Below are 72,089 nucleotides of genomic sequence, written 5' to 3'. Positions count from 1 at the left end.
CCCTATTCATTGTAGTCCAATAATATCCTTCTCGCATTATCTTTTGGAGTAACATTTTGCCATTTATATGAGTGCCACAGATTCCTTCGTGGACTATCCTCATTGCTCTTTGTGCATCCTTTTTTCCTACACATAAGAGAGCACGACCCTTAGGTACCCTTTTATATATGTAGCTCGTTGTACATATTGGGAAGCCAATAGTCTTAATGCTCGTTTTGCTCTTTTGTTAGCATGGGGAGGGTATTCTCCTTTGGTGACATAATTGAGTATATCTGTGTACCACGGTTCTTCTTCTTTTTCTTCTTCTTCTTCTTCTTCTTCTTCTTCTTCTTCGTCTTGGACTACTTCGTCATCTTCTATAGCCTGGATGTATGCTGGTTTGTGCCTTTTTTCTATAGTTAAAGGCATTTGCTCGATTTCCGTAGGAATCCTAACCATCGAGGCTAGTCTTGCCAAGGCATAAGCAAATTGATTTTCTTCTCTCGGTAGATATGTTTATTCTACCTTCTTTAACTGATCAGTAAGAGTTTCCAGATAGGTTTGGTAAGGGGCTAGACTTTCACTCCTTACTTTCCACCTTTTGGATATTTGATTGATGATTAATGAAGAGTCTCCGACTATCCGTAACTTTCCAGATAGGTTTGGTAAGGGGCTAGACTTTATAAATGACTTAACAAGGTGAAATTGAACCGAATTAATTAGCAAACTGGTTAATTAGACACTAGGTGATGACTCGATCAATAATCCGAACTGTCGTCAAAACGACAGGACTGGCGCCTCTCTTTGTAGTGTAGCGCCAGACGACAGAGCTGTCGCCAGGCGCCACACTCCACAAAGTGGCGCTACAGTTCAGATTTTGGCGCCATTGCTGGAGCTTCAATCTAAGACTGTTTTCGGTGTTATTAATCAACAGGGGTATGCCTAAAGTCGTACTAGGTCAATTCTGATTGAAATATTAGACTTTATTTACTCAAATTAATTAATCGATTAATTAATTAGGAAAAGTTCTTTTAGTCATTAATTTATTTAATCTCAACACAAGTCCAACAAACGGTTAAGAGAACATAGTATATGCACAACAAATAATGCACAATTAGTCAAGTAGGCACAATATGATGCAATGAGTTTGCAACCTAACCATGGCTCTAGTTCTCTAAAGTTCGGGATGTGGGTTAGTCAATAGAGGGTCCATGGTTAATTGTCCAGATGCACTGCGCGGAAGCCTAACCGTGAAGGCTTGGCGCGACTGGATGGGACACCGCGAGTTTTAGGAAAAAACTCGCTTCCATGGTTTGGTGAATTTAACAATCTCGGATGTACCCTTTGTTGCTCAGAGCGTTCAATCAGGTAGATGAAGCATGAATTCCCCGAGGGTTATGTCCATATTTAGAACACATATGGGTTTCAGAAAAGTGAGAAAAGTCCATCAGGAAGTAGGATCGAGCAAACAATGCGAAAAACTGATCGAAATTAGAACGCATATTTCTGGCTCGGTATTGAAAGAATTTGGCGCCAGCAAACAGAGATTGGCGCCGGATTTTAGGTGCAGTGCCTTGCGACAGAACTGTCGTTTGGCGCTACAGTTAAAAGTCTGGCGCTAATATTCTGCTCGCTGACGCTAATTCCTACATGCCTCAGCAGCTTTCTGTGCTCGATAAAATTTTCCAGTTTTCGCATAGTGTTATTTCGGTCCTAGTTGTGAAAGATATTACTTAAATTTCCTACGTGTAAAATCCTATGTTTTAACTCATTACGGATGGTCTTTCCAATGAAATCTTTTTTATGCATATGACAATAATGTTAATTTAAATTACGCTCATGAAATACTTAGAACGTTTCGAGTCTCATCCACTCATTGTAAATCATTGCCAAAATAAATTTTAGGAATTAAAATAGAAATCCTCCCCAGTGGAGTCCCCAAAAACTGTAGGGAATATTTCAAGCGTTAATCCCTAGCTTGAACCCCACTGTGATCATACACTAAAGTACGAGGGCGTCCAAAGGGAAAGAAGATAGAGCAAAAGAGTCGCCACCAAGTTTTTTAAGGAACTTGTAAACCATTCACGAGGTGAAGGTTACACCCCTTAATGATCCAAGAGATCGTCAACTCCATAAGGTCTTGAACCAAATAGGGTTCGGGGATGAAGGTACAAATCCAACCTAAAAGAGATTGAACCTGCCCTAATAATAGGCCTCTACTTTGAACCTGCCCTAATAATAGGCCTCTACTTTATTCTGATCGTATTCATGTGCTCTTTCTAACTAACATGCAATCAATAGAATTAACCCTAAACCTGTTTATCTATGTTGGTTGAATATTAATGCACAAATAAACTATTATTGGCGATCACTTGTATTAAGGGTAATTTTACCTCGCCACGTGGTCCAACCAGAAGGCAACACGTGTCAGCTTTAGGTTGGCCCAAAGTGGACCAATCTCCGCCTGACACGTGTCACTCCATAAATTAAGGGAAAAAGGCGGCCTTCAGGCCCAAATCCAAAGAAAGCCGCAAAGCGGCGCAGCCCACCAATGATTAGGGTTCAGTGACCTAATCAGGGGCACAAATCCCAAAAACCCTATAAATAGGGAGATGTCCCTCTTTTTGAGGGCACGTTTTTACCATTTTATTACACCTGCATTCTCTCACATGAGAGAAAGACCTGAGCTTGGAATCCGAGCAGATACCCACCTAAATTTCCGTTCTCTTTATTCTTTTTCAAGTTACTAAATTGACCGTCGGAGGCGGAGCTCCAACCACCCGGAGTCTCCGTTATTTTGCAGGAACAGCTAAGCTGGATCAGACTTCATGTTGTAACTCTCCCGAGGGACAAAAACCCCCCAAAACAATTGGCTCCGTCTGTGGGGAGAGTACCTCAAAGATGGTTCAAGAGTCTGTATCACCCCCTAAACGTCTGGGCGAAGACCTAGAAGTGTTTACAGACCATGAGGATGAAGATCCTCAAGTCGAAACCTTTACAGCCGAAGACGGCTCTCTCAGAATCAAGCGCATCCGGCCCAGAGACACTCTGGAGCGGGGTGCCTCCCAGGCGGGTACAAGCCGACCCTCTGGGCAGCCGGAAGGGGAAACCCAAACGGCCGCAGGATCAGCCCCTGTCACCCGAGACGAACTCATGAGATTCATGACAAGTTTCAAGGGTGAAGTTAAAGAGCTGATCACCCACAGCCGGGCTGGCCCAAGTAAAGGTCAGTCGGCGAAGAAAACTCCTCCAGAGAAGGGGAAGTCAGTCAGAGAACGGCAGCCCACTCCTCATCCAAAGGAGAAGGTAGCCAGGACCATTTATTGGTAAAAAATTCTCCTTCCTAAGAGGAACAACAACACCCGCCGGACTCAGCAGCCGGTGGGAAGCAAAAAATCAATTCTCGATGCCCGGGAGATTATAAACCGGAAGAGAAACCAATCGCTGTCTGAGTCGGCTTCAACGTCAAACTTTCCAGATAACTTCAACAACATTTCTGTAGGCAGTGCACCCTCCTTGCATGAGAGCCACACAGGCGGTAATACCGTCCATTCTGGCCCTCACATGATTGGAGCTGTACCGCACGTGCCTACTCAGGTTTACGGACAGTATCCCCCTCACTTCATGCAGCCAGCTCTCTTTGGAGGTCAGGCGGCATATCAAAATGTCAAGCCACTGGACTGGCAGCTCTGTCTGCTACGCCTGGGTGAACAACCTTCTGCGTTCACCCGGGAGATAACCGAGGCGGCACAGCCGACCAAGGTTAAGAATGTGTTAGTGGGTACCTATGATGGTACTACCAACCCGGAAGATCACCTTATGGCATACACCAACCTCATGTATTTACAGGGGTTGGATGATGCCACTTGGTGTCGATGCTTCCCGGCTACATTGAAGGGCATTGCCCAACAATTGTTTGGCAACTTGCCAGCCGGGTCCATTGACAATTTTAGGAAGCTTGCCTTCCTATTTGCTTCCAACTTCTCAATGAACATCCCTGCTAAGAAAACAAGCCTTGACTTGAGCACTGTTAAGTAGGGAGAAAGAGAAGGGCTGCGTTCATATGTCAGACGGTTCAATTTGATCAGAATTCAGATTCAAGGACTGTCTGACGAGGTAGCTTTTACATACTACTTCAAGGGTCTGAGAGACGGGTCGACTTTAAGTTCGACCTAGTCAGAAAAGGGGCTTTCACATTACAGGCAGCCCTGAGGGAGGCGGAGAGCTACATTCAAGCTACCGACCTCTGCTCGCCTGGTAACCAGTCGGACTCCAAGAAGTCCAACAAGCAGAAAGACAGCCGGCCTATCCAGCCGGCCAAAAATAAAGAAGAGAGCAAGAAAAGAAAAGAAATCTGGGCGGTTAATGACTCTGACCAGCCGTCCCAGAAGAAAAAGAAAGAATTTAAACCGTACGTCCCCAAGTACGAGTTTAATAAAGACTGCAACTCCATCCTCATGGAGGTAAAGGACCGGCTGTCCATTGAAAAGCCGAATCCAATGAAGAGTTATGTTCAGTCACGGAACAAAAATAAATTATGTCAGTTCCATGAGGAGGTCGGCGATGATACCAATAACTGCTTCAATCTTCAGAGGGCATTGGACCGTCTGGCTGACAAAGGGCTGTTGAAGTCCTACATTTCTAAGTCCCCAGCCGGGGCAAAAAAGGAAAACAAGGGTCAGTCCTCCAAGACTACCCCCCAGCCTGCTAGTAGCTTGGATACCGACAAGGAGCCGGTCTACACAATAGCAGGCGGGTTCTCCTGTGGTGGCCCTACCATCCGGGGCACCAAGAGCCATCTTCGAAAGATGGACAAGGATGATGATGAGCAGGCGTCTGCAAAGCACCTCCTTCCTAGACGTCTTGATTACTGAGAAGGACAGGGGCAGCGTCCGCCGTCCGCATGATGACCCGGTTGTCATTGAATGTAAGGTTGCCAACCAACTCGTTGGAAGAATCCTTATAGACACCGGTAGCTCATCAGACATCATCAGCCTCCGGTGCTTGCAAAATTTGAAATACAACGTCAGCAGCATGCATCCGGTCACCCACCCCTTGGTTGGTTTTGGGGGTGGGATGGTCTACCCAGCCGGAAGAATTGACTTACCCATCCGGTTGGGAAAGAAGGGCCAAGGCAACATATTGTCGTCAGATTCTTGGTCGTTGAGGAGTTGACCGCCTACAACATTATCCTTGGCCGGCCAAACCCTAACGTAGCCAAGGCAGTCATCATCCCGTCTCTCATGCTCATCAAGTGTGAGAGGGATGACGGCACTTTGGTTCCCTGAATGGGGATCAGAAGAAGGCCCGAGAGTGCTATCTCTCAGCCGTCAGAGACACTGTGGCCCCAGATGGCCAAGAACCAATAGACCTTGACAATGTCAAGGATGCCGACTCAGCGCCTACCCCACCAGCAGTCGGGAAGAAAAGAAAGGCACCTCTGCTGGTGGAGGTGAAGAAAGAGAAAAAATAGTAATCACTGACCGGTGAACGGTCAGATGAGCTCCGTCCCCAACCGGCTGGTGAAAACATTGATCTCGTTTTGGATGACAGCCGTCCAGAACGTACTGTAAAGGTGGGGACGGTTGCTCATGCTACCTTGGGTGCAAGCTTGCACCTTCTGCTGAAGGAATTCAAAGACATTTTTGCCTTTGAAGTGGAACAGATGCCAGGCGTTAGCCCGGATCTCGCTGTCCACAAACTTGCCGTGGACCCCAAAATAAAGCCCCTCCGGCAAAAGAAAAGAAACCACGGTGAGGAAAGAAGTCAGGCGGCAGCTGCCGAAGTCAAAAAGCATCTAGACGCCATGTTCATTCGGCCTTGTAACTTCCCCGACTGGGTGGCCAATGTGGTTCTTGTTAAGAAACCGAATGGGACCTGGCGCATGTGTGTTGATTACACAGACTTCAAAAAGGCGTGTCCAAAGCACAGTTACCCGCTTCCAAAGATCGACAGTCTGGTCGATTCTACAGCCGGTCACGCCTTGATGAGCTTTATGGATGCCTACTCCGGCTTCCATCATATACCCCTGTGGAAAAAGGATCAAGAGAAGACGACCTTCGTCACTGATCAAGGGTTATTCTGTTATACTGTGATGTCGTTTGGCTTGAAAAATACGCCTACCACTTTCCAACGGATGATTAATACGGTCTTCATTAATCAAATTGGGAGGAATGTGGAGGCGTACATTGATGACATGATAGTCAAATCCAAGCTACAGACGGATCACCTTGCTGATTTCCGAGAAACATTCACCACCCTCAGGCGGCATAAGGTCATGTTAAATCCAAAGAAATGCGTCTTTGGTGTTGAGTCTGGGAAGTTTCTCGGATTCCTGATTGATCAAAGGGGGATAGAGTCTAACCCCGAAAAGATACAGGCGGTGATAGACATGAAGTCACCCCGTTCTGTCAAGGAAGTGCAGAGACTCACCGGTTGTCTGGCGGCCTTGGGGAGGTTCCTCAGCCGGTCAGGCGACAAATGCCTCTACTTCTTCCAAGCAATCAGGAAGAAGACCAGATTTGAATGGGGGGATGATGCTGAGGCGGCATTCTAGAGGTTGAAAGAGCATTTGCTTTCTCTACCTAGGTTGGTCAGTCCTTTGCCAAGGGAGACGTTGTACATGTATTTAGCCGTCTCAGATCATGCTCTCAGTGCCGTTCTCCTTGCTGAGCGAGACGGCGTGCAGCTCCTGGTTTACTTCATTAGCCATGTTCTTAAAAATGCTGAACTCCGGTACCCTATGGTTGAAAATTTTGGCCTTGCTTTGTATATGTTATTTAAAAAACTGAAGCCTTACTTTTTGGCACATCCGGTGGTGATTTACACCGACCAGCCACTCAAGCGGCCAATGTCTACCTTGGAGTCATCCGGGAGAATATTGAAATGGGCTATTGAAATGCAAAGCCTTGAAATCAATTACGAACCAAGAAAGGCAGTGAAAGGTCAGGCGTTTACCGACTTCATTGTTGAAATGACTCGTCCGGTGGCTCCGGATAATCTTGATCAGGTTTGGAAAGTATACGTAGACGGGAGCTCTACAAAGAACGGCTGTGGTGCAGGCATAATCTACGAGTCTCTTGAAGGGGACAGATTTGAGTATGCACTACGCTTCAAGTTTTGAGCCTCTAACAATAAAGCGGAATATGAAGCCCTGCTAGCCGGCATTCGCATGTGTAAGGCGGCAGGGGCCATGAAAATTGACGCCTATTCTGACTCCCAATTGGTTGTTAGCCAGTATGAGGGAAGCTACGAGGCTACTCATCTGGCTATGATCAAATATCTTCAGGCAGTCAAAGAAGAGGCTGGCGCACTTGAAGAATTTCGGCTGAATCAAGTGCCTAGGTCGGAAAACAACCCGGCGGATGCATTGTCAAAACTGGCATCTTCCGCCTGCCATGATACGCCTTGGTCAGTCTTTTGGGAAGTTCTTGAAAAGAGAAGCATCTATGAAGATCCCATTGGACTTCTAGACCAAAGCTCTACCTGGATGGATGGCATCCGGGCCTATCTTTCAAACGGTACACTTCCTGATTCGCCACAGGAGGCAGCCGTCCTGAAGAAGCGAGCTGCAAGCATCGAGTTGAAAAATGGAGAACTCTTCAAGGCGGGGTTTCTTAAGCTCCTGTTGAAGTGTGTCACCCCTGAAAAGGGGAAGGAATTTCTCGAAGACCTGCATTCGGGATTCTGCGCCTCCCACATAGGCGGCAGGTCCCTAGCCGTCAGAGCCAGACGACATTATTTTTGGCCTACTCTTGAGGCAGACGCCAAGGAGTTGGTAAAGAAATGTGACAAGTGCCAAAAATTTGGCAGACTTATTCACCGTCCGGCTACTCATCTGGAAAAACATTATCACCCGGTATGGGGTACCTATGTCTATGCTGTTTGATAATGGACCTCAATTTGAGACGCCTCAGCTAAAAACTTGGTTGGGAGATCAGGGGATCTCAAGCTATTTTGCATCTGTTGGCCGGCCCCAAGCAAACGACCAAGTTGAAGCCTTCAACAAACTCATCTCAGACAGCATTAAGAAGAAAATAGAAAGAGCTGGTGGATTATGGGCAGAGAGTTAATCCATGTCCTATGGGCCATCCGAACAACAGCGAAGGGGGCAACCGGTGAAACCCCATTTCTCATGGTTTACGGTGCTGAAGTCGTCTTGCCCATCGAACATTACGAGCCGACTCTCAGAGTCATGCTGTATGATGAAGAGGCAAAATGGGAAGCAATGTGCCTGGCATTGGATTCACTCCCAGAACGCAGGGGAAATGCCGCCTTGCGTCATGAGATTTACCGTCTGAGAATGACTAGAGCCTACAACAAAAAAGTACACAAGCGTCCCTTGAAAGTTGACGACTTAGTGTTACGGAAAATGGAGGCAACCAGTAAGGCCAATGAGCAGGGAAAGGTGACTCCAAATTGGGAAGGCCCCTACCGAATATACGAGGAAGTAAGAGACGGCACCTACCGCCTGGAAACTCCAAACGGCAGGCGCCTGCTTAGAACTTGGAATGTAGACAATTTGAAAAAGTACTACTTCTGACAATGTAAGTTTTTTGTAAACAGTAAGTCAATTAATGAAGATTCAGACTTTGTTTGCAAAATTGTTTTGTTGTTTTTTTATTATCCGCCTGGGTAATACTCAGACGAATTCTTCATTTACCTGACTAAGTTTGATACTTAGTAAAGGTTACATTTGCTTGACCGCCTGGGTAATACTCAGATGAATCCTTTGTTTATTTAATTAAGTTTGATACTTGGTATGATTTAATAATTGCCTGTCCGTCTGGGTAATACCCAGACAGGCTTTTTTGTTTAACCAACTAACTTCGACACTTAGTGTAAATTCACCGATTAAAAACTAAGCACAAAAACGCTTAGTGGCTATACAACCGGTCCTAAACAAGACCAAAGGCTAAAGTGGCTGGATGGTTGCTCATTTTATAAAATCGTCTGTCCCAACATGGACAAAGGCGTCCGGCGACACCCCTCCGGGTGCAATCGTCGCAGAGAACATACTATTTGTCGGTTCTACGTACCTATGCAGATGGCAAAAATTGAATGACCGAATCGGTCAACTCATAGCCATCTAACCAGAATGATTTGTGAAGAACGATCAAGTTACCGAATACCGGATGCCCTGGGGCATCAGTCGGTCACCGGCTGAAGTTCTCACTTAGGTTATTTAGTCCAAAATTACACTCTCTATCCCAATTGGGGCAAAAGAGTTGTTCAATGGCTATGAAATCTCTACCAAGACGGACAAACGCCGTCGGGGTAGTGACTGGAACGCCTGTTGGTGTACGGCTGTGCACTTGGTTTGGGGCAATCACTACTGTGATTGATTGACCTACAAACGTATCATGCTCTTTGCAACATCAGACGTTTCCAAGTTAATCAACCAACTCCACTTGAAACCAATCACACAGCCGTCAAGGGGCAAGGACAGCCAGGCTTTTGATAAGTTAGGCAACAAATCGCCGCATGCTTTTGATAAGTTAGGAAAGAATGAAAAATTAAAATTCGCAAAAATTAAAATTCGCAAAAATTGAAATTCAAACGCAAACGCAAGATGATCAAAACCGACTCAGTCGGTGCATTCATTAAATTCCACCCAACCAAACGGTTGTAGTGGATTAAATGTTAACCGGACCACGTCCGGGAGAAAGGAGAAATTGTTAATTAACCCGGCTCCACAGCCGGTAAATACAAATATACTCGGCACGCAGGCCGGAAAAACAAGTTTTGGCATACTGCCGCTGAATAAAAGAAAAGATAAAAAAGAGAAATTGGCATACTACTGCTGAAAAATCATTATTGGCCTGCAGGCGGCTCCTCCTGGTCCTCTTCCTCACCGTCTAAGGGAATCTCTTGTGCTACACCGGGACCAGGTTTCTTAGGCGCGGGGGGCTCATTGTTAGAGTTGACCCGGGCTTCAAAGGACTCAGGCTCTGGCTCACCTCTGTCTCTCAAGTACACTATGCACCCGGCATAACTGTGAGCCAGTGCCCAGATGCTGTAATCCGCGTCTGGGTACAAGGCAGCCCAGGCGATCTTCATACGGGCGTCATTTTTAGCGTTACTCTCAGCAACTAGACGGTTTTGCTCCGCCTCCAGGGTTGCTCCAAAGTTTATCTGAGCCTGAGCAGCCTCCTTCTCCAGCTTCTCAACCTTGGTCCTCAGGTTGGTATTCTCTTCAGAAACACCCTGAAGTGTGTCAAGGTCTGCCTAGGCCTTCTTGAGCGTCTCGCCAGCTTTCTTGACGCTCTCCTCCGCCTTCTTCTGGGCCTCCTCTGCCTTCTTCTGGGCCGTCTCAGCATCACTCACCCGCTGGTTGGCCGTCTTCAGATCCGCCTCCAGCTGCTGGATTCGATACGCCTGTGTCATTATGATTGCTTTAGTTTCAAGTTCATTTACGATAGTCGAGTGTAAAGCAATATTATCAGCGTCTGTGGCGGACTTCTTGGCCCTTTTTACCTCTTCCCGTTTGTGGGAATAAGGACGTTTGAGCCCGTCCACCCGCAGCATAGCCTGCAAAAGAGCAAGCGGTATGAGTATTGCAGGCGGGATAAAAAAAAATATTGACAAGTTTCTTACCTCAGCCAGAAGGGATAGAATGCGTTCCAGATTGAACGTCTCTATCCCAGGGATGTTGTCTTTATCCCTCTTCCGGACGGCGTCAAGCATGGCCTTGGCATGCTTCTGGACGTCTGGCCAGCAGGGAGATTGATCTGCACCACAATCAATACGTGATGAGTGTGAAACTAAGGCAGCACCTATTTGTTGCCGACCGTCTGAAGACTACGTCTGTTGAGAGTGGGATTTCACCCGCAAAGGCCACCCCAGCTCAAGCGGGGATTCAAAAGGGTTCTTACCTTCAGAGCCGGCCAAGCGGGAACCGCTTGCAGGTGTGGTAAACCCCCCGGCTGCTGATAAGGGGTTGACGAGATCAAGGCACAGGCTGCCGCCTATCCTCTCGTTTCGCCCCGCTATCCGCATATGTTGATTCCCGGTTGAGGCGCCAGGAGTTGAGGCGGAGGTGGATTTTTTGGTTTTGTTGAGAACGGTGGGGGTCTCCTCCCTAGCCCGTTTGAGATGCTTCTCAAACGTCTTTCCAACCTCTCCCCCCTGCGAAAATAACCAAGTTAAAGTTAGCATCCGGGAAAATTAATATTTAAGACCAATTTAAAAAAGGGCCAGGCGTTTATTACCTTGGCCTTTACCTCAGCCGCAGCCTTTTCCGCAAGCTTCTTGCGGATGAGTGCAGAGGATCGATGGGGAGTCTTCTCTGTCTGCAGCATGTTTAATGCTTCTTCTGCAAAAAAGAGAGATTGGTCAATATCATAAATCAATTCTGATACAAAAACACTACAGACGGATATAAACTCAGGCGCATACGTTTGTTAAACATGTGTCCTAGCCCGCAGGCGGCTAGGAAGCACTCATCCCTGAACCAGGCGCTTTTGGGGATCCAGTTCTTGGGAACTTTTATTGTTTCCCCGGTTGACAAGGTCGCGTCTGTGAGGCCGAAAAAATATGCCTCAATTATCTTGTCAAAATCCTCCTCAGGGATCCGGGGAAGAGCGCACTTCCGGCCCATCAGGTCCGGCTTCTTATTATATTGGCGGAATTCATAATTCTCCCGCCTGCTGGGAGCCGACATCAGGTAGAACCTGTGCTTCCAGGCGTCAAATTTGGAGACCTTGTCCAAGGTCATCATGTATTGAGGATGCGTGGTTAGAGTGTACCACGCCCTCCAGCCGCCTGGGCTTCGGCTGAGATAGTGCATGCAAGCAAAAGCCTGCCAGACGGGGTTGAGCCCCTGAAATTCGCAGGCGGCAACGTACCCCAAAATATTTGTCCAAGAGTTGGGGGTAAGTTGCCAGACTCCGAGGTCGTAGCCTCTCAATATTTCCTTCACCGCCTGGTGAAGGGGAAAGCGAAGACCAGCCTTGAACGCCGCCTCATAACAACCAAAGTAGCTGTTGGCGTTCTCTTGATCATCCTCCCAGGCGATGGTGCTATTCTCAGGCGGCACTATTATTCTATACCCATCTCCTAACGGGTGCATTTGTGTAAAGTTCTTTAAGTTCTCCTCCATTTGGAGCCGGTCTTTAGCAAAGACGTGGATCTTGAAAGGGTCGTCCTTCTCTTTCCACTTCTTCCTCTCCTCCTCCTAGCTATCCTCAAGCGGGGGCAGGTCATCGCTGCTTTCAGAGGTGGAGGCAGAGCTTTCGCTCTCCGTCTCCTCCTCATCTTGGGCCAAAGGAGCTGAGACGGCCTCATCGCCGCCTTGGTCGCATTCTTCCAAAAAGGAATTTGCGGGAGTTGAAGGGGCGCGCGGAGGGGATCTCTCCAGAGTCGTCTGGTCCCTCTGACCAGACGTTTCTCCCTCAGGCGTTTGGTCGCCTGAGCCCTCGCTTCTGTAATTTGGATCTGTGGTCGTCTGCATAGTCCGAGCCATTGTGTCCTGCATAGACACATAAATGGTCGGAATCCAAGGCAAAGGGTGGTCCCAACACCCCGAGACGGCACTCCCAGTCCTAGACTCAGCCGTCCCTGGTGACCGGCTGGACTCTAACCTAGATTGTGCCGTGTGTGTTGGTGATGCATCCATTTATTGCAAGAAATATGTACAAGCGGTGAAACAAGAAAAAGAGCTGAGAGAGGAAGAGACGGTACCTTTGGATGTGATATATGAAGATAGGCGGGTCCGGCTGGGTTGATGGAGAACGAACTTTCTTGCTTGCGCCTAACTCAAACGGATGACTTCTACTCTCTCAAAGTTTTCTCTCTAGAAAATTTTTGTAAACGTACAAAATTATGAAGGTCAACGGCTATATATAGAGGGTAAATACGGGGGCATTTCCGTAATTTACTCGGAAGGTGAACGGTTACTTCTTTATGGTAAAATAACCACCAATCGGAGCGTGACACATGTCACAGATGCCACGTGGCGTGCCACGTCACATCTGTGAGGGGCAAATGTTTAGGGTAATTTTACCCCGCCACGTGGTCCAACCAGAAGGCGACACGTGTCAGCTTCAGGTTGGCCTAAAGTGGACCAATATCCGCCTGACACGTGTCACTCCAGAAATTAAGGGAAAAAGGCGGCCTTCAGGCCCAAATCTCGAGAAAGCCGCAAAGCGGCGCAGCCCAACAATGATTAGGGTTCAGTGACCTAATCAGGGGCACAAATCCCAAAAACCCTATAAATAGGGAGATGTCCCTCTTTTTGAGGGCACGTTTTTACCATTTTATGACACCTGCATTATCTCACATCAGAGAAAGACCTGAGCTTGGAATCCGAGCAGATACCCACCTAAATTTCCGTTCTCTTTATTCTTTTTCAAGTTACTAACTTGACCGTCGGAGGCGGAGCTCCAACCACCCGGAGTTTCCGTTATTTTGCAGGTACAGCTCAGCCGGATCAGATTTCGTGTTGTAACTCTCCCGAGGGACAAAAAACCCCAAAACAACTTGAATTATAATCATATTAACCCTAAATAAGATTATTAAATATCTTATTAAGTGTGATTACAAGTATCAATTCCCTTTACATATACATAAAAGGCGTGATCAAGCAATAACAATAAATATCAAGCAACATAATAATAATAATAAAAATAATATAAATAATATAAATAATAATGAAAATAATCATAATCATGTTAAAGCATAGCAAGATCCTAGGCATGATTCTAACAAGATTAATAACGAACCCTAGCATCTCACTAAACATTAAAAATCATATATTTAGCCCTAACATGATACTAACAAAAATAAATATTAGGAAGAACATAAAAGGCATCATAACAATCATACTTAGTATTAGATTTACCCTAGACATGATAGTAGGAATATCATAATAACAACCTAAGCATGATTTCAACATCATATCAATAAAAACTATTAAAGCACTTACTTGGATGCCTCGTACCTCTTTCTAACAACAAAATACACACGTTAGTAACTTCAAGGAAAATAATAAACAACAATTAAATTAAATAATGGAAAGAGAGATTTGGGACCAAACCCTCGAAAATTAAACCTTTCACGTCTAGGGCAAAGGCAACTTCGAATATGGCTAGGTGTTTCTAAGTCTAATGAATGCGAAATTTTTATATTTCATAGAAGTCTAGTTTAGAAAAGAGAGAGAGAGAGAGAGTAATTAAGAAAATTTTGATGAGAGTTGGTGAGGATTGGTGAATGAAAACGGAGTTTTTAGGAGACTATTTATAGAGAAAATCAGCCAAAAAGATAAAACATCAAAAACAGAGTTCTGACGCAAAAAGCCAGATTAGCGACAAACGCTGACCTTAGCGCCAGGCCGTAAGGCTAGCGCCAAGCGCCAAGCGTAGCGTCAGGCGCTACAGCTGGCCTTTGGCGCTGACTAAGAAATCGACGCGTTTTCTTAAAATCAGATAGAAATTGCCGTACAGGAGGATAAAATCGTATTTTCCTCAAAAAACGTTCTTTGATTCTAATTAAACTCTAATAAGTCAACAAAAGTCAATTTATCAATGTTAATCGAATTAGGAATGAAAAGAACCTTCTAGAAGAATCTAGAAGATTAAGACCATTCCTAATTGCATTAGGAATGATAAATCTATATTAGGCCCTCCTCTAGATCATTGGGCCGCATATAAGGCTCAAACCAGGCCCAATTCAGTAATTTGGCCATAACTTCCTCAATATTTATCAGAATTGGGCTCATAATTTATCGTTGGAAAGCTCTTTTCAAGACCTATCCAACTACACTATTATTGGACCCATATCATGGACCAACCAAATTGGATTGGCTGTTTTCTTAAAATAGGTTTTCAAAAACAGAGAGAAGAGAAAAGAAATTAAAACTATCCGCAACACTAAACTTTCCACACTTTCACTTCATTCGATTATGATTCGACGTGAAAGGTACTCATCACTGGGTTTGGTTTTGGGGAGACATAAATGGGTGTCTACACCAACCCATCTTTGACATCTCTCCACCGGACGGACACCCCTAATGTGTGGCATGTCCCCAAGAGCTTCCGTCGCCCCTTCTTTGACTCCGATGAGGAAGAAGAAGAAGAAGAAGATGAGGAAAAACAACATCAACAACAACAAAATCATCATCAACATCAACAACAACAACATCACCATCGACAACAACAACAATAAGGGCAAGTGCAACAACCCCAATTTGCTAGCTCCGACTTGGAGGCCCTAAGCAACCAAATGAGTGGGTTGAAAATCCGGTTAGAGGGCTTGTATGACCAAGATTTTGAGGCCCTCTACTCCCAAATGCGAGGTATTTCCGATATGCAACAAGGTATGTTCATTCAACAACAACAACTCTATGATGTAGAGTTTAACCGAGGGAGCATCACTCTCCCAGTTAACTATCCTTACTTTCCTTCCCAGCAAGGTCCATTACCTTCGCATAGGCATCCTTATTGGCAAGGGCCTTTAGAACCCGGCACCATGCCTCGTTCTTACTCGAACGAGCGTGGTTACTACGATTACCGTGCTCCTGGAGGGTGTGACTATAGAGGTGACCGTAATTACCCCTATGTGCACCTTAACCATCCATTTGAGCTTACCTTGCCCGAGAAATTCACACCTCTTGCCCCTTGGCAGCAAAATAACTTCAAGGGGCATTATGGTTGGGCCGAGGGATTCACCGGAGGTTGGGTTCCTTACTCACCCCCAACCTTCGATGACTACATGGGCAAAAATGATTCTAATGAGGCCGGGCCAAGTGGTGGTGGTAATGATGAGTCTTAGTTCCCTCTCTTTTGTGCCTCTTACCTCCATCCCTTATGTTTATGTGCTTGATTTGTATTGTTGGGATGTTGAGATGTATTCATGTTTAGCTTGGGGGAGCTTCTTTGTATCTCGGTTGTCAATATTTGTTGTTGTTGCTTACCTTGTATTTTATTTGCCTCTTGCATGATGGTTTTCTTATCTTGGTCTCTAGTCTTGTTGATACTTGTTGCTAGTCCCATGAGTTTGTTTTGCCATTGTTGTTGTGATGTTTTCCTTTTAATGATGTTGATTGATTCTTGATCCCTTATATCCAAAACTCTTGAATCCAAATCCCTTTGAATATAAATCTTGTAGTCTAGTGCCTTTTAGTTAGCTAGTTGTTTAGTTGTTTACTTAGTTTTTCTTTACTTTTCGTTTTGGTTTTTGTTAGCCTAGTTTTGCTCAGTTGTTTAGTATTTTTGTTAGCTTCGTTTAGTTTTACTTTTAAGTATCTTTTTCTTTTGTTTTGAATTTACTAACCTTTTTCTTTGTTTATAGCTTCTTTTACTTTTCTTGTTCTCACATGGCTTTTTGATGATGCTTACAATTTTGGAGCGCAACGAAGATGGTTCTTTCTTTCGCCTTTGTTTATTATGCTAAGCATCAATAGCCCGGTGGGACCTTTCTAATTTTTCTCGCTATTTTCTTTGGATGCATAGATTAGGTTTAGTTTAGGGGAAGTTGAACAGTTCGAGGATGATTGCTTGTTAACACGTAATGTGTTTGAGATCGTTGACGATGTTGTCATTCGATCACTTGTATGTCGATTGGGATATATGTGTTTAACTTGCTTTCTAGTTCTTTCCTCGATTTTTCCTATTCTTCCTTTATCTATGGCTTTCCTTTTCTTTTCTTTTCCTTTTATTATTTTTTTTCCCTTATTTTTACTTTGTTCTCGTCTTGGTATGTGGTATGCTTTTGAGGCTTGTTTTTCAGCCTTTTTTTTTTGTTTTCGTTATGAATTGGACTTTGTACATTAGACTTTATCTTTTGAATGAGTTTCTTCCTAGGTAGAAAAGGTATGCACGGTTTGAGACTATGCTTGGTTGACTCTAGGATAGGTGTATGCTAGGGTAGTTGGTTTGAACTAGGAGGATCATGAAGCCGGATTCTACTTGTTTGTGGCATGTTGGTAGTTGCTCCCTATAGTCGATTTGACACCACTAGTGAGTTTTTGCTACATCCATGTGAGGTTCATTGTTTTTCAAGCCTTCAACCTATTTTGTATGAGCGGCGTGGATCCTGGACTATTGCGGACCTAATCTATAAAGCTTGATTTATGATTCTTCAACCCGAGACCGAGCTTTCTAGGAAGGACAAAGGCATCTTTTTGGGGTGGTACTTTTCATTTTTAGGATAGTTTGTTTCATTTTTTTTGTTTTTAGGATTACATTTGCCTTCTTGCAACCATTTGAGCCTGTTACCTACTTTTCAAGCCACATCTTTAGATCTTTGGCCTTTTGTTTCATTTTCTTTCTTTTCTTGTTTTTTGTGAAGCAATTGATCATTCTTGATGGAGTTTGTGGTGAAAGAGTTGGGATATGTGGTTCCCTTGATGCAAGCTTGTGTTATATCTTCTTTGTGAATAATGGCAAATGTGTATGAGTAAAAGTTGTCCTTAATTATAAAAGGCATGGACAAATAAGTGCAGATATTGAAAAAGTCGTCCGAAGATGGAAATAGGCAAGGACAAAGCATAGCAAACAAAACAAAACTAAATAAAAATTTGAAAAAGTGAAAAACATTCAAAAATATTTTGCTGTATTATTTTCTCCTTCTAAGCATTGAGGACAATGCTTCATTTAAGCTTAGGGGAGAAGCGTTTACACTTTTTGTACATATTCTTGTGATTTTAGCTTTGAATAAGCTTGGGGGTGTTATTGTTTTTGTTTGGTGATTTCTTGATCGTGATGTTGAGGATTGATCACCCTTTTGCTTCACTATTTAGGAAAACCGCCAAATTTTAAATTTTAGCCTACCTTCATCCTTTATGCCTTACGTTACAACATTTGGGAAAGTCCTTTCGACCTAGAAGTTGAGTCACTATTCGAGGGAGGGAATCATGGGTCATTTCCTAAGGAAAGGGGATGCATAGTCAAGATTGTCGAGTAACCTAAATAAATCTCTTTTTCCGATTCCTTCGAGGAATCATTGGGATGCTCACTAAGGGAAGATTTGAGACTAGTGGGGAAAGCGCGGTAAGATCAATTGAGATGAACCTGGATTGTGATGTCTAGTTCCTATGCTTAGCATACCTTATGTTTCAATCAACCTTGGATATCTTGGAACGTGCATACCTTGATTTCTTAAGAAAGATTTTCATTCATCTGCAATGTAGTCTCTTTGTAAGTCCATTTTGCAAAGGTTTTGTTTTCCCTTTTCCCTTTTTTCTTTTCTTTTTATGGTTTTGCCTCTTGGATGTTGGGGGAGAGTTATGGTTAAACTCTTAGGGTACCCTTACGAGAGCATTACTCGTCCTCTAGGGCGATCTAGGGGTTTAAAATGGCTTGTTGTAGCTAAAAACAACCGTGAATCCTACGACAGTGAGTCTTAGTGTATATTCTAATCATGAGTCTTTCTTTTTCTTTTCTTTTTGAATAAGTCTTTCATCCTTATTCTTTCTTGCTTTGTTTTGCTCGAGGACCAGCAAAACTTTAGCTTGGAGGAATTTGATGAGTGTCATTTATGGCACTCATTTGGCTTCTTTTAGGATGAATTTCATGCTATTTTATAGCTCATTTCTTTAGTTTCCCTTAGTTTTGCTCTTTATTTCTTTAGTTTGTGCTTTCCTTAGTTAGTTTTCTTTCTTTGCGCATTTCTTTGTTTATTTGGTCTTTTTCCCTTTTATTTGCTTGTTTTTGTGTATTTCCAGGTTATGATCGTGTTCCGAGGATTCCTAAGCCATCCTCTCATATTTCTCATCATTTTGGACGCCTCTTGCTTGTCACTTGGAGCTCAAGTTTGAAGGAATGCAAGGAGCAAGCTCATGAGATCGGTGCATGCATGCGGTGGGGGCATCATATTTGGCATGAACCCACCAAAATGGCCCTTTTAAAACTGCCTACCTTAGTGTTCATCATCATCACAAAGACGAGCGCACGAGGATGAGCTAGGACGAAGAAGAGGGGGGCTCCCCTGCTTCCAGGTGCGGGCACGCACGAGGGTGGTGCGGCCGCGCACCTGGGTGGCGCGGGCGCGCCTAGTGCGGGTGCAGGCGCGCCTACCAGAGCCCTGTTCTGTACCCTTTTTCTCGCGGTCGCGCCTCTCCTTGATGCGACCGCGCCTTCCAGGGTTTCTTTTTGGACGATCTAACTAATTCTTCTTTCGTATATTTCCTATATATAGTTTTTCCTTCTATTTTTAGGGGGGAGAAGAGAATTAGAATTAGTTTTAGATCAAAATTAGAAAGATTTTTTTTAGAGAGAGAATTTCATGGTGGATTTTTTATGATTGAAGATTTCTCCATTTCCTTTGATTTTTGATCAAGTTTGTAAGGATTCCTTTTCTTTAATGCAATCTTTAGTTTGATCTTTAGTTTGATTTGAACTGTTTGTTGAATGTTCAAGTTTGATTGAAGTTTGATTAATTTATGTTTGATTTTAGCTTGTTTGATTTGATCATGATGAATTTGTTGCTTAGTGTTGTTTTTATTTTGATTTCAATGGCTAGTGAGTAGATTGCCTGCTAGGGTAATGGTCAAGCATGTATGAGTAATGGATTAAAGTTAATTGGGGAAAATTGATGGAGTTGACTATGTGATTAAATTGGTTGATGATCATGTGCATGTGTGTGATTAATTAAAGAGTAGCTAACTTTGATTGTTGCACTAGATTGCATTGTAAGTTCGCATTTATACGGACCACTGATTTGTTATTTGCATTTAACGATTGAGGTGTCTTGTGACGTTCCTAGCTAGAGTTTATTGTAGTTGACGCTAGTTAGACCTCTAGGAAAATAGCTTGATATGCTCTTTTGGTTGCATGATTAGTCTTCTCTCACATTGCTTGACTTAGTCACTTTGACCTCCCAATTAGTTGAATCCGTTACAATTGCATGTGGATCCTAGCCCTAGCGTTTACATACTTGATTTCAATTCATTGTTTAGTCATCCTTGTTCTAGTTTATATACCTACACCCTATCATTTCGGAGTAGCTTGATTTAGGCAATAGATAATCGCCCACCGTTCCTTAGTGGTTCGACCCTCAACTTGCCATTATACTTGTGTAAGGGTGTGTTGAGAGATTAAAAATTTTGTTTGGCCTTGGGTAGGGGTTAGTTTCAATGACCTAGTATCGACCCTCGTCAGAAACCCCACAAGTGAACAAAATCCATATATTATTTAAGTTCCTAGTTCAGAATCATTAAAATGGACATAAATGATTTCTTAAATTGGACTAGCATGTAAGATTGATTGGATAGTGCAGTTTCATGGGCTATAGGAGCATAGTGATGATGCTCGGTCAATCACATGGATATGCATGAATGATGCATGATCGAAGTATAGACCTACTTTGAAGTTCAAGTATAGAACTTCCAGATATATTAGTGGATTCCTTTGACATGAGTGGAACATTGATTTCATTCAATGGATGTTATGGTTGTGGTACACTCAAACGTTTGCCCGTAACTGGAGATTATAAAGGGTGTTTCCCGGTTATTTTAGAAGTTGGGTGGGAGCTTTGGTTGCCACAAGATTGGATTTAGTCTACCTATTAAACAGGAATGTGTCTTGGCCCCTTGAAGAAGGAGAATTCAGAAAAATGCATTGTCGTGCTCAAATGAATTACATAATAATCATTTTTTCTGTGAATCTCACTCAGTTTTTCAAGAAAAGATTGGTAGACTAATATGATCATGACATGAGATGCAATCATATTATCAAATCGACACACATTGACTTAAGGAATTTGAATATTGCGCACTTGTCTCACACAAGGGGGAGATTGAAGAAGTTATGTCTTCGATAAATGCAATTACTAGATCTATCAAGGATCACGGTTATGGAGATAATTAGTTCATTCTATAGGGTCATCAATGTTTGGTGCTAGATATGACAATTAATCTTTGGGCTAGCTTAACGGCCCAAAGCCTTATAGATTGGATCCTACAAGGTCACACATAAGAGTATTGGGTTAAACAAGTTAGAGGCCCATTATTGGGCCTCATGAGTTTATAACATACCATGTTGATTGTTGGGCTTGGATATTTAGAAGAGTCTAATTGGTTTTGGACTTGACATGGTTTTATTTCTAGATATGATCTATAAATATAAACCATTCCAAGGGTTGCATGACACAACAATTGACATAAAGTGAATTGTCACACAAGCAACCAAGTTTCCCAAAACCCTAACTCTCTCTCTCTCTTTATTCGGCTCTTGATATGTCCAATTTTTATAGTGTTTTACCCCCGCCCCGTGGTCATAATTAGTAGTGTTTTTGACTCTTTAGGGCCACTTTTATTACTAATTTGTGTTTTCTAGTGTTTTAGTTGAGTTTTACAGGAAATTGCACTTTTGGAGCATTTTCCCGGGTTTTCATGGATCAACTACGAAAGCTAGAAGGACACGACCATTCTTGAAGCCCAGGATCGGTGAGAGCCGGTGATTAAGGGCTCGATATGTGATACCGGGGCTATTGTATCAAGTAATCAAGACCCGATAAGGAAATCCAGATTGGGCCGAGGAATCGAGCCCAATCGAAATCCAAGCCTCGAAGAAGAAGTCGGGCCCGATCGGGCAAGCATACGCCCAATCAGGCGAGCGCGCACAACGCAGCCTCAAGGAAGGAGCCGCGCCCGATCGGGTGAGCGTAGGCTCGATCGGGCGTGTAGGGAATATATTCAAGCTTTAAATCCCACTAGCTTGAACCCCAATGTGATCATACACTAAAGTACGGTGGCGTCCAAAAGAGAAGAAGATAGAGCAAAAGAGTCGCCAACAAGTTTTTTAGGAACTTGTAAACCGTTCACGAGGTGAAGGTTACACCCCTTAACGATCCAAGAGATCGTCAACTCCATAAGATCTAGAACCAAATAAGGGTTCTGGGATGAAGGTACAAATCCAACCTAAAAGAGATTGAACCTACCCTAATAATAGGCCTCTACTTTATTCAGATCGTATTCATGTGCGCTTTCGGATTAACATGCAATCAATAGATTAACCCTAAACCTGTTTAATCTATGTTGGTTGAATTTAATGCACAAATAAAACTATTATTGGTGATCACTTGAATTATAATCAAATTAACCCTAACAAGATTATTAATTATCTCATTAAGCGTGATTACAAGTACAAATTCCCTTTAATCATGCAATAAAAGGTGTGATCAAGATATAACAATAAATAATGTATCAAGCAACATAATAAATAATCATAATAATAATAATTATAATCATCATAAATTAAAATAATCATAATCATGAATCATAATTAAAATAATCATATCAACATTAAAGCATAATAATAGCAAGATCCTTGGCATGATACTAACAAGATTAATAACAAACCCTAGCATGTCACTAAGCAATAAAAATCAAATCTTTAGCCCTAACATGATACTAACAATCATAAATATTAGGAAGAACATAGGAAGCATCATAACAATCATATTTAATATTAAAATTACCCTAGACATGATACTAGGAATATCATAATAACAATGTAAACATGATCTCTACATCATAATATCAATTAAAACCATTAAAGAACTTACTTTGATTCCTCGTACTTCTCTCTAATAACAAAATACACACGTTAGTAACTTCAAGGAAAATAATAAATAAAACAATTAAATTAAATAATTGAAAGAGAGATTTGGGACCAAACCCTCAGAAATTAAACCTTTCACGTCTAGGGCGAAGGCAACTTCGAATATGGCTAGGTGTTTCTAGATCTTGTGAATGCGGAATTTTGTATGAAAAAAGATAAGAAAGAATTGAATGAAAACTGATTGTTGATGATAATTCGTGAGAATTGGTGAAAATTGGTGAAAATTGATGAAAATTGGTGAATGAAAACGGAGTTTTTAATACGTTATTTATAGAGAAAATCAGCCAAAAAGATAAAATTAACAAAACAGAGTCTGACGCACAAAAAACAGAGTTGGCGCAAGCCCTGGCTAATTGGCGCCAGGCACCAATGGCTAGCGTCAGGCGCCAGGCCTGGTTCTAGGCGCCAATGCCTGGGTCAGGCGCCAAGCCTGGTTTTAACGCGTTTTCGAAAATCAGATAAGTTGCCGTACTGGAGGATTAAATCATATAATTTCCTCGAAAATGCTATTTGATTTTGATTAAAACTCTGAAAAGTCAATAAAAGGTCAATTTATCAATGCTAATTGAATTAGGAATGAAAAGAACCTACTAGAAGAATCTAGAAGACTAAAACCATTCCTAATTGCATTAGGAATGATAAATCATATTAGGCCCTCCCCTAGATCATTGGGCCGCATATAAGGCTCAAAACGAGCCCATTTTAGTAAATTGGCCATAACTTCCTCAATATTCATCGGAATGGGGCTTATAATATATCGTTGGAAAACTCTTGTCAAGCCCCATCCAACTAAAATACTATTGGACCCATATCATGGACCAACAAAACTGGATTGACTATTTTCTTAAAATAAGTTTTCAAAAACAGAGAGAAGAGAAAAGAAATTAAAACTATCTGCAACAGTAGACGTTCCACACTTTCGCTTCATTCGATTATGATTCGACGTAAAAGGTACTCATCACTGGGTTTGGTTTCGGGGAGACACAAATGGGTGTCTACAGAAGCCCCCACTTTGACTGAGTTTGGAGAAACGCAAGTTTCGAAAACAAAAGTCAAAGTAGCGATAGGGACGGAGAATGATTCAGAACGTTCTGCGATCCTAAACCAATCTTGTAACGCCGATTCCTGCAAACTAACGTTAGTTAAACAGATAAAAGAGTTAAGAAACGCGTATCTTGCTCCGTCGAGCACACGTCTCTGAAAGTAACCGATTGTTGCTGTCGCTTTACTGTTGTTTTGATGACCTCCTGCAAGCTAGAGAATGCCATCCTGCTTGAAAACAGCTACGCCTGTAACTGCTTCCAAATATAGAAGATTGCTTCGCCTGAAACGATCCTCCTCCGCTATGTTAATATTCCACGTCCAAGGGAACATCATCGAAAATTATTTCTCTCGAAACAATCCTCACCCGCATTGATAATATTCCACGTCCAAGGGAATACTATCGAAGATTATTTCTCTTGAAATAATCTCCATCCGCATTGATAATATTCCACGTCCAAGGGAATACTATCGAAGATTATTTCCCCTGAAATAATCTCCATCCGCATTATGACTATCTTTCATGCCTAAGGGAACATGATCGAAGATAACTTCGCCTTAAATTACCTCCAGTTGTTTGTGACAACTCTCCGCAAGCTAGGGAATGTCGTCAAAGATATCCTCACTTGAAGTCATCCTCATTTGATGCGATAATTTTCCTAAGGAAATTACCGAAGACCTCCATCTGTCGATCTTTAAAAGTTCGCCTGGACTTTGCTTCCGCTATGCCTGTACGTCGGTGCTTCTGCTGCTTTGAACCTATATATCGGTGCCTTTTGCGAATGAACCATTTATGTCGGTGCTTTTTGTTAATGAGCCAATGCTTAGGCGCTTTAAGCTAAGTGAGACGATCTTTTATCAGGTCGATCACTTTACGTAATCAAGCCGATTACTAAATTATGTCAAATTTCTTAGAGGGGCTAACTGGCGTACCAAGGAACCCAAAAATATGTTGCAGAAAGGTAGCACAACCTCACCAAGTGGCTGGGTGTTCTGGCGCCGCTGAAAAGCTATCAGCGCCACACAATTAGCCTTAGCGCCAGGCGCTGAGATTGGCACCAGGCGCCAAGCCTAATTTTTGACGCCAATGCTTAGGGCTTGGCGCCAGCACAGGAATTTCCTTAAATACCCCTTTCTTCTTCATTTTGCTACTTGCTCGTCGTGAAACTGCTCGAAAAAACTCGAAAGCTTCAATTGCTCGGTTCTTGCTCGTTTCTCAACCGAATTCACTCAAATTTGTTGCAAATTAAAGCTCTTTTCATCTATTTTCCCAATCTATGTAAGTTTTCTTCAAACTCACATCAGTTTTTATGAATTTTTGGCATGTTTACTCTCGAATTTCATGTAAATTCGAAATTTATAATGCTTAATTTGCTTTGTTTGTCAAGTTTTATGCCATGAAATTGCTTGATTATGTTTATATATTGCCTTGGGAGTAATTTGAGACTTGTTTGACCCAATTTGGTGAAGAAATGAGCAATTTGCCATTGTTGGACCTCCTAAGGTCGTGAAGAACAATGTGACTTGTTCTTGGTGTTTTTGCTAGCAATTCTTGTCCAATTTGTCACAATAATCACTATAGTGCTGCAAGAAATTGTGTGATTGCTTGAGAAATGCCGCATATGCTCAATTCGAATTTGTGCTCTATTTTAGTACTACGTACTCTATTTTTTTGCGAACATAGTATCATGCGGCTAGGCGAACCTTAGATACCATATAACCTTAATTTATTATGATTTTGCACAATGTAGCATGGCTAGACAGCGAGGCTCGGGTTCACGGTCTTGAAATACCCGACGGGAGCATGAGCCCGTAGAGGATGACGTCACACCTTCTACTTCGCTTGGTCGACTTTCTGAGTGGGATGAGCGGACCCTGTTCTTCGCCCCCGTCCACCACATTTCTGAGAGGGTGAGACGGGGCATCACGGTCGAGAGGACACGCTATCACGGTTCCGACTGTGATGGTTAGGGCGATTTGTACAAGATGTACATCGCCGGGGATCTTGAGACGAGACTCCTATGGGAGTCTTGCGGACTGGCTACCTTGTTCTAGACCTTCAAGGCTATGGTTGCCTCCAGTGGTGGTCACCATATAGTGCGCGCTTTGGTGGAGTTCTTTTGGGACACCACCAACACTTTCCACTTCCCTTAGGGCGAGATGATGGTCACCCCTACGGACTTCAGTCTCATTACGGGACTGGAGTTCAACTCTGTGCCACTGTCGTTCGACAGTGGAATCGACGTCTTTTCTGCGGAGGTCGAGGAGTTGTTGGGGCCGATCGCTATTCAGGCCCGAGCTGAGGTCGAGACGACTCGGTTTAGTGCTAGGGGAATTCGCCGCTCGACACTAGCAGCGGCTTTTGATGACGATGCGACTACCCGAGAGCAGCGGGTGCGCATCTTTGCGCTGATGTTGTTGTCAGGGACGTTCTCTCCTTACAAGGGTTGTAGGGCTTTGCTTTATTACCTTCCTGCTGTCCGCGATCTTCACCGGATCGAGACTTATGACTGGGCCAGCTTGGCCTACGCTGACTTTGTTCGTGCACTGAGGGACTCTTTCTGCACCGGTCCATTAGGATGAATGTTGCTTTGTCTGCCTTTTGGAAGGTCGTAGAGGTAAACATTATTCCCTATAAAGTTTAGCTCTACATATTAGTTAGCATTTACTCACACTTTTTACTCCTTGTAGATCTAGTTCTATGAGTACTTCCCCTCTGCTGCGCCGGCGAGACCATCGCCGCGCGGATTTCCAGTGAGTGCTTCTTGGGGCGGCCGCCATGTGGATATGTCTACTACACATGTCCGGAACTGGATCATCGCGGTACGACTTCTTATAATTTATTTGCTTTTTCGCGATGCTTTAGGTATACTCTCACCTGATTGATACTCTTTGTAGGGGCCTGAGGTGGTGTACCAGCCGTGGGGCGGCTGGACAGTCCCTGGGTTAGCCGCACAGTATTTTGCTGAGCGTTGTTATTTCCTGGGGACTTATGGGGCGATCGCGTACTTAGGAGAGAAGGTTTCTAGATAGCATTCCTCTGATGTCTTCGTTGTTCCTGCTGCTCCACCACGTCACATGTTCGACGATGCGCGATTGTTGAGCATGTACGAGGGTGCTGGTAACCCTTGGCGGTCCTACGCGATCCCTGGGCAGTGCTATGCTGAGGAGCTACTGCCGTTGTTAGCTCCAGCCCCCGTACCGGCTGAGGATGTGAGGGTAAGATTTTTCAGCTTTTACTTTCCATTATGTAGCCCCCAAGTAATGTTTTACTGACTTTTGCTTTATCAGGACGGTGCTGCTGAGTTTGTGCCACCCCGTATGTCCATCCATTACCAGGGGACATATGGGCCGATCGAGGAGATGATTCCTCCGGCTCCCGAGGGTGAGCGCTTCGTAGAGCGGTCGATTCCTCGCCACCAGACTCGAGTAAGCTTGGTTAATTTGCAATTTCTGTCCCTATATTATGCATATTTACTGACTTATTTCTCTGACAGTTTTCGCGCGAGGTGGTTTCGGCGATGGCACGATGTATAGATGCCTTCCGGAGCCAGCTCGTCCGGATGAGGAATGCATCCACCTGCCGTCGGGACGACGTCATTCGAGAGGTAGTCTTTCTTTACATATATTTTGCATTACCTGCTTCGATTTTTCCATATTTCTGATTTCATTCTTTTTACAAGGCCAGCCTATTGCTTCTCACACACGTACGAGACCCGAGGTGCGGAGGGATCCGGCGAGATCTAGCTCGAGACGTCGTCGTACTTCGTCAAGGGGTAGAGGTGGTCGCTTTGAGGCTGCTAGTGCTGACGCTACAGAGGGCTCGGGATCTTCTTTTGAGGGTGCTCATGCTGCACCGGTAGGAGAGGCTACCTCGGCTTTTAGAGGTGGTAGGATGTACGAGGTAGGCTCGTCATCGCAGCAGCCTCCACAGCCTCAGCCTCAGGTTGATCCTGGGTGGAGTGGTCCTACATTGAGTTTTCCTCCTCCTGCGGAGACTGAAGCTGGTGGAGAGGTTACTCCTCGTACGGCGCAATTTTATGATATGATGGGTATACGTCCTCCGGCGCCGTAGTTTATTCCTGTGTATATTTTATTTTGACTTTTCATAGAACTTTGCCTTAGACTCACTATTTTTAGACACATTTTGTATATTTATGTTATTTTGAGTTTATTTTGTTTGCTATTATTATGTGTATGTTTGTGTGTGCAAGGGAAGTGTAACAAACAATTTTGCGAAAAAATTCCGTCATTTTTATTATTGATGGAGGGTATCCGACTCTCTCCCCCAAAAGAAAAAATAAAAAAGAAAGGAAAAATCAACTAAAAGCTTCTGTGTATAAAAATTTGGAAAATAAATCCAAAAAGAGAATAATATAATTAATATAATAGCTATATTAATTAACTTAAAAAAGGATAAAAAGATGTTTAGAAAATATAAACGAAGTCGTAAAGTCATTAGCCGACTGGAGTTTAAGATAAAAACGCGATTTAAGCAAGCGCGTCTGACGTGGCAACTTGGCGCCAGCTGGCGCCACGCAATGGCGCGTAGCGCCAGACGCTACACCTAGCGTGTGGCGCCAAGCGCTGGCGGCTGGCGCCAATTACGGGGTTTGACGCCAATTGACGCTGATTCCGCATTTCGTTCTGATTAAAACTTCTTGCAATTTGCGTATAAATAACCCCTGCCCAGCCGATTCTTCTCATAATTCCAGCAAGTAAAATAATTCTTTGCCTTAGAAAAAAAAATACCATGTCTTTAGTCACCAAAACTTTCACCCAATACACTCATGAATGGTGTCGATCTCTTAATACTAGAGAAAGAAAAGAATTAGATATGTTCCACTTGGGGGGAATTTATGGCATCAAAGGGGTAGATCTTGACTTAGATTTCATACATACCGCTCTAGAATTTTGGAATGTTGATACTCATTGCTTTAGAATAGGTTATGATGAGATTAGCCCTTTGCCAGAAGAATTTGGTGCTATTTTAGGCTTCCCTGCAATAGACCTCATAGTACTCCCTAGAGTAGATGCGTATTATTATAAGGATTTTGAGCGCTTCTTTAATTTAAAAGAAAGGGATTTATCAAAAATAGTAGATGGCAACATAGTTAATTTGAAAGAATTTACACGCCATTATTTTGATAATCCTCTTTCTGAATCATTTCATATATATAGAAGAAGGGCGTTCTTATTTTGCATGCTTAATCAATTTTTTCTTAGTAGTGGTAAAAATAATGAAGGTCAATCAATTATAACCACCGTATTAGAATAAATTGAATCAGGGAGGAATCCAATGCCATTGATAGTTGGAGAGACTATGATTAGTCTTGATGAACTGAAAAGGGACCCAAAAGCACCTTTACACGGCTCTCTAATTTTATTACAGGTAGAAAAATAATATCTTTAATTACAGAAATCAAAAAATATATTTTTGTATTGTAATAATAATTTATTTGCATCGCAATTTTTTTTTTTTTTTTTTTACAGATGTGGCTAATGGAAAGGCTAGGATTAATTAGCCCCCCGGACGATATTGAGAAGTATACTCCCAATTGCTTCGTGAGGAGGAAGAAACGCTTTCCTAAAATTGGGCGCCATGGGTGGAGAAAGGTCTTCGAATCTCGCAATTTTGCTATCAAGTGGGTCATCCCATGGTGGAAAATAGAAAGGATGGTTGGTGTCAACAAGCAACCTTTCTGCCGTCTTCCAAGTTTGTCTCGTGTGACTTATTATTATCCCTGCAAGGTAAAAAGACAATACGGCTTGCTTCAGAATATTCCTTCCGGGGATCTTCGTCCTCCCTATAAGTACCCTGTTTCTCAAGAAGTGGACAGATTTGATGCTTACTGGAGTGCTGGACCTTTATGGGAAGTGGTTACCCAAAAGGTTCCTCTTTCTTTGCCCAATGATGTGAAGAAGTGGTTGCTGAAGAAGCCTTCGAAGGATTCGAAGAAATATCAGGGTAAAACTGATGTGAAGAATCGTCTAGGTGACAGGGTGATTCCTGCCAAGGAACGCTTAGGTGCAAGAGTTGAATTCAAAACACCTGCAATGCCTAGGAAGAAAGGTGTCACCAAAGATAAAGGGAAAAGGAAAGCTGACACCACAGATAAAAAGACTTGGGTGGAAAAGAAACATGGAGTATTAGCTGAAGGGGAGACTATCTATTCTAAGATTGAATGTAGGTCCTCTAAAGGATTCCTACTAGCTAAAGTTATGGATGAGGAGGAGGAAGCAGACAAAAATTGGAAAAGGGCTAGAAAGGAAAAGAAAGATTAGGAGCATTGCTTAACTTTCAATTTATTAGACTTAGTTTATTTTTCATTTAAAGTTAATTTATTTCAACTTTATTTAAATTCCATCAATAATGTAATATTATTTTATTAATGAAATTTCAGCTTTTAATTAAAAAAAAAAATTATTAAAGCAATGAAAACCGAAAAAATTAATTGTTCCAGAAATTCTTCGAGTACGGAAGTCGAAAATTTTCCGAAAAACACCGAGATTTGCCCCGAATTTGTTTTGAAATTGGCGCCACTTATTTGCTATTGGCGCCTGCCAGTGCAGTCTGGCGCCAAGCGCCAATTCCATCGGCTGGCACTGATGGTTGCCAGGCTCTTCTCTGCGACGCCAACAATTCGCCGATCTTTTGTTGAATTTTTAATTAATTCTGGAACGCGGAGATGTCGAAAAATAAAGTGGTCGCACCCGTAAAGGGTTGCCTACGTATCCTTTCTTAAGGAATCAGGCCGAACGTAGCTCTCTTGAGTATCCTACTCAAGTAATTATGGGTAGTATTTCTTAAGTTGGTCAAGATTTGTCATGTTCAAGAATTCATTGCCATCCATATCAGTTAGTTTTGCTGCACCTCCTGACAGGATTGTTTTGACAATGTAGGGTCCACACCAATTAGGTCTAAATTTACCCTTTGGATCTAAAACATTTTTCCTTAGTTCTTTTAACACCAAGTCTCCTACTTTGATATTTCTTGTCTTGACCTTCTTATTAAAATGCCTAGCCATACGAGTCTGATAACACTAAGTGTGATGTAGAGCTTCTAGTCGTTTCTCGTCCAGTAGAATCAATTCTTCATATCTTGCCCTAGTCCATTCAACTTCATCGAGTTTACTCTCTAACGCAATGCGTAGAGATGGTATTTCTAGTTCGACAGGTTGTACGGCATCCATTCCATATACTAAGGAAAATGGCGTGCGGTAACCCCACAATGCGAAGTGAAGTTTGTCAAGCCAATCCTTATAATTTTCCGTCATTTTCTCGATGATAGTCTTTAAATTTTTATTAGCTGCCTCGACTGCTCCATTTGCTTGAGGCCTATAAGGGGAAGAATGATGATGTTGAATGCCGTATTTTTGTAGCAATTCTTCACATTCGGCTTGAAAGTGAGTTCCATTGTCACTTATCATTTCATGTGGGACTCCGTATCGACAAATAATATTTCTCTCGATAAAGAGTGCTACATGTTTTGTAGTGAGTTTAGCATACGATTGCGCTTCGACCCACTTTGTGAAGTAATCGATTGCTACTAGGATATATTCATGGCCTCCTGTTCCTGGGGGTGTATTTTGCCAATGATGTCAATTCCCCATGTAGAGAATGGCCATGGCGATGTGTAGGTGTAGAGCAAAGATGGAGGAACATGTTGTAAATTAGCATAAATTTGGCATTTAGGGCATCTTTTTATGTATTGATGGCAATCCCTATTCATTGTAGTCTAATAATATCCTTCTCGCATTATTTTCTAGACCAACATTTTGCCATTTCTATGAGTTCCACATATTCCTTTGTGGACTATCCTCATTGCTCTTTTTGCATCCTTTTTTCCTACACATAAGAGAGCTCAACCCTTAGGTACCCTTTTATGTAGCTCGTTGTTTATGAGTACATATTGGGTAGCCAAACGCCTTAATGCTCGTTTTTCTCTTTTTTCAGCATGAGGAGTGTATTCTCTATTAATGCCTGGCATATCTTCATATGACCAAGCAAATACATCGATAAATTCTTTAAGTAAGTTAATCAAATCGGTTCTTTCTTGTTTATTCAGTGTTAATCCGATTTTAACTTCTCTTTTATGAGTTGAATCATTTGAGATATCGATTGTTTCAGTTTCTTCAATTACCGGTGTTTTCTTTTCGAGTGTTTCCATTGCTTTAATAATTTCTTCGTCTTTTTCATTGTTAGTTAAGCAATGCTCGTCATCTTGGGTTAGAGAAGAACACGGGAAGTAAGGAGAATGAGAAATATTATTATACTTTGAGATCATTACATCAAAGAGTTATATGTCCTCAGGGACTGGATCACTAACTATCCTAGGAGAAGAAATAGGAGGGGAAGGTGTTACTACTAAAGACTTAGAAGACTTTAGAGGGAAAGACTCAGACTCAGACTCAGACTCAGACGACTCTTCAAACATCGGTCCTTGCCCTGTCGTGATGGGTATCTTCCTTCCGCTTGGAGTAGTCACCTTGATAGTCTTGCGCCATCCATGCAGGGATCCTTCAGCTGGAGTGATTAGCTTCGAGGGATCGAAGCTTTCGCTTTGTAGGTTTGTTTGAATGAGCGAGGAGTTATCCTCTTTATAAGTTGGCTCATTCTTTTCTTGCCCGAACAGTAATCCCATGACGTTAAAGTCAAAGCATGGGGGTGCTTTCTCCTTGTGGACGGGAGTTGGGATTTCATCAGTGAAGTGGCAATCCAAGAAAATCTCGAATCTCGGTTGTCTTATGTCGTTTACAACAAATGGCTCGGGAAATTCATGGCATGGATAGTCCTCTCCTTCTTTTATAATCTGACCATTAAGCGTAAGGGGGTACTGGTCCATTGGGATTGCTTTCTTTTGAATGCGAGCATCCCTACGTGCTTTTGACTTTTCCTAGGCTCGCTTGAGATCTTTCCGAGTCGGTTCGAAACCAAGTCCGAAAGTGTCTAACTTAGGGAGGCCAGGTGTCTCCAGCGGTTTTGCCATTCCTTTCTTCTTTCCTAGGGTCATCCCAGGAAAATGTCCTTGTTTCTTCAGCATGGAATTGACAATCATGTTGGAATGGGGATCATGGCAAAGAGGGGTCCTTTCATCCTCCTTGATTAAGGAGACTTCTTCGTTAAAGCCCCATAAATCTTCATCGTCCTCATCGTGCTCCACATTAATGATCGGATTCTCTATAGATTTGATCCTCATAGGCGAAGCATCGATGGTGATTGGAATTCCTCCAACTACGGCTTTCACTTGTTGGTGAAGAGATGAAGGGACGGCCTTTAGATCATGAAGCCAAGGGCGTCCCAACAATAAGTTGAACGAAGCTTTAATGTCTACTACTTGGAAAGTAGTAGCATGTTCTATTGCTCCTGCCGTTACATTTAGGGTATTCTTACCAAGAGCTTGACGACGAGTGTTGTCGTAGGCCCTTATTCCTTGTGTAGACGGAGTTAAATCTTCGTCCCTAATGTCGAGCATCCTCGCAGTTCTAAGTGGACAGACGTTGATGGCCGATCCATTGTCTACAAGAGTCATAGGAACATTCATCCTCTTGCAAACTACTGTGAGGTTTAATGCTTTGTAATGTTTGTCACCTTCTGGGGGTAAATCTTTGTCAGAAAAGGTGATCAAATTAATTGGACTAGGAAGGTCACTTGTGAGGAAGTTGGCCAATCCCTCAGGGGTAGTGTCATAATCTATCCCAATTTTGTCCAAGGCATTCATTACAGCCAACCTATGTTCTCGGGATGTTGCCAGAAGTTTCCATACATTCATCTCAACCTTTGTCTTCTTAAATTGCTTAACAATGTCGTTGTCTTCAATGATAGGTATGGGAACTTGTTGTGTGGTTGGCATAGGTTGTGTTGAAACGGGAGGTTGCATTCTCCCGGATCTTGTGAGGACGTCTATTGATGAGTCTTCTTCAGCCCAAATGTCATCTGTGGTGTATGACACAGAAGGTGTAGGTCCTTCTAGGTCCTTTAGATAGACATCTTCTTCATCACTGTCCCAAACTCCATTAATGGTCGCATCCTCTTCTTGTTGAATTTGGACTAGTTTCTTTTCGTCAATCATTTTCTGTACCAAATCCTTGAATTTGAAACAGTTTTCTAAGTGTGACCCCCTGATTGATGATACTGACAGTAATATCTATATGTCCTTTTCAATGATTCGAATGGTCTCGGTTCGAGAGGTTTGATCTCGCCACTCTCGGAGAGCATTTCGAACATTTGTGCGTATGGGATCCCAATTGGAGTGTAAATTCTATTGCTCTTCTTGGGTTTTTCAGTGACTTGTAAGGGAAAATGCTTTGCCTCATAAGTCGTTCTCACTGGTGTGAATTCTCTTTTAGGTTCATCTTTCGGAAGTGGAAACTCATCAAATTTCTTTTGGAATTCGTTCGTAGCTTTGAGAGCTTCACGTAGTAGATGCGATACCTCCTTCATAGACAGTGTGAGCAATTGTATATCTTCCTTACTTGCCGGTTCTGGAAGGTTATCCTTGACATAGAAAAAGATTTTCTCTTCCTTTTCTATGGAACGGCTTTCTTTGACAGGTCTAATGAGAGATGAGGGGTCAACCTCGTTTTCCTCATCAGAAATAGCCAGGGTATGAGCGAGAGGTGCATTGTCAATGCTTGGCTTCTTACTGGCAGGGGGCAATGGCAGCTTGTTGTTATCGATTAAGTCTTGGATAGCTTCCTTAAGCTTCCAACAGTTTTCGGTGAGATGGCCCCTACCTTGGTGATACTTGCAGTGTGCATTGGGGTTCTAATTAGCCGACCTCTTCTCAACTGGTGGGTCCCCAAATGGTCCAATAGGAGTTATAAGACCTTTTGCATTTAATCGATCAAATGCGGTGTCATAACTCATGCCAATCGGAGTAAAGTTCCTCCTAAATGGTTTCTTCTGTCCTTGATTGTTCATAGCAAGGACTTCTCCCAAATTAAAAGTGCTAACGTTGTTTGAGTGGGCGGTTTTGGAAGAAGAAGGATTGTCGTTCTTCTTTCCTTTCCAGCCACTGTTGGAGTTATTGTTGGCAGCTTTTAACTTAGCCAAGTCATCTTCAATATTGATCCCAATGTCATAAACGGCTTTGAAGGTATTGAGGTTATTTTGATATTTGAGATGCTTGTAATATTTTTCTTGAAGATTTTTTATGAACAGCCTCACAGATTCTTTTTCACTTGGCACCTCAATCATTTTAGCTGAGGTTTCCCTCCATTTGTTAAAGAAAGAGGTGAAGCCTTCATTCTCTTTCTGCTTGAGAATTTCAAGTTCCCTATGGTCAGTCTCGACTTGAATGTTGCACTTGTACCTATCAACGAAAGCATTTGCTATGGACTCCCAGGTAGAGGTCTTTTTTTTCTCGAGAGAAAAGAACCATTGTTGGCAAACGGTCTCGAGAGATAGTGAGAACAAAGAGGGGAAAACTTTCTTATCAATACCCTTAATACTTATTATTGTTTCAAATGCTCTTAAATGAAAATAAGGGTTGTCAGTTGCTCTGAATTTTGGGATGTCGTTGGCATTGAACTTCTGCGAAAGAAGATCTTTGTCCACCGAGACCCCTTGTGATGTAAGCTCTTGAAACTTGTAGTCGCTAGACAACTTGCTTAAACTCTCTTGCATGAGGTCCATCTGTTGTTGCTTCACAGGATCATCGATCTTGAGTGCGAGAAGCTTCAGTGTCTCAGTCACGGTAGCCAGTTGGTTCTTAAGATCATTGACTTCTTCTTGTGTTGCCATTATAGTCTTAGCTTTCCTCTTACGAGCTATGGGTTTGTCGAAAAGTTGGACTTGTACGAAGAGGTTGTCTTTGATTAACCGTCCTTCCTTTCTTGACCACCCGCTGTAAATTAAACCATTTTGCGTTTTAATTACTTGACTCGAATAAACTTGACTTTACGGTTTATTTTAAGGAGGGGAAAAAAAGAATAAAGTAGAAAAGGGTGCATATTTTTGACAAAAATAATGTATATATTTTTAGGGAACTAAGTATAGTTTTTTTTTTATTTGAGGATTAATATCCGACTTACCCCCTTAACAAAAATGACAGAAAAAACGCGCACACAAGACTCTCTTAAACATGGTCAAAGTATGTGTATTGGTGTGTGCGTTGAGTGTAAGTGACATGCTTGGACTCTTGTGTAAGACCATGGGACTTAGTGCCTAAATTCGATCATCGACTCAAATAAGTATTATTGACAGCAAAATTTAACCGAATTAGTCAGCAAACTAATTAATTAGACTCTAGGTGATGACTCGACCAATAATCCGAACTGTCGGCCAGACGACGGGACTGGCGTCGCACCGTGGAGATTGGCGCCAGACGACAGGGCTGTTGTCAGGCGCTACACTCCATAGTGTGGCGCTACAGCTCAGACCTTGGCGCCAATATTGGAGCTTCGGTCTGGGACTGTTTTCGGTGTTATTAGTCAATTGGGGTATGCCTAAAGTCGTACTAGGTCCATTCTGATTAAAATATTAGACTTTATTGACTCAAATTAATTAATTAATTAATTAGGCAAAGTTCTTTAAGTCATTAATTATTTTAGTCTCAACACAAGTCAAACAAACGGTCAAGAGAAACATAGAATATATGCACAACAAATAATGCACAATTAGTCAAGTAGGCACAATATGATGCAATGTGTTTGCAACATAACCATGGCTCTAGTTCTCTAAAGTTCGGGATATGGTTTAGTCAATAAAGGGTCCATGGTTAATTGTCCGGATGCACCGCGCGGAAGCCTAACCGTGAAGGGTTGGCGCGAGTGGATGGGACACCGCGAGTTTTAGAAAAAACTCGCTTCCATGGTTTGGGGAATTCAACATCTCGGATGTACCCTTTGTTGCACGGAGCGTTCAATCGGGTAAATGGAGCACGAATTCTCACAGGGTTATGTCCATATGTAGAACACATATGGGTTTCAGAAAAGTGAGAAAAAATTCAATCAGGAAGTAGGATCGAGCAAACAATACGAAAAACCGATCGAAATTAGAACGCATATTTCTGGCTCGGTATTGGGGGAAATTGGCGCCAGTAAACAAAGACTGACGCCAGCTTTTAACTGTAGCGCCTGGCGCCAATACTGGCGTCTGGCGCTATGACTAAAATGATGGCGCCAAGCTCTGGCCCCTGACGCTAATTCCCACATGCCTCAACAGCTTTCTGTGCTCGATAAAATTTTCCAGTTTCGCGCGGTGTTATTTCGGTCCTAGTTGTGAAAGATATTTCTCAAATTTCCTACGTGTAAAATCCTATGTTTTTAACTCATTACGGATGGTCTTTCCAATGAGATCTTTTTTATGCATATGACAATAATGTTAATCAAAATTACGCACATGAAATACTTAGAAATTTTTTAGTCTCATCCACTCATTCTAAATCATTGCCGAAACAAATTCAGGAATTAAAATAGAAATCGTCCCCAGTGGAGTCGCCAAAAACTGTAGGGAATAGATTCAAGCTTTAAATCCCACTAGCTTGAACCCCACTGTGATCATACACTAAAGTACGGTGGCGTCCAAAAGGGAAGAATATAGAGCAAAAGAGTCGCCAACAAGTTTTTTAGGAACTTGTAAACCGTTCATGAGGTGAAGGTTACACCCCTTAACGATCCAAGAGATCGTCAAGTCCATAAGGTCTAGAACCAAATAAGGGTTCGGGGATGAAGGTACAAATCCAACCTAAAAGAGATTGAACCTGCCCTAATAATAGGCCTCTACTTTATTCAGATCGTATTCATGTGCGCTTTCGGATTAACATGCAATCAATAGATTAACCCTAAACCTGTTTAATCTATGTTGGTTGAATTTAATGCACAAATAAAACTATTATTGGTGATCACTTGAATAATAATCAAATTAACCCTAACAAGATTATTAATTATCTCATTAAGCGTGATTACAAGTACAAATTCCCTTTAATCATGCAATAAAAGGTGTGATCAAGCAATAACAATAAATAATGTATCAAGCAACATAATAAATAATCATAATAATAATAATTATAATCATCATAAATTACAATAATCATAATCATGAATCATAATTAAAATAATCATATCAACATTAAAGCATAATAATAGCAAGATCCTAGGCATGATACTAACAAGATTAATAACAAACCCTAGCATGTCACTAAGCAATAAAAATCAAATCTTTAGCCCTAACATGATACTAACAATCATAAATATTAGGAAGAACATAGGAAGCATCATAACAATCATATTTAATATTAAAATTACCCTAGACATGATACTAGGAATATCATAATAACAATGTAAACATGATCTCTACATCATAATATCAATTAAAACCATTAAAGCACTTACTTTGATTCCTCGTACTTCTCTCTAATAACAAAATACACACGTTAGTAACTTCAAGGAAAATAATAAATAAAACAATTAAATTAAATAATTGAAAGAGAGATTTGGGACCAAACCCTCATATATTAAACCTTTCACGTCTAGGGCGAAGGCAACTTCGAATATGGCTAGGTGTTTCTAGATCTTGTGAATGCGGAATTTTGTATGAAAAAAGATAAGAAAGAATTGAATGAAAACTGATTGTTGATGATAATTCGTGAGAATTTGTGAAAATTGGTGAAAATTGATGAAAATTGGTGAATGAAAACAGAGTTTTTAATACGTTATTTATAGAGAAAATCAGCCAAAAAGATAAAATTAACAAAACAGAGTCTGACGCACAAAAAACAGAGTTGGCGCAAGCCCTGGCTAATTGGCGCCAGGCGCCAATGGCTAGCGTCAGGCGCCAGGCCTGGTTCTAGGCGCCAATGCCTGGGGTCAAGCGCCAAGCCTGGTTTTAACGCGTTTTCGAAAATCAGATAAGTTTGTCGTACTGGAGGATAAAATCATATAATTTCCTCGAAAATGCTATTTGATTTTGATTAAAACTCTGAAAAGTCAACAAAAGGTCAATTTATCAATGCTAATTGAATTAGGAATGAAAAGAACCTACTAGAAGAATCTAGAAGACTAAAATCATTCCTAATTGCATTAGGAATGATAAATCATATAAGGCCCTCCCCTAGATCATTGGGCCGCATATAAGGCACAAAACGGGCCCAGTTTAGTAAATTGGTCATAACTTCCTCAATATTCATCGGAATTGGGCTTATAATATATCGTTGGAAAACTCTTGTCAAGCCCCATCCAACTACACTACTATTGGACCCATATCATGGACCAACCAAACTGTATTGGCTGTTTTCTTAAAATAAGTTTTCAAAAACAGAGAGAAGAGAAAAGAAATTAAAACTATCCACAACACTAGACTTTCCACACTTTCGCTTCATTCGATTATGATTCGACGTGAAAGGTACTCATCACTGGGTTTGGTTTCGGTGAGACACAAATGGGTGTCTACAGGAAGCAGCATACCAAATAAGGGGCATAGTAAAAAAGGCAGGCCCGATCGGGCGACCCTTCGCCCGATCGGGCGCGTGTTTTTCTTAGTAGCTAATTAGTCTTGTTTTAGTTTTTGTTTTTGGAGTGTTTAAGTACGAATTATGTACGTAATTTTTTATTACATTCTCTTTTAGATTTTCTCTCTCTACTTAGGATATTTTCTCTCTCTTAAATTCTCTCTCAACTTTGTTCTTAATTACTTTCATTAATCCAGATTTCTTTTGGTAACAATTTCTTCTCTTTTAATTTCAGTTATTTTATTTACTTCTTTGATTATGTCTTGCTTTATTTATTTGATTAGTTTAGTTATGATGATGCTTGAGTAGTTTTATTTCTAGGGTTTATGGGGATCTAATAAATATTATGAAGGGGTAAATTTGTGATTGTTGATTATTAATGCTTGGTTAATTTCCTAATGATTGATTTAATGCTATGCAATTAGGTTTGGCCAGATTTAATTGTATTGGGCTATTAAGGAGCTCAATTTGGATACCAAACTAGCGGGAGAAATGAGGTTACTTCAACTTAACCAACTCGATGAGTTTAGGTTGACGGCCTATGATAGTGCTCGAGTCTACAAGGAGAAGACAAAGAGGTGGCACGACAAGATGATCCTCCTGAGAGAATTCAAAGAGGGTGATAAAGTGTTACTGTTCAACTCTCGACTTAAACTTTTCCCAGGAAAGTTAAGGTCAAGGTGGTCGGGTCCTTTTATTGTAAAAAGGGCCAATAAATTCGATTCTGTGGAGGTTTTCGACGAACATGGTAACGAGTTAAAGGTTATTGGCCAAACACGCAAGCTATATCATGACGGGGCTACGATAGGTGCAGTTGAATTACTTCACCTAAGCGGTTCCGATTCACTTTGAGTTTCAATGTGGTAAGAGGGTCGTGCGGGACCTAGATAAACTAGCGCTTTGCGGGAGGCAACACGTATTTCTTGCTTTCTAGACTAATTTTTTTCGTTATTTTTATTTTTTATTTCTTTTTAACAAGGTGAGGAGAGTGAAATTTTACCTTTCATGAGTGTTTTGTACAGGTTTTAGATCACAAAGTCTCGCCCGATCGGGCGCGCACCTAAGGGTTATAATTGAAATTTATTTCACCCGATCGGGCAAGGAGTCCCGATCGGGCACGAAGTATTGATTTTATCGGAGCATTATTTCTCCCGATCGGGCAAGGAGTCCCGATCGGGCGCGCCTATTTATCCGGAGGATTAAATCCTCCTTCTCCCTTTCTCTTTTCTTTTTCTTTCTTACTTCTTCTTTCTCATTCACACTTTCTCTCTATAAAACCTCCATTTTCAAACCTTCAACCTCACTTTCTTTCCAAGATCTCTTCAAATTCACCCATCAAAACCTTAAATTTTTTACATATTCTCAATCCTCACACCTTCCTCTACATTTTCCACCCACTTTCGCCCACTTTCTCTCATAATTTCTTCTAACCATTAGAGAGAGAAATTTTCAAATACCCAAATTTCCACCTACATATGGCTTCCAAACGTTCTAGACAGCAAAGGGGCGAAATTTCGAGGCAACAACAACCAATGGTCGACCCGGAGCTTCAAATACCGGGATGGGAGGAGGTTGTTATCACCTCGGCGGAACAACGGGCAAGAATGCTCAATCTCATCGAGAGGCAGGTAATCTCAACCCGTTTTGTTCATCATCCTACGTTATCTAGATTAGGTCTTGATAAATATGTAGAAAAATTGTTTAAGGGTATAGGCATGTGTGGTTTCTTCCAAATGCATCATGATACTTATGATTATTTAACATTATAATTTATCTCTAGTTTTAATGTTATTAAAATGAATGCTATAATCACTCATACACAATTCCGATTATTAAACAACGATGTGCGATTAACTCTAAAAGAATTTGGGAAGTTGTTTGAATTGAAATCGGATAAACCTATCAAACCCTCCCAAGACCACATTGCCGTGGTCTACAAGAGACTCACTGGGGAGGGTTTGGCTAACCTCCAACACGCCAAAAGGACATGGATTCAACATCCCGTCCCAAAGGTTTGGCAAAGGTTTGTCGGCCTCACTATTTTTGGGAGGCATGAACCGGCAAACATGAGGAGGGATGAATTAGAATTGTTGGCATCCTATGTAATTCCTAATGCTGAAAACTTAAACATACCCCATAGGATTGCCAATAACTTTCAAAGGGCGTCCAATGCGGCCGAAACGGGTAGGTCTAGGGCACCTATCTATTTTGGGGGGTTAGTGACCCATGTTGCCATCAAACGCTTAGGTTGGAACCCGGATGGGCATAGGAAATTAGTGGGCTCAAACCTCATGGACCTAGCTTATTTAGGGAGCCTAAACTGGGTGCAACCCGTGGGAGGTCACACTTGGTGGATAGTCCACCGACAATCGGGTAGGAGAGACCAAGCCTTTACCTTACCCAACCCCGCCTTAACCAAATTTGAGAAGGGGAAGCCATCTTACACATTTGAGATTAATGGTCAAGACGAGGTTCAAGAACCTCACCTTTCACCACAACCCCACCAATCACCCCAAGACCATTCCCCCCAACACCATTCACCACACTATCCACCACCTCCACCCTTCACCTATGGCATACCCACCTCATCGGTCGATTATAACGTCGACCCCTATGCCCCTTATGACTTTTCAGCTTTTAGGAGCGAACTGGACTATATAGAGATGGGGCAAGGGAGAGTAGAGGGCATGGTGCAAAACCTAGATTCTAGGTTAAGCCCTTTGGATAGTCGAGTGGGTCATATAGAGAGGAAACTTGGGAGGGGTCTATACCCCATGTATGATGACTATGCACGCCGAGGGGCTATCCCCCCCGAGGCATTAGTTCCCGACTGGTTCCAATACCCCCAAGGAGGGTGTTCCACCCCCGGAGCATTTGGTACTTATGTGGACTACTCTTCAGTCCATGGATATGGGGGGGATGCTCCTTTTGGGGGTATAGGGGGAAATGTGAACCCTAACTACTTTGCAGGTGGTTCGGGTTATGGTGGTGTTGGAACGAGTCAGGGTGTTGCCGGCTCTAGCTTTGGAGGAGGGTACGAGAGGATGGATGATGATGAGGAGTAGCTTCTCCTAGCCACCTTCCCAAGTCAATGAGGGCATTGCTTGATTTGGCTTGGGGGGAGATTTCTTGTATATATGGTAACTCTCTTTCTCTCTTCTCTATTTATTGCTTTCCTAGTTTAGTTTTTAATGCTTTCCTTTATGAAAAAAATACAAAAAAATTTTGAAAAACAAAAAAATTCAAAAATATGTTCCAATGAATTATAAATCATGCTTCCTTATGTCCCATACTTAGAAAACATTGTTTTGATTCTTGGTATATGATAATGAGCTTTGTGAATTTGTTGGTCATGATTTGAAGTTTAATTATTTGGATTCCTAAACATGCGTCAATTTTGCCAACTATTTGTGAATATAGTGCTTGACTAGTTGATTTGGTTAGGAATGTGTGATAGTTCCTGGTATGTCAAGGAATTTGAGTATTGGTTTGCAACTATTAGTAATGTTTATATGGCTCAATAATATGCACATTGAGGAGGACGAAGGCATTTGTTCTCTTAGGTAGCCTTCAGACGATATTAGATACATTTGTTCCCTTATTGTTACCCATGTTGTTGCTTGTGCCCTTTTATTGTTTATTTAGCCACATTACAAGCCTATATGATCCCCATTGGTTACTAGTCCCAAGCTTGGCTTGGGGGAGCTATTAGTTGGGTAGGTGAGGGAGTTGTGGTGTACGTATCATTTGCAGAATGGGGGAATAAAAGAAGAGTGATTGTTCTTTGATATTATGATTGGAAAATATTGATGTTTTGTGTTACAAAGTTGAAGCTTTCCAATATGAGGTTAAAAAGAAAAAAAGAAGAGCAAAGAAAAAAAAAGTTATTTCATACGTTCAAATGTTCTATTTGAAGGTTGTTCAAGGAAAAAAAAAGAAAAAAATTCAAAAGAAAAAAATTCAAAAGAAAAAAAAAAGTTCAAGTTTGAAAAAAAAAAAGAAAGAAAAAGAATAAGTGGTTCAGAGTTTGTTTTAATTCACTCTATTCCATATTGTCATATTTTGTGAGTGAATATGTAAGTGTTGGGATTGTGTTGTATATATGATTGTTTGGTGAACTTTTATGGAGTTGAGTTGTGATTGGAGATGTTTTGGTCATCACTTATTGTGACCTTGGGTTTTATTAGGATATGGCTCCCTTAAGCATGGCTTTACCCTCACATTTTCCTAAATTTATCCTACCCTTTACCCTAGCCTTACATTACAAGCTTTAAAGACCTTCCGACCTTTGTGCATAGAGTTGTATGAATGTGAAAGTGTTGTTTATCAATGCAAGTTATGACGTGACATATTTCGAGTCGACTAGTAGGTTGAGCGTTCATTGTTTTAAACACACGAGAGTGTGAGTTGGGAGGGCATTGTTCACAAATAAAGGGGTTGGTTGGAGAGCGATCGAGTACATCTTTTACTCGCCACATAAATGAGAGTTGAGTGCGTGAGCACTAGTCTTGAATTCTATATGCTCATGTGATTTGCTTTACTTGACAATTGTTGGGGATGAAGGATGATTAGATGAATGAGATTGATTGACATTGAAGCATGTTCATTAGATTTATTTTGAATCGCTTGTGCTTGATTTTGTTTATTGGGATGAGGCATGGTTTATATGTTCATTGATGAGCTCTTTGCTTAGGGACAAGCAAAGGTTTGGCTTGGGGGAGTTTGATATGTCCAATTTATATAGTGTTTTACCCCCGTCTCGTGGTCATAATTAGTAGTGTTTTTAGCTCTTTAGGGCCACTTTTATTACTAATTTGTGTTTTCTAGTGTTTTCGTAGTTTTAGTTGAGTTTTACAAGAAATTGCACTTTTGGAGCATTTTCCCGGGTTTTCATGGATCAACTACGGAAGCTAGAAGGACACGGCCATTCTTGAAGCCCAAGATCGGTGAGAGACAGTGATTAAGGGCTCGGTACGTGATACCGGGGCAATTGGATCAAGTAATCAAGACCCGATGAGGAAATCCGGATTGGGCCGAGGAATCGAGCCCAATCGAAATCCAAGCCTCAAAGAAGAAGTCGGGACTGATCGGGCAAGCATACGCCCGATCGGGCGAGCGCGCGCAATGCGGCCTCAAGGAAGGAGTCGCGCTCAATCGGGTGAGCGTAGGCTCGATCGGGCGCAGCATACCAAGCAAGGGGCATAGTAAAAAGGCGGGCCCGATCGGGCGGCCCTTCGCCCGATCGGACGCGTGTTTTTCTTAGTAGCTAATTAGTCTTGTTTTAGTTTTTGTTTTAGGAGTGTTTAAGTACGAATTATGTACGTAATTTTTTATTACCTTCTCTTTTAGATTTTCTCTCTCTACTTAGGATATTTTCTCTCTCTTAAATTCTCTCTCAACTTTGTTCTTAATTACTTTCATTAATCCAGATTTCTTTTGTTAACAATTTCTTCTCTTTTAATTTCATTTATTTTATTTACTTCTTTGATTATGTCTTGCTTTATTTATTTGATTAGTTTAGTTATGATGATGCTTGAGTAGTTTTATTTCTAGGGTTTATGGGGATCTAATAAATATTATGAAGGGGTAAATTTGTGATTGTTGATTATCAATGCTTGGTTAATTTCCTATTGATTGATTTAATGCTATGCAATTAGGTTTGGCCAGATTTAATTGTACGAGTTTAGCAATATTAATTCGAGATTCGACAGATGAGAATTGATGTTTAGGCTTAGTTTCAATAGGCGGACTAATTTATAAATGGTTAACTCGAGATTCGACAGATGAGATTTAATACCGATAAATTAACTCTGTGATTATAATACGTAGCGAAAGCCCTTTATAATCTGATTAATCAATGCTTGATGATTGCTTATTATGATTTGCCCTGGAATATTGTTTATTAGTGAACCTATACCCTAGGTCTTTTAATATTTAATTTCTCCCTATTTTATTTCCTCCGATCATATTCTTCGTAGTATAGTCTTTATTTACAACAATATTAGTTACCTTGATAATTTAGATTATAATAATTAATTATGAATAGAAAGACTTGTTTCCCTGTGGATTCGACCCTACTTCCCTATCTGCATTAGTTAGAGGACTTAGGTAATACTTTTGATTAGGGGATACGACTTTACCCTGTCAGCTCTCTCCTCCCTCTCCTCCCTATCCGTACGGCTCTCCTCCTTGGGTGGCACGTGGGTGGTGTTGTGGTGTGTTTGTGGCTCAAATCTCCGTAGAAGGTTGATTGAAGTGTTCGTTCACAATTAACTAGCATCAGTGGAGGTTTAATCCGTGCTCGTGGACTTAGTAGAAGAATCACACGTGGGGTTCTTGTTCTCCTTATTGTTCTTGCTTGATCACTTGTGGAATCACGCTTCTAAGGTATAATTCTTACTTCTTTATGTGTTATGCATGAGATCCTTGGTTTAAGTGCTTTATGAATGTGATTCATGTCTATTCCGCAATTTAGTACCTATAATCTTCTACAGGAGGTTGGGTAATTGTGGAGCTAGTAGAGTGGTGGTTGTTGTGGGGCATGTTGGGCGAATTTGGAGGTGGTGCGATGGTTGATTTATGCGGCAGCAGCTGATTGGTATAGGGTTGTCGGTGTGGCTGAGTGAAGTAGGGGATTTAAGAGGGGTTCTGATTGGTAAATGCGGTTTGGTGGTGTTGAAGTGTGTTGATGGTTAATTCGATGTGGATGGTGAAGGTTGTTTCCTAATGATGGTGGAGCGGTGTTGCTGCTTGATTGTTATGGCGAATCCGGGAAGACGCCAGTGGCTGGGTATGGTTGTTTCGGCGAGTGGTTAGGGTAGGAAGAAGGGATTTTTTTTTATTCTTTAATTTTTTAAAAAATTATATATAAAACCCAATTAAAAGGTGACACGTGTCAAATTACCTTTTAAAACAGGCTACCGATTCAATCAACCGGTCATTCTATGAAAAAGGTTCATTTTGGAAAAGATGGGGTTACAAGGTGGGATTATTTCTAGAATTCAAATAGGTGGGATTATTTTGAGCAGATGCGCGAAAGGTGGGATTATTCTTTTCAATTTTTCCTAAATGTAATGTGCAGATCTCACAAATAATACCCCAAAGTTGCACATAACATTTAACGGAGGTAGTATATGAAAGTATTGAGATACAAATTAGAAAAGAATGAAATTTTAATCAATCAAATTTCTTACGTGATTACATGCATAGATAAAGTATTTATATATAATTTTAAGCTATTTTAGTTGTTATACTTCCATTTTGTTATGCTCCTTAAGTTAGAATTAGGATTGAAACCAACTAAAGCATTTAAAGAAAACAATGTACACATTTTACAATACATTTTATGACAGATGCAGATTTTCAGATCACCATGTTTTCTCGCTAAAAAAAACTGAGTTTTATTCGATAACTAATTAGGAACTGGTCCCTTAATAAATAAAAGTTTTAGGGTGTGGATTGGAAGAATTTAAGTGATGAGCTATCAATAAAAGGGGAGGCGGTTCATTCTATCTCAAACGCTTCCCCGTATTTATTCAATATAGTCAATTCAAAAGAAAATATATTGTTACAGTATAGCTCTAATTCTTGATATAAAGATGTAAGAAGAATAGGATTCTAAAAGGTGATTGCCCTTCTAAACTCCTGTTTTCGAAGGTTAAGTGTCGTCAAATGAAGAACTTTATCTCTTCCTTGTTGGATGACCAAGGCCTTTTACAAAGTGGTCAGAGGTTCAAAGAATTGTTGTCCATTCGCTGGGAAACTTTTAAGTGTGATGCTATTCCAAATTATGATCTGAAGATTGATATTGTCCTGCATATCTTCCTTCGCTTACTTCTGCTCAGGTTAATAAATTGGAATGACCTTTTAACACTGTGGTAATACAGGATGCTATGTTTGATTTAGGGAATTGTAAATCCACTGTTCTGGATGGTGTTAAGGTAGAGTTTTTTAAACTTTATTGGCATACGGTTGGGGATTATGTTGTTTTAGCGGTTCAAAGTTTCTTTCATACTAGTTTAATTCTAAGGGAATGCAATCAATCACTCGTGATCATGATTCTAAAGATTACTTCACCGACGCAGGTCACCCACCTTTGTCCCATTAGCCTCTGCAATACGATCTACAAATGTGCTTCTAATGGCTTTGTTGCAAGGATTCGCCCATACTTACCTTTTATTATAGGTGATTCTCAACATGCTTTCGTCCAAGGAAAGGTTATGTCAGATAATATCCTTATGTCCTATGAGTAGCTAGAAAAAATTAACTCTGCTAAGACTGGTTCCAATTGGGTTAATGCGCTTAAAATCGATATGAGTAAGTCATACGATAGAGTTCACTGGAGTTTCCTTTCACAAGTTCTTCAGGCCCATGGATTCCCTGCTTCATGGCTTCAAATGATTCAACAATGCATCTGTACCGTCTCTTATAAATCTCTCATCAATGGCAATACTTCTGATTCTTTTAGGCCTAACTATTGTCTTCGTCAGGGGGACCCTTTGTCCCCTTACCTCTTCCTTTTCTCCATAGATATATTTTTCCTGAATGCTACACTTGGGACAAGATTTACATTAGGTTTAGGTATTAAAATATCCGAGGAAAGCTCGATCATCTCCTGTTTATTCTTTGTTGACGATGCGATGGTTTTATTTAGAGATAGTACTCTTCCTGCACTAATATCCTCCAGATCATCAAACGCTTCTCCAAAATTTCAGGAGAGGAGTTAAACCTCCACAAGTCACTAATTAAATGTAATCCTAACATTCCTCTCTGCAATCTGAATTTAAGGCAATACTGCGAATGACACAGGTTTAGGGGTTTGATCATCATCTTGGATCCCCTATTGATTTTGTGGGGAAGAAAAAGGATTGTTTCCAATTTCTGATCGACAAAATAGTGGGCCGTATTACGACGCCCAATGATGTCCGTCTTACGGAATCAAAAAGTTAATTTCATTAACTCCATTTTTGTAGCTATGGCATCTCATCTTCTTTCTTGCTTTGAAATTTCGGTTTCAGTAGCAGGGAAAATTGATTCCCTGTTATTAAAATTTTTCCAGTCCCACTCGGGAAGTCAGGGTATGCATTGGGTTGGTAAAGGGGAGATGCATCTTCCCCGGGGTATGGGTGGATTGGGAATTCGTTGTATCTCAACTTTAAATAAATCTCTTCTTATGAAGCAAATTTAGAGAATTTTTAACAACCCTCAACTGCTCATATCCAAAGTCTTTACTACTCGTGCTCAATTCTTATCCCGTACTCCTTCTCCTACTCGACGCTATTTGGCTCGGAGCTCTTTCGACCTTCGAGGTGTACTTCAAGCATGACCTACTCTCCAAAGGGTGTAGCTAGAAAGTTGGTAATGTCAACTCCATACTTGCAGGACAAGCTAATATGGGCAATGGTACTATTCTTGAATTCTAAAAAGGGATCCTCCTATATACGACAAAGCATTGGTTGGTAAATTACTATATTCATCCCTAAACTTTATCCTAGGATGTTGATAAGGTAAAGCAGTGTTTCCGACCCTCGGATGCTTCTACAATTCTTTCTATGGAAGCTCCTGATGTAAATGAAGCTGACTTCCATTTTTGGGCGCGCTCTGTTTCGGGGAATTATTCGATCAAAACGGGTTATACACTACTCATACAACAGGCTTATCGCTTCTCCTTAACTGGAAAACCCTTTGGTCCCTTCATTTACAACCAAAGTGGAAACTATTCTTATGGAAGTGACTCCATAACGGTTTAGCACTTAAAAGTGAGCTTCAACACTGAGGGGTCCCAAATTAGGAAGTGACTTGTGCAGTACACATATCGAGGATTTTAACCATCTGTTTAGGGGTTCCAAAATTGCAAGGGCACCACAGAGGGGTGAAAGTTTGGACATCCACTCACAAGCACATGGACACCTTTCTCTCTCAGATTGGATCCACGATTATATCCTACTTTTAATTAGTCAAGATGAAATTTTGAGTTCCAACATCAGCATTTTCGTTGGTACTCTTTGGGGTCTTTGGTTATTTAGGAATAACAGGGTGTTCAATCCTGATACGCCTATTACGCAACTTTTAGAGTTGCACATCTTTAACATCCTACAATCCCACACTATCTTTATGGATGCGGATGATGCTGTGCAAGCTTCCCCCTCTTCTTCTATTCATAGGGGGTTCTCCCCCACTAGGACTTCATGTAGCTCATTTGGGGATATCTCGTACAGGATCTAACTTGTTTCAGATTCATATTTATGGAGCATGGTACACAGACACAAGACACGCAGGAGTGGGATGGTGCCTTGATAATGTAGATTCTCTCGATGAAAGGATTATTGGAGGGAGTAGTTTCGGGCTTTGCACTTCACCTCTCTATTCGGAAGCCTTAGCTTGTTTGTATGCTTTACAATAGGCATCAAATCATCACATCTAGTCGCCTATAATATTTAAGGATTCTTACAATGTTGTCACTCTTTTGTGAGGCGATGGTCGGGGGGATATATCCTACTTATGGCTGGTACAACAAATACAACATCTTGGATCCACCTTTCAAACTATGATATTTAAAAGACAGACATACATCATGTTCATAGGGCTCACCAAATTGCAGGAGAGGCTACCGTCCTTATTTGCTTTAGTAGTAATATGTATTAGGTTTATTTTTCCTTTTATCCTTTATCAAATATATATATATATATATATATATATATATATATATATATATATATATATATATATATATATATATATATATATATATATATATATATATATAGCTGAAGATTAAAAGATAAAAAAAAATATTATTTTTGTATGCAATAAGTAGGATAGTTCTTTAAAAAACATGCAATAAGTAGGAAAATTCTTCATTATAATAGGAACATTTTGAAATTTCTTAATGAAAAATACTAAAAGAATAAAATAAGCAAATGAAATAATAATAATTATTGTAAAGATAAGATACTTATAAAAGATTTGCAATAATATTATGACAGTAATATCATACTAAAATTTTCAAAGAAGTTTTTGCAAAAAGGGAACAAAGGAGTGGTTTGGAGGGAAAATAACAGCACCAGGAATTGACACGTGTCATTTCTATTGTCTGTGTATTATGTTAAAGTGAAAGATAACTCAATTATTAGTAAAAAAAAAAAAACAAGAAAGACAACTCAATTAGAGAGGTCTAAAGGAAACTGCTCATTTTGAATTGAGTTGGTGCTTCTACGTACCTTGGACTTGAACTGCTAATTTTATCTTGGACAAAATCATCAATTGTGTTAGTGATATGGTTTAAGGTAAAATCTCTATTTTAATAAGCAATTTTACTTTGAACCAATACTAGATGAAGCTCGTGCGATGCACTGTTTGTTTGAATTTTTTAAAATAATTGTTTATATATATATATATATTTATGTGCTAAAATTTGGTATGTATTTAGATAAAATCCTAATATCAAAAGATAATATTTTATAATTAATTAATTTAAACTAGAAAATCTCATTCGTCAATTTTACTTACGTGTCATTTAAATTATTTCATTCTAAAAGAAATTAAATAATTTTGTATTTAATTGGCTACCACTAAAATTTATTATTACCTACATGGCGCGCTAAAAAAAATTAAATCCTACATGGCTTTCTAAAAACTCGGGAAAAAACTCCCCTTTATATATATATATATATATATATATATATATATATATATATATATATATATATATATATATATATATATTAGATTTTTTTAAAAGGGGCATAGTTAGGTAAATGACATCTTCAAGCATATTCTGTGAAAGTAATTTAGGGTTATTTATAGAGCTTGTAAAAGAAACAAAACAAGGGCCAGATCTCTAATATAGGCAATGGGTTTGCAACCCTAATTAGCTTCACCTGAAGTCCTGAACCATGACAGAATAAAATCTTAGCATCCAAATTGAGGCCTTCAAGGCTCCAAGTCATGGTATATATAAAAAAATAAAAAATAAAAATGTATGTATTCGAAATAAAATACTAACTACATACGTCAATCAGGTTACATCCTTTGATCCTAATGTTATGTTCCGTTACTTACATCACCCCCTGTACCTCTATTCCGATCAAGCTGAACAACATCATGTGGCATCGGCCAAAACCGCAATTGGATAGCTCTAAAGGCGAAATAAGGGAGAAGAGTGGAGAAGACAACGAAAACAATAATTATCCAATATAAAGGACTGGGAGCGCAGACCTCTACTAAAATCAGATGAGCCGATTTTGAAAAGGTAGGAGGAAGGGTACCATATATGAGCAGGAAAATGTACCACAAGGCTATACTGCCCCATATGACGAAATGCTGTATCCAAGTAAAGTAGTTGATGGACAGTGCCATTTGACAATTGACAGTCCAGACTACACAACTGTACATTGTAGCTGCCAACACTGAAAAATCAACCACACGGCCATCACTCCGAAATGCATGGTGCTTCAGAGAACTAGTGGTCAAAAAGAAGATAATCATTGAGCTACAGAGACCATTGAACATCCACCCAAGTATACGTGGCCAACTGTAAAGGATGTTCTCAATTCCCTCAGCATATAAGTCAGGATTCTGCAAAAGTCAATTGGAAAGTTAGGGTAATGGGAAACTCCAATTTATGTTGCTTATTGAAGGATGTTTAATTTTTACTACCTTTAAGCAAAGCCGTGCTGAAACATCTTGATCAAATACACCAAGTGCAATCACCGGAAGTGAAGTGAAAAAGACATTATAGGTCGACAAGTACCAATCATTATACGCAGGTTGAGCAGAGAAAGAAGAATGTGTTTCGAACCAAAAAAGAGTTAGCCCAAATGTAATGTTCTTATAGAAGAAGTAACATATCTGCATTCCAAAAAAAAAAAAAAAAAAAAAAATTAGTCTATAAACACCTATAGAGGATATCCACAAAATAACCATTTTAGTTATTTTAGGCTTGATGGGTCAATACCATCGTTGATATACGCCTGTAACACCAGTGACCATGCAGAAGCAATAAGCGCTCAAGAAAACGAAATTGAGCAATGTTGACATCACTTGACATAGCGGCCTGCACAAATCATTGAGTGAATCATAATTTAGGTAATGTAGTTCTGCATTTCTATAATAATAGCAATGTAGCAAATGCAGAAAAAATTTAAAAATTAAAAAAGAAAGGAAAATATAATAAACTGGGAATTGTATTAGTTAGATTTCAAGAGGTAAGAGGAGATCAAACTCTTCTTTACTCGAAAAAAATAAAAATAATGCACGTAGATGAGGTAACGAGCGAGCTTCCATGAGCCCCTTGGGCTTCTTCTGGTTAAATCACAAGAAACCAATGTGGTGGCATTCTGGCTCTGAAATGACTATTGAGATGGTACTTTTAAAAAATAGGATGGTTTCTAACAGCTTGAGATTGCACCCAAATATGGTATATGATTGAAGGAAATACAATGATTTATTGAAGCAATGATGAAAACGAGTATAAAAGCTTCATCGCTTGGGAGATTGGTTGTTTTGAAGAACCATACCTTTTTTTTCATTAAGGTTAGGCCACTTGGAAATGAAGTTTGGCTTCAAGAGCTTTTCAATGATAGATCATGCCCAAATGACAAATGGAAGAGATTTACATGCTTTAAAATAATTTGTAAGGGCTGTCCAAGAATTGACCGAACTGCTAGGGTCAAGCAACCTCCTGCAACATTTGTTTTCCAGCTTCTCCATTACTGGTGACCAACTTAATAGGTAAACTGACCCAGTCAGATAACTTATGCTGATGGCATGCAATGTAGAGTTTCTTCACTTTTACTATAATTAATCTTAGCTCTTAACATATACTCCCTCCGTTTTAAATATTTGCTCCATTTCTCTTGGACACGCATGCCGATGCTAATCTTTGATCACTAATATCTTTAATAATCAATAAGTATAAATTCTAACAATTGAAAATTAATAATCTACTCATTGAGATGATTCCAACAATTACCCACAAGATTATATTTTTTCTTATGTATAAATCACAAACATTAGTCAAAGTAGGATAAATGAATAGTGCAAAAAATAGAAATGGAGTAAGTATTTAAAAACGGAGGGAGTATCTTGTATGTCTAAATTAGAAGTTAACTAGGGTATCTTTATGTTATGTAGCCACACCAATAATACGGATCGATTGTCCTGTAGGATACAGAGTATGATGCAAAAAGGCTTGTTAGCTTTAGAGCCGTGTTTTTCTTCCTTGCCTTTGGGTGCTTTGAACCTTTGGATTCTTAGTGGATTAATGATGATTTCATAAGTTCTTGGTGGATTAAGAATGATTAATACGCTTGGGAGTTTGACGAAAGATTAATCCTTTGTGGATTAATAATGATTTGATTGTGTTAATATTTTAAATTTTGATTATTTTTCTTAGTAAAAGTTTTGTTTGCTTCAAAATCTGAATTAATTGTCCGTAAAGATGAGATCATGAGGAGCATGAAGCGCACTTGCCTGCGTGACCATATCATCTTCCCTAGTATAGAAACACTCGTACTCAGAGAAGGGTGATTTAAACGATGGAAAAACCTATAGGTTCAGACATAAGTGAGACTAGCCTCGTGAACAGAAACTGGCTGGGTGGCACTGCTAGGTGTACAGACTGTACACCCTTAACACACAAGTTGCTAATCTTTCCTCTAGTCTGCTTCATGTGTATAGAAACACAGATTTCTAAAATTCAATTACCTTTTGCTAATAAAAAAGATACTCTCAAGGTCAAGGTCAATCAACAAGGTTCCAAAGCTTGCATTTGTAGGATAAATAAAATAAAATAAAAGATTCCTAAGCTTGGCTCTGATAAATTTCGAAACAATATGAAATGGGCTTGGGCAACCCGAACAAGGAGGAGGAGAATTTGGTCCACAAACTAGGCTTTGGAGCTTCCACACTAAAACCAATTGGCAATAGTAGGAGTAACTCCTCTACCTTATAAAGTGAAACCACCTCTCCTCTTTCTCCAATGTGGGACACTCACAAGTGGGTTACAATGGATTTCAAAAGTCCCCCTCACTTGTGAGTGTCCTTAGAACTTAGAGCACACCAGAAGGTACAATATAATCCTCATTGGGAATGAACATCCAATGGAAGGCCCTTAACCAGGGGTTTGACAAATACCCAGTTTTTGAACGGCCCAACAAACCTAGGCTCTGATACCATGTTAAATTTCGAAACAATATGAAATAGGCCTGGGCAACCCGAACAAGGAGGAGGAGAATTTGGTCCACAAACTAGGCTTTGGAGTTTCCACACTAAAACCAATTGGCAATAGTAGGAGTAACTTCTCTACCTTATAAAGTGAAACCACCTCTCCTCTTTCTCCAATGTGGGACACTCACAAGTGGGTTACAATGGGTTTCAAAAGTCCCCCTCACTTGTGAGTGTCCTTAGAACTTAGAGCACACCAGAAGGTACAATATAATCCTCATTGGGAATGAACATCCAATGGAGGCCCCTTAACCAGTGGCTTGACAAATACCCAGTTTTTGAACGGCCCAACAAACCTAGGCTCTGATACCATGTTAAATTTCGAAACAATATGAAATGGGCCTGGGCAACCCGAACAAGGAGGAGAAGAATTTGGTCCACAGACTAGGCTTTGGAGCTTCCACACTAAAACCAATTGGCAATAGTAGGAGTAACTTCTCTACCTTATAAAGTGAAACCACCTTTCCTCTTTCTCCAATGTGGGACACTCACAAGTGGGTTACAATGGGTTTCAACAGGCTCATTTAAGATTTGAATTAACAAGGGGTTAAAGTGTAATTGCTCCATTCACCAACACAAAGGTTTTCATAAGACATAAGCTTCACTCACCAATTATCAAGAAGAAAACGCAAACAAATAAACAAACAAATATAAATAAATAAAATGCAAGATTAATTTTCGCATGCTACCAAACAAAACTTGAGATACAAGTCAAATAAATTCATTTAAATGAAAAAAAATTCAGAATCAGATGAAATATAACATTTGGTTCACTTAACCAATCAAAGCCTATTCACAAATGAAAAGTAATAAACTCTTCCAAGGCATAAGCATGTAGATATCCCAACCCATTATATCATGTACTTATACATAAATAATAAAAAATGAGCAACCCCCTTATACACTCCACTATATATCAATGCATTAACATTATTAAGATTGCAAATAATTTATCTCCAAGAAAGATGGAAAGGGAAGGGAAAGAAAGGGAGGGGGAGGTGAACTCCATTTTCCCTCCAAATCTCTCCAATTTTGGAGGGATTATGCTTATTAAAGAGAGAGGGAAAATGGATCCCTCCCTTCCCTCGATTCTTTATTAAAAAAAGAGAGTTTGTCTTCCTCCCTTTCCTTCCCTTCTTTTCCTTCCATTTTCTTCTATCCAAAAAAGTGTTAATTATGTTGCTGACCAAGATAACAAAAGTACCACATATTTAACGATGTAATTAGAATTGATTCTCCTTTATATTTTAGAGACACATGACATGCATCCACCACAAATTCCTAAAGAAACTAAGAGTTTATTTGGTAGGACCTTTTAGAATGGGTTGGAAGGAATTATAATGCATTCTATCCATTTTAATGTTTGGCTATGCATTTTAGGTACGGAATCTAAGAGGTTTCTAATTCTATCCCATCCCGCTAGAATCTCATACCCACATATTGAAATGAAAAATCATTCTAACATATAAACCAGTCAACTTCAAATTAGTATCCCTAATATGAGATTTCGAACCAATCCATCCAAACTCAACGAATCAAACGGCCCCTAGGTAGCAGCATGACCTGCATCAATTTCTAATTATCGCTGCTGGTTTTTTCACTAGTTCTGGTCTTCTAGAAAAACAAAAGGCTATAGAGCCATCCCACGAAAAAGATGCATCTACTACTCGTTGATAAATAGCTGCATTAATGTACACCCAAAACTTCAGTCCTTCATAGCCACTTTTCAATCTAAAAGCAGTCTTCTCTCTTGGGATCTAGCATATTTAGTTACTGTCCATACATTGTAAACTATTTTAATGCCAACAACCATGAAAACAAAGACACCAGATGCTACATTTTAGACGCATATCTCCCACCTATACTTCTAAAGGGAAGAGAAAAATATGTGTCCATGAACCCATATGATAATGTATAGATCCAAACGCAGATTCTCCCGTATCACTGTTCCCATCAAAGTGTTGTTTCAGATTAATGATTGACCTCCCTATAAGCTAACAACGGACATCTACAGGGGATGTAAATACATCATTTCTCCAGGCTTATTATCAATAAGTATTAGCAGGAAATCGTTACCTGCATTCCTTCCACACCACTGATACCAACTCCAATATTAGCCTCTTGAATCATGCCAACATCATTTGCCCCATCACCGATTGCCAATGTTGTTTTACCAGTTTGTATTTTGACCAATCTTGTCACCTGTGTATTTTCTACATCTTTATCAGATTATTTGGGTCAATAGCTCTTGCAATATTTGCAACTGACTGTAAAGAGAAATTAAGTTTCTTCAAGAAAGAATCTTACAAGAGCTTTCTGTTTGGGTGAAGAACGACAGCATATAACTGAATCACAGCCAGTTGCAACATCTAGAAAAGATATTTCTAGATTTTTGTCTAGAGCGTAAGCTAGAGATTTCCCATCAATTATCAATCCAAATTCAGTGCGAGTGTCTTTTGCATCTCTATTTTGTGACTTGGCAATCCTAATTTGAGACTTGGCATCACCCAATTGCTTCCTTACACTATCCAGGGAAGCCTGTAATGAGTAAAAATTATAAGCAACTAACAAGAAAAAGTTATAATAAATTTTATACACTATACCAATTGACCTTTGCAATGGCTTCCTTGTCACCACGTCTTTCCAATGAAATTATTTCCGGTGAATCCAGCGAGATCACAATTTGCTTCATACCTTGCCTTAATAGGCTACATGCATAACTGCAATGGTTTGATTTTGAAGCATAAATATGCTACACACATAATTAGACTCATCGAATAGTCTTTTAAAACATATCATTAGAAAACACGTAAGAAAATTTGTTAGAATACAATGTCACCATACCCAATATTAATTGCTGTTTCCATCTTATCACCGGTTAGGACCCATATACTGATGCCTGCCTGGGCAAGTTTCTCAATGCATTCAGGCACCTGTTGCACAAGTAAAAAAAGAGGTCAATAGTTTTTCAACAAAGGAGAAATTATACTTCAAATCTTAGCTCTCCTTCACTGGAATTATAGCAGTAGGCATTACAATAGTTTTATAATAAAATTGAAAAAAAAAAGGCTGATTGGCGATGCCAGCTAAAAACATCAAGAAGAGGGGAATCTACAGAATGGTTGGATCATATACCCCCTTTTGCAGTTTATCCTCAAGAGCTGTAGCGCCAAGTAGAATCAACTGCTTTTCAATCTTATCAGCAGCTGCGTCAACCAATACATCTCGGTCAGCACTTACAGAAGTTTTGGCATTCTGAAACTCCTCCTCCCACTTTGCAAACTCTTCTTCATTAAGCTCGCGATATGCAACTACCAAGGTTCTTAAACCTGCCTCAGCATATTTCTTGATATGAGCCTTAACCTCTGCTTCAAATTGCCGCCCTTCTTCAGATAGTCTCTCAAACATTACACTACAAATGCAGACAATTAAATAAAAAAGAAACCTCTAGAATAAAACTTATATACTCATAATAAACCAGAAAGAAAAAAGAAAAATAAGTTCTGTCCCAACCTGTCTGCCCCTTTGCACAGAAGGAGAAGCGTTTTTTCTTTATTTCGGACGATTACAGACATTCTTTTGCGTGAGCTACTGAATTCTAGAACATGAAGAAGTTCATACACCCTGGAAATAGAAAAAGTCCTTAAGAATCAAGACAAATAGCTTATCTTCCTTCACAGAATCTGAAAACAACTTGAATTTTTAACTACAAAAAAATTCATTTCACAGAACAGAACAAGTACTGTAAGCAAGACCAATATTAATATATAGGACGAGTGTATTCTGAGCTGGAATCCATTGATCAAAATAGATTATCACCCCCAAGCTGAATTGGCCTTAAAAATAAATTCAACAAAGCAATGTAATAGTCAAACCTAGTGTTCTGCATTCCTTATTAGCAAAGGAAGAACTTAGGATCCATAATATAATTTTGTTTACTGAACCAAAAAATATAAACAAAGGATAAATATTTCTATTTTTGTTACAATCACTATTTCCACATAAAACATGCTGCATATATTTAATGGTTATTATAATAGGTTGATATTGTGAAAATATATTTCATGATGAGTTTCACTAGACCTCAATGACTGTATTTTTCCTTCATGTATAAATCACAATGTGGTTAAAGAGGAATGTGTGAATAGTGTCATAATTGCAAACCTTGCAATGTTAAAAAACAGAGCAAGTATTCTAACTTCTTAACTCTAAGATTCAGTGAATCAAGTATATGTATGGTGAGCAATTATAATAATCTGATTCACCATATTGCTTCAAAGCTGATAGTCCATGGTTCACATATTTTGACTTAACAAGAATGACCTCATTCTCCATATATTTGTACGTAAACAGTGTAACTCAGGAAAGTATTTGGATGCCAACCAAGGAATATAGAAGCTCACCTATCTATCATTTGTCCAGTCTCATGGTCCAACTCATGCAAAAATATGCTCGTCTGTGTCCTTCTGAAAAACTCAAAACCAAGTTCCTTTGCAGATATGACAAGCGCTGCTTCGTCAGGTGACTCAGCCTCATAGGAAATTTGACCTGTTTCCTCATGGACATCAGGAATGGCTGTATGGCAGATTGCCAACACTCTGAAAAATTTCTGTATCATATGTGAATGAGGTTCTTTGACCCACCTTCCATTCATGAGGCGTTCATCATTAATATTAAAAGCTTTGGCTGGCTTATCAGAGGTATTGTGGTCACTTCCTGCACCCAGTGCCCCAGGGGGAATTAGTTTCCCTTGTCTCTTGGCTAGAGCAGCCTCTACTTCAGTCATCCCTTGTCCGTATGATATACCAGCTATGGAACATTTGACAAATTCCATAGAGTTGCATGTTAATGTACCAGTCTTATCAGATAATATAGTATGTACTTGACCAAGCTCTTCATTCAAATTTGAAGTACGTGCATGAGCAGGCCTATCAGTTTCCTCACAATACATATGCTGATCCTGATTTATGAAAATACACTGTAGGACCTTGACAATCTCAATAGATATGTACAATGAGATGGGAACCAAGTAGCCATAGAGCATGAGGTCAGTTAGCAAATGTAGAAAGGCAGCTAAAGCTGCTCTTTTCGGGTCAAAGAGGACAGTAACCTTATCTGGTCGAAGATACCACCTTCTCAACTTTCCATCATATATATCCTTTTTAGTTGTAATACCAAAGAAAACAGACCCAGTAAAAGATATCACAATAACAAAACTGAAAAGAATATAGATGACTTTATCCAATCGTTTTTCAATCCCACTTCTCTTTGATGGTGGATTGATAGCATTCTGCATTACTTTTGTGTCATGTCCAGTGAAAACCACCACACCATAAATATGATCAGTATTCCGGAGTTTAGAGTCTCTCAGAAGAAGTTGTTGCAGAGAAAGAGGATACTGCTTTCCATTATAGTACAAGGTTCCAACAAAAGAGTACAGATTTTCATTGGGATCTTCACACTTGGTTAGTGCCTTAAATTGACACAAGGAGCTTTCATCTTGCAAGCAGGATGTGACTTCCAAAGCATGCTTCAACTTCAGATTTGTTTCTCCATCAAGATTTGAGGTCTCTACATAGCAGATCCCATCCTCATAATTTGAAGAGAGGAAGAGCAAATCAGCTGGAAAATGTTCATCCTTATACACTTTAACAACATCACCAACCCTAAGTTCTTTCCACTTAGATTCAACAAAGATTTGATTGCTACCATCAAATAACTCAACCTGCCGATTATTCGCCTCTATGTCCTGGAAAAATTGAAATAATTTAAATTGATTAACCGGACAAGATTAATATAAAGGGAAAAAGTATGAAACATCGAAAGAGCTTTAATGATTTATATGTAGTATTGATCACAGATTTCACTTGCATGATATTTCCTCATTACACTCATTTTAGAAAAATAATATCTTGGAGAAAAAGACAAAATAAATTTAAATTAAAAAAATAGTATAAAAGATCTAAATGAGCCAAGGCAAGCACTAAACAATAAGAAGATGATAATATCAAATTTTCGCAACAAATTCACATTCATGCATTTTCTTTGAGTATTGAATATTTGGAAAAATTGTAAAGAATAATCCCACCTTTAACACATCTTCTCAAAACAATACCACCTTTGTGTATTCCATAAATAGTCCCACCTTAACACCTCCATATTCTTAAAAAAAGCCTTTTTACCTTCAACCTATTTTACAAGTTATTTTTTTTTTTTAATCTTTTTTTTGCACCTCACCCCCAACATCCAACCACCATGACCACCCATCACCACTGAACTAACTACCTTCCCACCATCGCCACCAAAATGACCAACTGAGATGCAACCCTAGCCCCCCCTCGTCACCTGAGCCACGCCTTTGCCAAATCCCACAACTCTCCTAAACATCAAGCTCAGAGATTTGAATTGGAAACCTCGGTCCCACCCATCACCATTGAATTCGTTTCGGTCAATCTCCAAGGTCAAGCTCCGAGGTTTCCTCTTTGTTGTCTTTCCATGGATCGTTGCTCTGTTTTCCAAGCATTTCAACGACGGAATTTGACAATTTTTTATGATTCCCTCCAATTTCAATTTTAAGGGAAGGGGCTGCCATGTCCAATCCCCACCCCAAATCCCCTCTTAACCTCCAAATTGAAACAGAAACCTCGTTTAGGTGTGGTGTCTGGGCCCGACAGCAAAGGGAATCAGACCTTTGTCCGGCCTAAAACTTGATCAACGGTGCCGGCTGCGCGACGGAGTTTCTCGGCGGAGTGGAAGGGGGAACGGAAAGGGGGAATCGGTGGAGAGGATGTGGAAGAGGGAAAGAAAGGGAATCAAGGAGGGTGGATGGGTCCGGCTTGTCGGCGAGCAGTTGGGTCCGGCGAGGGAGGGGCTCCGGCAGCGTAAGGAAGAAGGAGCTAAGGATTTTTTTTTTTTTGTTTATTTCTTTGTTTTTTTAAAAAAAAAAAAACAAAAACCAATTAACAGACGACACGTGGAAAAAGACCTTCTAAACAGGTTACCAATTTCACTACCACGTAAAAGACCATTTTGAGAATATGTGGTACAAAGGTGGGATTATTCCTTGAATACGCAAAGGTGGGATTATTTCTGGAATACGCAAAGGTGGGATTATTTTGAGAAGATGTGCCAAAGGTGGGATTATTCTTTTCAATTTATCCCATTCTAATTTACATTTACACAACAATTAAGCTTCAACAAAAATTTAACAATCTCTGTGTCAGGAGAGATGCATTTGATAAAATAAACCTCCTAAAATATAATTTAACATTACAAATTTCACAACACATAATAACTAGTAGAAATGAAAACTAAATCTAAGAGGATCACGTTATTCACGTCTTATGAAATCTTACTCCACGTCTGTAATGGAATCGTATAATGCTTATTTGAAAAATTACATCCTCTAGCAACACTCTCCTTTATATCCTTGATCTAGCTAAAAAAATATTGTGCTTGACAAATATACATTACACTCAAACATCTTTTCATACTTGAAAGAAAAGCTCAGAATTCCCTCAAAGGTTGCATGAGATATGCCCACAGCCCTATGTATAAAAAGGCTCAAGGCGCAATCAGGCGATGAAGGTCCTGCTGCGCCTAGGCTTGCCTTTGGAAACTTTGGTGTGCCTCTTTGAAAAGGCCCACTATAAAACATTCAATAACACTTCTTATGTGCGCCTCTTTGAATGTGACTTGCCTAGAGAAAGAAAGGCACTCTACCCTAATCACCAAGCACCTCAGCACAAGGCGTGCCTTCCTACAGCCTCATCCTTTTACAACTGACCACAATAGCAATATCTACTTTTCAATTTTTTATTACATCTACCCAAGCCATGATGATGTCCAACTAATGAAGACCTTAAGATATTATACTATAAAAGAATGTAACCAAAAATTGCACAAGACAACCCATGGCATTGAATTAAAAGATCAACCAACTTTGTAGCCTAAGTAATTGTAAGGAACTAAATCAAATCTACATAGATGAAGTTGAATAAAAGGGAACTTGGGTTTTAGAACCAAAACTAAAATATGTACCAAGAAGAAAAAAAGACACCAAATTATCTCATGTGTGTAGAATGTAGACACCATACAATCCAAATAAACAATTTGTACATGACCTTGAATGAAATATAAAGTTACACCCGAAAGATGAGGTTAGGGCAGAGGGCCAGGGAGACCATTTAGGTAAGATCTTTGTGAAATGAGAGCAACTAATAAGACCATACAATCAGTTTATGTAGAATTGTTCCTATCAAAATTTGTAGAATGTAGACACCATACAATCCAAATTAATAATTTATACGATCAGTTTATGCAGAATTGTTACTATCGTTGGTTTAATATGGCACATAGACTGATATTTTGGTGTAAATGTGTATGTACACTGCTCACCTTAGCCCATTAGAAAGGTTATTAATACCTATAAGGCCATTGGAAGATCATGAAGATAGAGACCTTTTCCAATATGAAAAATGTAAACTAAGGATGGTGGTATTCCTATTGGCATCACATATGTTTGACAAACTTCAAACTTATTTTACCAATAGTATTTTCAAGGGAAAAAAAAAAAAAGAAGGCATTCCAAATAAGGCAGACAATAACTGTCATCATTGACACAGATATGTAAGCTGCTAATCTGAATGTGTGAAGCACTCAAGTATGCTGATGGTGATTCTATATTCTGAATCTCAGAAATGTATGTTTTACCATAGCTGCATTCTCAATTGCAATATTTTTAATGTACCTTTTGGCAATCCTAGGTTTGACACAGATTTCTTTCCTAAACAATCTTATTATGTCAGTATCCAATACTGATACACAAGTAAATACAGCCCATGGTAGAGTTAGCAGAGATAGCTCTACAACATGAAAGCCAGTGATTGGTTTTCTTAATTTACAACAGGTCCTAGGATCCAAGTAAGATATATTTGGGGGTGTTTGGTATAAACATTGTAAATGAAACGGAAAGGATTCAAATAAGGAAGGGAAAGGGTAATGATAAACGTTACCTTTAATATATGTTTGGTAACCTAAAGGAATGGAAACAATTTGAGGAGATTGTGATTGAGTAAGGAAACGTATTTTGTTTCCACTAGTTTGTCAAGGGTAACAAATAGGGGGATTTTGTTACCCTCCAGAAACGGTATTTGTTACTTTTAACCCATACCAAACAACTAGAAATGGAAACACTTAATTGAATCCGATTCCTACATCTAAAATTGCTATACCAAACGCCCCCTTAGTGACTTTTGAAGTTCCGAGTGAAGTTTCATTTCATGGATTTGACCAGTTTGTTCAAATTAATTTAATTTAATTGAATTGGATACTGCACTTTTTCTCCTCTTTATCACTCAAGGATTTTCAGCTTGCAACTACAATTAAGCAACCTAATTGTAGACACTATGCCAACAACATATACGCTCAACTTAGACCTCACAGTTAAGAAATTCTTACACACTAAAGCCGTATGAAGAGAATGTAGAACACTAAAATGATCATTTTTTATAGTTTGGTAGTCACTAGACACATATTAGTAATTTGAAATTTAAATATACTCTCTTAGGTTGTCATGATACAAAGAGGCAGAAGAGAAGGAGGAAATTTCACCCCTTGATCCAAAGTTCACAATCACTTCCACCCTTCTCATTTATAAAACAAACTTTTCAAGACCAAATCAAGAAAATCGAAGCCCAGATTCAAGAATTTGTGTTAAAGAACAGGATAAATATTTTCTTCATTAAGTTGGTGGTGGGTCTCAAGAAACTATTCATGCAATGCCACGAAATAGTCATATTAATTTAATTTAACCAACTGATTATCAACTGGCCTTTGAGGTAGAAGCTTTGCAAATTTTGAGGGAAAACCAGAACCTACTTAACATTTTTATCATAGCTACCTTCCAAGGAATATTTTATAAAAATAATTAGTAATCCACCAAATTTTCACATTACTCTTCATGGAAGAGTATTTTCTGCAGAAAAGATAACGGATATGTAAGGCTCTAGAATCAAGTTGAAATGAATTTGTGAACTGGGGAGCATAAGTTAATCGTCACTCACTCACGTTCTAATTGAGGGCTTTTCCTCATCGATGGTGGTAATAAACCCAAAAGATCGCACCGAAATTGTGAAAGAAAATTCGCAGAAATTTTGAAGCTGGGGAAGAACATAAATCAGAGGGATGTCAGTGAGCTGTAGTGGGGTGGATGTTGCCCGCCTAACATTCTCATCCCCTCACATAACCACTCCCACAAAAGAAAAAAAAAAAAAAAAAAATAGAAGCTTCTTCAGTGGCCTAATAAAATGACATTATTACAAACAGTTATGCCACAAAAAAATCACTTAACATACACAATCATCTAAACTCAGAAATCATACTCCAAAAAATAGAAAAAAAAAGTATTTATAAACCTACAACAAAGATGTCTTCAAAAAACATCATAAGGAATTAATGACTCAACAAATGCATATTCATCCACTAGTACAGTTGTACCTGTTTCAATATCACATTCATCCTCCAATCCTCTAACCAGTTTAGAAATCCCCCCTCTGCTGCCACATCATCCATGGCGGGTATGTTTTTCTTCTCCATCCCACCCCACCCCACCACCCATTGAACCCAGACCCCCGCCGGAATAGGGTGGTCTCCTATTTGACCCACCTGACTAACGCCGACATTGCCTTTTAATGATAAAGCGAATATTTCATTGAATCGCTGCTATTTAGTATTGAAGCCTAATGTAGAGATGTAAGAATTCCTCAGGTTGTTGATTTTAAAAGAAAAAGAGTGAGATGGAAATAATTGAATAATATAATTAAGGAAATTTTTTAAATTACCACCAAAAAATGTAACCATTTTCGAACTAACAACCCATTTAATTTTTTATTTTAAATTATCACCCCTTAAATTAAATAAATGCTCAAATTACCACCCATTTCAAAAATCTGGAAGATTTTCCGTCTGTGGGCCCCACCTAACGCTTACTTTGACTGATTTTTTTCCCAGATTTTTCTCTTTAAAAACGCTCTTCTAAGTTCAATTCACATTTTTCTCTTTGAAATTTGGTAGAATTTGGAGAAGGAAATGTAAATTAAAGTAAAGATAACGTTATTAAAGAGAAAAATCGGGGAAAAAATCAGTCAAAATGAGTGTTAGGTGGGGCCTACAGACGGAAAATCCACCAGATTTTTAATATGGGTGGTAATCTGAGCATTTATTTAATTTAAGGGGTGGTAGTTTAAAATAAATAATTAAACGGGTGGTTAGTTCGAAAATGGTTACATTTTTGGGTGGTAATTTAAAAATTAATCTATAATTAATTTCAGAATGTAAAAAGGACAGTTTTGAAGAAATAGGAGCCTTGTAAGCAGTGACATGCAACACCGTGCCTATATCGGTAATAATTCCATCTCCAGCTTCAGCAATGAATTATATGATTAACTCGATTTTATGCAGTGACATTGGCCCTTCAAGTTAGTTTAGATTAACAAACTAGGATAGCCATTTCAGAAAGAGATACCCGGATACAACATCACTAACCAAACTTCTAACCAAACAACTTATTACGAAACTCCAAACAACAAAAATCCAGCCCAAAATTTCAGAATTCACTACATAACCACAAACCCACAATTTCCATAATTTAAAATGCCGCACTTTAGGAAGCAAATAACAAAAAGTATTACCTTGGTCGTAATTCCAAACCTTAAATCTTTAACCTTATGCAATCTACTTATTGGCAGAGGGACATAAAGAATGGTAGTATAGTGAACAAACCAATGCATTGCCCTGTTCGAAAGAACAAGAAATATATAAAATTGAGCTGAAATTTTATGTACACATCTTGACCGGAGAATTGCCCTCAACACAATTAAGCTGAAGGAACAAGCCAAGAGCAGGACAACCAATACCACGCATTACAGACTTGTTATGCTTTGTACATAGGGCTTAAAGTTCAAATCTACCCAAATTTTGCAATACAAGGGTACAACATGAGCAACACTTTCTAGATATAGCAACCACAAGATTCTAATTTACGTATATTGAGTATTTGGTTGGGTGTAATATATTAGGATTCTAATCTTTCTACTTTACATTCTTCCCATTTTCCTTTGTTTGGTTTGTGAAGGGATGGAAATCAGTTTCCCAAAGATGGAAAATAACTCACTTAAAAAATAAAAATCATATTCCTTCTGTAAAGAAGGGAAAGCCACATATTCCCCTTTCCTCATTACTTCCTCAATTCTCTCCTCCCATCCATCCTAACAACTTTTCTTGTAAGAAATCAAACAAAGAAACTCAAGTTTGTTCCTTTTCCATGGAAAATTATTTGATCTTAAATGTTTTCCATCAACCCAAACCCAGCCTAATTTCAAATCCAAAATTCGTAAATGTAAACAAGGATTTAATCTTAAATATTCTTTGCTCCAAGAAAAATGAATCTCTTGTCTACTTAATCACAAATTCGTAATCTTTCAAAAAAAAAAAAAAAAAAAAAAAAAAAAAAAAAAAAAAAAAAAAAAAAAAATCACAAATTCGTAAATTCAAACCAGGATTCATTCTTATCTCAACACATAAAGTATGTATTCCACAAACATTATAATCCCTACAAAGCTTACAATTCGAGAAAATCAACAATTGCAAAAACTATGAGAACCAACAAAAATCATATGCAAGACTATAAATCCATAAACATCAATTCAAAAGTCAAATTAAAGAGAATGTACCTGCTTTTTTCGCCTCCAATCTTCGACAGCCTCCTTCGCCATAGTAGCTCCAACAACAACAGCCAAAGGGAAAGCAATACTAACAGCAGCATAAGGTGCCAAAGGACTAAAAGATACACAAGCAACAATAAGAAAATACAAATTCGCAACTCGACGAAATTGCTCAAACAATGATTTGGGTATGAAATTAACAGCAGTATATTTAGTAGTAGATACATAATTCCCCCTATAATTTAGCTGAATTGCTTCTGGGTTATCTGGATCATTACAATGCACCACTCTTGCATAACCCCTTTGCCCAATTTGTGAATGTTCTTCATTAAAACTTGGTTTTATACATCCAAATGAATACAATTTGCTAAGTAATACATCCCTTTTTCTGCTCCTGCCTTCCATTTTTGTTACAACCTTCCAAATCGTCAAAAAAGTAATATAATCGAAACCAAAACAAAACAACAATTTCTTTTAGTAGATCAACTAACATACCCACATAATTTTTGAAGCTTCTAACATAGTAGTCGTCTACAGACGACTTCTGTACCACAAAAGGATCTCATAAATTAACCAAAATACAAAACTGTGAAAAAGGGCTATATCTAACAATCAACATTTTGTTTTTGTTTGTTTTTTTAGAATGAAAAGGACCTAAAGTAACGTATGGGTTTTGAACGTTGAATTTGTCTGCTTCAGTAACTAAGCAAAAATCTTTGTAAAAAAAATATAATAAATAATAATACAGGGGTTGTTGTCAAAATAGGGGAATTTAGATTACTTTGGGAAGGAGTTCGGGAATATCCCTTACTTGTGAGCATTTTTTTTTTTTGTCAAAAAGAAAATTTTCGACGACGAGCTTGACCAGCTAACCAGTATGCCGGAGAAACCCAAAGTTGGGGTACCTTCACAATCCAACAAGCTACAAACGAATCGAGCAACTGGCGTAGATCCCAAAGGAGCCACTGCACAAAAATATCATCACGTATGCATTTACCTAGCATAAGGCACATGAAAGCCGATTTAGTGTAGATAAGAACCCGAAGGATACCCCGGTGACGAGCGCTGCGGAAACACCAATAACAAGCTTGCAACTCTGCATGTAAAGGGGAAATGCCCAGAGAGGCACGTGAACCTCAACCCAAAACCTCTAAAGAAACCAGCCTACGGAAAATCCTGTTGGCTTTAGATGAGTCCAACTCGACACGAAAGAAAACCCGAGCCAAGACTACACTCACAATTAATATAATCACAAGACATAATTAACTTAATTAACAAGAATTAAGGAAAGATTAATTACCTTTGACGCGTGCTTCGCTCGTACCCTCGAGCTCTTACATGAGAAAGCCTTTAGTCTTGCACGGGCGAAACCTCCAACGGCATCCACCCGCAACTCGACCTCTACAAGGTCTATTGCTTAGAAGTTAGCTAAGCTCGACCTAATACTTGAGTAATTATATGTGTTTAAAGGTTTTTGGAGATGCCTTTTCTAACACCTTAATCAAGTGAACAATCCAAATGTATGCCATGGTTATTTATAAGGAGTGCTTCCTTATGAATTCCACTCATCTTTCAATGTGGAACTTTTTCACAAAAATTAAAGATCCCACATAGAAAGAATGTTGAATTCAATCCTTAGTTAAATAAACCAAGGAATAACAAAGAAACAAGTGTCACCTGGCTAGGTGAGGACCACTTCCTCACTTGCTCCCCAAGGCAACTCACATGCATTGTGATCTAACCACATGGCACCCAACCTTGAGCCCCATGTTGGGTTCGGTTGGGCCGTCACCTTTTGGCCCGAGTCCGCGGCCCGTTGCTATATGGCATTGCCAACGTGGCATGCCGCTACCTTGGCGCGCCGCCATGTGGCACACGCGCCACCTTGGAGGCTGGCACGTGGCGCGCTGCCACTTGGTGGCTGCCACGTGGCGCTCAATTGGTGGCTGCCACGTGTTCTGCCACATGACGCACATCTATTCGGCGCGCTTCCCTAAACTTTCACGCAACTAGGCATGTGAAAATGCCGCTTGACATGTTTGACTTTCTGATGTTCCCTTGGCGGAGCAATAGCTCCATTGTTGTCACAATAGAGGGTTATTGGACCCTTGATTGAAGGTACAACATCAAGTTCACCAACGAACTTACGAATCCAAATAGCCTCCTTAGCCGCTTCAGCAGCTGCCAAGTATTCGGCTTCAGTTGTAGAATTTGCAATTGTGCTCTACTTAGCACTCTTCCAACTAAACGCTCCTCCATTTAGATAGAATACATATCCAAATTGCAATTTGAAAGCGTCTCTGTGTGTCTCGAAGCTCGCGTCAGTATAACCTTCAACAACTAATTCCTCTGAACCACCATACACCAGGAATTTATCCTTGTTCCTTTTTAGGTACTTTAGGATATTCTTGGTCGCAATCCAATGGGCCTCTCTTGGGTCTGATTGGTAACGGCTCGTAGCACTCAAGGCGTACAATACATCTTTCCTAGTACATATCATGGCATACATGATCGATCTAATAAATGAAGCATATGGAATCTGATTCATCCTTACCCGCGCATCAGGTTTCTGTGGACACTGCTTCTTGCTTAGGGTTATGCCATGTGACATGGGTAGGTGATCTCTCTTGGCCTCCTCCATGCCAAATCGAGCCAGTACCTTATCAATATAATTACTTTGGCTTAATCCAATCATCCTTTTCGATCTATCCCTATAGATCTTGATGCCTAGTATGTACTGAGCCTCTCCCAAGTCTTTCATTAAGAAAAACTTTCCGAGCTAGGCCTTTACAGACTCTAAAAACGGAATGTTGTTTCCAATGATTAATATGTCATCGACATATAAGACTAGGAAGGCGATGTCACTCCCACTGACCTTCTTGTAAACACAAGATTCATCTGGATTCTTGATAAAACCAAACTTAATGATGGCTTCATTGAATTAGAGATTCCAACTCCTACGCGCTTGCTTTAGCCCATAAATGGACTTTTTAATCATACAAAATTTCCCAACATTGTTTTGGTCGACAAAACCTTCAGGTTGTATCATATACACGGTTTCTTTGAAAATATTATTGAGGAAGGCGGTTTTGACGTCCATCTGCCATATTTCATAGTTATAATATGCAGAAATTGCTAGGAGGATCCGAACGGATTTAAGCATTGCGATTAGGGATCGGAAAAGGTTTTATCGTAATCAATACCTTGAAATTGTCTGTAATCTTTTGCTACCAATCTAGCTTTGTAAATGAATACATTTCCATCTTTGTCGGTTTTCAACTTGAAAATCCACTTACATCCGATAGGTATGTAACCTTCGTGTATGTCAACCAAATCCTAGACTTGATTTTCAAACATGGAATCCATTTCAGATCTCATGGCCTCTTGTCATTTAGCAGAGTCGGTGCTTGTCATCGCTTTCTTGTAGGTTGTCGGTTCATCTCCATCCATGATCAGAATGTCCTGATTCTCGGTTAATACTATACCAAGTTATCTATCAGGTTGAAATCTCGGCCTCTGAGACCTACATAGGGTAACGGACTGAGCATTCTCATTGTCGGACACATTTTGATCATTTTGACCTACGTCAACAGATGTTGTTTGAGCACTTTGACTGTCATTCTGATTTTGTTGCTCATCCCCTCGAACTTCGTCAAGTATGATTTTTCTCCCAATTGTCATTTTTGAAAGGTGCTCCTTCTCCAAAAAGACACCATAGCGAGCAACAAAAACTTTGTTCTTCGATTTATTGTAGAAGTAATACCCTTTGGTTTCGTTTGGGTAGCCCACAAAGTAAACCTTGTCAGATTTGGGATGAAGTTTGTCAGAAATCAATTTCTTGACATATGCTTCGCATTCCCATATCTTTAGAAAAGATAACCTAGGAGGTTTCTTTGTCCATAATTCATATGCAGTCTTTTCTACAGCTTTTGATGGTGCACGGTTCAGTGTTAGTGCCGCAGTTAGAAGTGCGTGTCCTCATAAAGAGATAGGAAGATCACTAAGACCCATTGTTGATCGTACCATGTCCAACAAGGTTCGATTTCTCCTCTCGGATACTCCGTTCCATTGAAGAGTTCCCGGAGGTGTCAATTCTAAAAGTATACCTTTTTCTTTCAGATGGTCATCGAATTCTTGGCTCAAGTACTCACCACCTCGATCCGATCGAAGGGCTTTGATTTTCTTGCCAAGCTGATTTTCAACTTCACTCTAAAATTCTTTGAACTTTTCAAATGATTCAGATTTATGTGACATTAGGTAGACATAACCATATCTACTATAGTCGTCTGTGAAGGTGATAAAATATCGATGTCCGTTTCTTGTGGCGGAGCTCATTGGTCCATATACATCGGTGTGTATTAGACCTAATAAGTCTTCTTCCCTTTCTCCCAGCTTGGATAATGGCTATTAAATCATCTTGCCTGATAAACATCCTTCGCAATTCTCAAAGATTCTAAATCAAAATAGTCAAGAACATCTTTTGTAGAAGTTTCTTGATGCATTTAATGTTAATATGGTCAAGACGACAATGCCAAAAGTATGTCTAATTTGACTCCATGGTCTTAGCCTTTTGGTATCATTATGAACAATTTTTGTCTATACACAAATGTGTCATTCCATAAATATTAGCAAGACATAAAACAAAAGTCTTGTGATCAAAGTCAAAATGACGTCCAACGCCAAAAGATCAAAGTATAGTTGATAAAACTAGACAAAAACATGAGATTACAAGATTTCTTTGGATAGATTATCTTCATCTTCCACTTGCGTTCTCATATCCACTTGAAAAGCGCCGCTCACTTTGTTCCTGGAACAGGAGCACATAGTGAGTCAATTTTCCACTATCTAATACCTTGTAAATTGCTTATATTCAATTGTAAAGATGATACCTGAGATTGAGGCTCCTTTTCCTCTTGCCTCATCTTCCAGATACTCGCTACATTCTCTCTTGTAGTGTCCTTGTTTACTACTCCCTCCGTCCCTTAATACAATGCCTTTTTCGAGCATTTATTACTCACATAATAAAGAGAAAGAAGCATTGTCTTAAAGGACGTAGGGAATACAATAGAAGCATCGCATCTTAGCCTTACTCTTGAACTTTTTCCTCTTAGG

At 39.9% G+C, this 72,089-nt stretch overlaps 1 protein-coding gene across 2 annotated transcripts; it reads right to left on the bottom strand.

The window, feature by feature from the left end:
• Positions 1–50,875: 50,875 nt before the first annotated feature.
• LOC145629090 (putative phospholipid-transporting ATPase 8) lies at positions 50,876–67,634 on the bottom strand. Of its 2 annotated transcripts, XM_081681584.1 has the most exons (12): positions 67,473–67,634; positions 66,987–67,092; positions 58,659–60,004; positions 57,769–57,879; positions 57,391–57,667; positions 57,100–57,188; positions 56,867–56,975; positions 56,563–56,793; positions 56,332–56,457; positions 51,986–52,084; positions 51,688–51,879; positions 50,876–51,606 (listed from the first exon to the last, which is right to left on the bottom strand). In XM_081681584.1, the coding sequence occupies exons 2-12, from the start codon at positions 67,026–67,028 to the stop codon at positions 51,073–51,075; spliced, it is 3,156 nt and encodes a 1,051-aa protein (XP_081537710.1). In that variant the 5' UTR covers positions 67,029–67,092; positions 67,473–67,634; the 3' UTR covers positions 50,876–51,072. The 2 variants fall into 2 exon arrangements, with proteins under 2 accessions (XP_081537710.1, XP_081537709.1); XM_081681583.1 differs by having other exon boundaries at positions 66,987–67,634.
• Between the last annotated feature and the right edge of the window lie 4,455 nt (positions 67,635–72,089).

Source organism: Chenopodium album, chromosome 4, assembly GCF_948465745.1.
Source record: "Chenopodium album chromosome 4, dcCheAlbu1.1, whole genome shotgun sequence".
NCBI lineage: Eukaryota > Viridiplantae > Streptophyta > Magnoliopsida > Caryophyllales > Amaranthaceae > Chenopodium > Chenopodium album.
This window is presented reverse-complemented; position numbering and strand designations above follow the sequence as displayed.

Coding starts and splice junctions, on each gene's coding strand:
- LOC145629090 (XM_081681583.1), bottom strand. CDS start 67,382: ATGGAAGGCAGGAGCAGAAAAAGGGATGTATTACTTAGCAAATTGTAT. Junction 57,189..57,390: donor AGGATAAACTGCAAAAGGGG/GTATATGATCCA, acceptor CTTGTGCAACAG/GTGCCTGAATGCATTGAGAA. Junction 56,458..56,562: donor CACCCAAACAGAAAGCTCTT/GTAAGATTCTTT, acceptor GAAAATACACAG/GTGACAAGATTGGTCAAAAT.